The sequence below is a fragment of the Ammodytes marinus genome, assembly GCF_949987685.1.
Source record: "Ammodytes marinus genome assembly, chromosome: 17".
Lineage (NCBI taxonomy): Eukaryota > Metazoa > Chordata > Actinopteri > Uranoscopiformes > Ammodytidae > Ammodytes > Ammodytes marinus.
In genome coordinates this window covers 1337890-1409978 of record NC_137221.1, presented here as the reverse complement: position 1 = coordinate 1409978, position 72089 = coordinate 1337890, and the positions used below count along the sequence as shown (strand labels likewise).

General features: G+C 40.5%; 1 protein-coding gene across 1 annotated transcript; it reads left to right on the top strand.

Annotated features, from left to right (window-relative positions):
• Positions 1–30675: 30675 nt before the first annotated feature.
• Positions 30676–36228, top strand: LOC307264031 (uncharacterized protein; the record flags this gene model as incomplete). The annotated part of the gene is made up of 3 exons (XM_080045356.1): positions 30676–32812; positions 35349–35466; positions 35988–36228. The coding sequence occupies 3 exons, from the start codon at positions 30676–30678 to the stop codon at positions 36226–36228; spliced, it is 2496 nt and encodes an 831-aa protein (XP_079901482.1).
• Positions 36229–72089: the final 35861 nt, after the last annotated feature.

Here is a 72089-nt window from a genome sequence, read left to right as displayed (position 1 = left end):
AACTGTCCAAGATTTGTTCTGTAAAATTGACGGTGAAGGAGATCTACAGATCTGGTCTGATGACTATGGATCTGTGACCTGGTTATAAAAAAACTGTTAAAAGAAGAGGGAAGTAAATTATTGAAAAACTGGAAAACAAAAGTGACTTTGAAATAACGGAGCACTATGAGCGTCCCAACTGGAGTTGGTTACAGTTCTAACAATTTTTTTCTGTAACACAAAAATTGAATCTACACTTGTGTGCTTGCCCATACTATATTGCCATAGGATATAAAGGGATAAATAAGGCAGTAATATAAATCCATACACATTTTTGTTGACAGCCTTGGGAATGGAAAGTGTAGTTAACTTAATTAAACCAAGTTAGTCTTACTTAACTGAACAGTTGTGTTACTAAGTAGAATGAAGGAAACGGATTGCCTTAGATAAATCAAGTAAGCACAACCAAGTGTATTGTAGAGACGCCCCCTTTCCCACAATGACTTGCACTGGACTAAACGTTTGTTATGTTGCTATTTACAATTCTCAGTGAAGGGGATGTTTCATTCCATTACCTCACTATGCATTTTGTTTATATAAAACATTTCTGTGAACTAACCGTTATTTTCTTTGTGATAACAAAACAGTTTGTGGACATCCTAAGCCAGATCCCAAGTTCACCTCAGGAGACAATTTACAATATAAAAGAATCATTCCATTGAACTTGATATATTGTAACAAGTGTCTTGAAGTCACAAACAGAAGCTGCTCTCTATGTTTAGCATTTTAACAAATAGGGGACATAGTAAACGTATATATGGAATGAAACACATCTGCCCAATGAAATATAACATCCCTTTTGCGCACCGTGCAAACATAAACATTTAGTCCAGGTTCATCTTTTTTTTTTTCATTAACAGTATAATCCTGTCAATTTTAGTGACAGTAAAGTAATGTTAATTTAACAGTATTATAAATGGCAACCCTGCTGCCAGTTGATTCATATTTTTTACAGGGAAATTTCTTACAGTAACATCAAATCTTCAAATTGATTCAAAATAATGAAAAATCAAATCAATGGAGTGATTAATGCAAGAAGAGATATGTTAAAATCAGAAAGATACACAACTTTGACGATGTTTTAAAAAGTAAAAAAATAAGTAGAGAAAGATGATTATATTAGAATACAGTGTTGGCTTCCGGTCATACTAAATGTGATTAAAGAACAATTTTATAAAATCCAAATTCTAAAAAATCAGTTACTTTGGGCAGAGACTTTGGGCAGAGAGAAAGCCAGGACATCTACTTCAAATGTATTTTATTTTCTGTTGGTTTGTCATTATTTTAATTCAGCTAATTTGAAATAAACAACTATGAAGAGAAGAAAAATAATAGTGTGTCACGTAAATCATATCAAACCATGCTGATCTCTGTGACCTTACAACAAGCGATAACTGTAAAGTATTGTCAGAAATTGATGCTACAGTTTCATTTCAGTTTACAATCGGTGTTGCTGCAAGTCATTTTGAATCTGTTCAGTTGAGTTCTCACCTCTATGTGAACACAAGATTTAACCCTGTAAAGCCTGACAAGTGAAATCAAAGGCAGAAAATGATTCATATTTAAAACAAAACTAAAAGTTTACATCATACACATCTTATACTTTTTTCTTGTATTTAATTCAATGCATCATTACACATGTATGGAAACAAATACAAATATTGTTCATTGCATTTGGAAAAATTTTCACAATTGATTTCTTCTTTTTTCCAAATGGGAACAGGACATTTTTCCAACTTTTTATTTGACCTTTTAAGAGGAGCAGTGTGTAGAAGTAATATTTCAGAACACACTTGGTAGAAATGGAATATAATATGCACACGTTTGTTTTAATTACTGTAAAACTTGGAAATAAAAGTTTTTTTTTCTTTTATTTCCTGAGAATGAGCCTTTAATATCTACATAGAAGCGGGTCACAACTTCATGAAGGCCGCTATTTTGCACTGCCATGATTCTGAACAAAATACAGTTAAAATTCACAAAATGTCAGAAATTCATAAATCAGATGTGATCCCATGTTTCTTCAGTGAGTTCTTAAATCAAATGAAATGCACAGAGGAGTTCACACATCATGGTCTGATCGGTCCAGGTTTAAACACACTTGTGTTTCTTCACGGAGGAGTTTGTGGTGAAGCTTTTCATACATTTGACGCAACAGTACGGTTTGTGTCCTGTGTGGATTCGCTCATGCACTGAGAGGTTAGACGATCTGTAGAACCGTTTGTCACAGTGTTGACATTGGTACTCTTTGACTCCAGTGTGGATACGCTCATGTTGCAACTGTGTGGAGGAGGAACTGAAGACTTTCTCACAATACTGACATGGGTAGATTTTTACCTTTGTGTGGATGTTTCTGTGATTATTGTAATGACCTAGCTGGGTGAAACTCAGGCCACAGTCCTCACAGCTGAACGGCTTCTCACCAGTGTGAATACGTTGGTGGCTTTTGAGGTCTCCTGCTTGAATGAAGGTTTTACCACATTGGTCGCAGCTGTACGGCTTCTCTCCAGTGTGAATATGTTGGTGCATTTTGAGGGATCCTGATTGAGTGAAGGTTTTCCCACACTGGTCACAATTGTATGGCTTCTCTCCAGTGTGAATACGTTGGTGGCTTTTAAGGTTTCCTGATGTAGTGAAGGTTTCGCCACATTGGTCACAGCTGTACGGCTTCTCTCCAGTGTGAATACGTTGGTGGACTTTGAGGGATCCTGCTTCAGTGAAGGTTTTCCCACATTGGTCACAGCTGTACGGCTTCTCTCCAGTGTGAATACTTTGGTGGCATTTGAGGGATCCTGATTGAGTGAAGGTTTTCCCACACTGGTCACAACTGTATGGCTTCTCTCCAGTGTGAATACGTTGGTGGTTTTTAAGGTTTCCTGATGTAGTGAAGGTTTTGCCACATTGGTCACAGCTGTACGGCTTCTCTCCAGTGTGAATACGTTGGTGTCTTTTAAGGGTTCCTGATTTAGTGAAGGTTTCGCCACATTGGTCACAGCTGTACGGCTTCTCCCCGGTGTGGATTCTCTGATGAATCGTTAAGGCCGACCTTGATATGAACTCTTTCTTACACTGTTGACAACGGTGAGGTTTAGGTTTCTTTGTTGCTTTTTGTTTCTGTAGCGACAGACAGACAGAAATACAAAGACAGAGTATGAGTGAGGCAGAGATGTGCAGTCAGGGTCGGCAGTATGGATGGGAATCGTTAGAATTTTAAGACAAATGAAAAGAAGACAAGGACTTTTATACTCAAATAAATTGGAGACACAGGTCACACACATTAGATGGGCCAGTAATCACACAGAATGGACACTTGACAAGAAGAGACAATGTTTAACAAAATAAAACGGGAACATGAAAAGATAACACCAGAAAACAGGGAGCTTGACACGTTGTGACAATGACCGATAGCTATAGATATATATCAATAACAGAGTAGTATCAATTGTCATTTTGATACTACTCTCCATAAGAAATTATTGCATGATATTAAAAGACTCAACAGTTACTTTATAACTTTGTCAAGTTAAATTGTCAAACCCACTTGCTGCTTTCCCACTATGCAGATGTTTTGCAGCCTTCTCTTATCTCAACCGTAACCCATGCTTCCGGTTGAGTGAATGCTGGCGCGTCTGGCTGCCGGCGCTCACCGGTACCTTTTGTACCTTTTGTACCTTTTTACCTTGTTTTTAAAATGTTATATTGTATCTGGGTTTTTATCTGGGTTCTGAGCTTGCTCTCTGGCGGAGAGTAAAGTCGACTGCCTCACGCTACACCATAATTGACCTTACAAACATTTCGCCTGCGGCTCTGCACGGATTACCTGTCTTGCCGCTGTCTGAACTATTTTCATATTATATGTTTGTAGGGACCTACTAAAATACACTTAAATAAATACAAGGTGATTTCTTTAATATGTGGGTAATTACTGATTGATAAATAAAGTGATTATTTTATAAGTGAGTAAACTGAATGGGAACTGCATTTTCCATAATCCATTGTTTTTTTGGTAACTTGTAAATTATTTTCAATGTGTTTTAAGTTGAGTACCCATAAGCCAATAAGATTCATGTATGAATAACTCTAAGCGAATCACAGCTCATCTTATTGGAGAGTACAAGTTTAATGAGGAAGTGAGAACGGTAACGTGCGCATTCGGAAGAGAGACTTTCAGCAAGCGGACGAGCAGGACTGAAACTTAGTAAAACGAGGAGATTGATCATTTGTAGACGCAATACCAAGTATTGGGCACGAATATCAGTTAGGGATAAACTTTGTGTACAATGTGTAGTGTTGACTTTTAGAAGTAAAGTGCTCCACCGGGAGATAAAGACTTCACTTCAGTGCCGTGTTGGATGGACGCTGTTTGCTGCCTCGTGAGGAGGAATTCCACCGCTGGACCTGCATTGCCCACCGGAGGACTATCCGTGTTCATCTCGCCTGCTATCCTTTCACCGTGAGCTTAGCTGTTTCATCTCGCCTGCCATCGGTTCACCGCTGGATCAGTTGCCGAGAGGGATTTTCTGTTTCATCGCCTGCCATCGTTTCATCGCCGTAGCGGCGCTGACGCTGCCAGCTTTTCATCTTGACCGCCATTGTTTCGACGTCATCCCAGCTCGTAGATTTCGGCCGAGCTGGTGGATATGTGAGTAAAGTTTCCGACACAGAGAGTGTCGCCGCAAAATAAAGGAATTATTCATCATATGTGCACCAACTAAAACAAACCCAAGCGCTTGGTATACCTAGAGAACATTTAAAAAGGTTGAGCTGGTTAACCACAACATTTCATTTATTTGACTGTGAAGTGTGTTTGAATTCAAGTGTGTTAAATGTGTTAAAGGGACTCTTACCGATCCTGCAATTGAGAATTACAGCACTATCATACCATCCCGCCTCCCTCCAATGCCCCCACACCCTCATTCCATGCTTGTATCACTGGTTTCACTTCAGAGTTGTCGGCCAGAATACCACTTATGGCCAAAGGCGTCAGACTATAAGCATGAGACTAGGAGAGGAGGAGTAGGGTTTTATCCGCTCTTTATTTTCCTTCTTTCACAAGCACAGTTGCATATAGATCGCGGGAAAAGAACAAAGGCTTAAACTCCGCTCGTGAGGAGACGTTACAACAGCTGTTGCGACCCGCGAATCGCAGCCGTTAATAACATGCAAACTATATTATAACAGCGATCGGGACTGCATGTACATACTCACACACGGGTGATTCACATTTAAACTCAGATAAACATGTTTCCATGTGGGATGAACGCTCACACATCTGACCGAGAGAGAAGAGAAAGGAAACTAAACAGGCTCTCTGGCCGACTGACGTCACGGCCCTAACTGACTGCTATCCACACTGAACAAAACACATTTTAACACACTGTAAGAAATAACAACACTGTAACTTGTGAACGTTGGGGCCTTTTCTACAATGGTCGCTACTTGCTACTGTCTGCCGTGGAATCAAAACAAACCCTCTAGTTGAGAATGCGCAATACAGAAGCAGACCGCAAACAGACAGGTCTGTCGGACAATCAAATCGTTCGGTCCGAACGATTTGATTGGTTTAATTTTATATATATTTTTCATAACATTATGAGATTGAAATCATTGTTTGTTTTTACTCCTGGTGGGTCTGTCTTATATTTTAGAGTGTAATTACCTTATTAATACCATTTTAACCTAATCCAAAAAAAGTGTAAAAATGCAACAAAGGTAAGAGTCGCTTTAAGGGTGACCTGTAAAATAATATTGGTTTAGCTAAAATAACTGAAGTATTGTTAACCCTGGTATTTTTCCTGTGAGGGGATAGAAGGTCAGGGTTCAACATAACTTTTTTTTTCGTACTGGCCCGAGTTTTACTGGCCCCTTGTATATTTTCACTGGCCCTGCACACACTTTTTTTTTCTCCATAATTTAGTGTCAATAATTATAATACCTGTATTAGAAAAATAAATAAATCTAAAAAATAACCAAATCTAAAGGGAATATCTATACTGTAACAGTATAGTTATTCCCTTTAGATTTGGTTATTTTTTAGTTAATTATATGAAATATTGTTATTGCTCATACACATAATATAAAACCAGGCAAACATTGAATTTGAAGCCTACAACTGAAAGTATGTGGAAGGGGTCGGCCAGTATTTTAAAGTCCAATAGTTTGATGATTGTTTTTATTCTTGAATTTGGGCAGTTTAATGAATAGTTCACCTGCAGAAGTCATGTTCAAACATAAAAAAAAAATAAGAGATGAAGGTCTGATCATTCTTTGTGGTGTGGTAGGCTGTTTTTATTACTTTCTCTATATGCATTAGGGATGTGAATGTGTCGACCGAATGACCGGTTTTCCACTTGCGCTCAAGTTGACTTTAAAAATAGAATAGAAATCCGAAAATCAGGGGGTTATGCCGTTTTTTTAATAGGAGATTTCACCGTGTATGCGAGTTCACTTCTGCTTGTGAGCGTGCTGCAGGAGCGTCAATTCAGCATGAAGTGTCAGCTTCACATAAGAGTCCGGTGTGAGACCATTTTTTCAAACTATTGATAAAAAACAATGCAGTGCAAAATATGCAGCAAAAGTTAAACGCTCGTCTGAGACTATGACGTTAAATCACCTTAGAAACACACAATGGCTTCGTCCAATCACAGCAGCCTTTCACCGTGAGATCTCGCCAGTGAGTGAGCCGCCGCGCAGATGAACTGTGGTTTGTGGCTAAAATAATAACCGGGGATATTCCCCTGTTTGCGATTTCAATGAGAAAGACTTCCGCGATCTGATTGAATGTCTCGAGCCTGAAAACACAGTGCCATGTCGGCAGACAAACTGCGCGACTATAGGAACTGTCCAGTGAGCCGAGTCCCTCTGTTGGTTTCTGTCTACAACCGACATAATCACCGGAGACGCATTAACAGCGTTTAAATAAAGCCTCTCATTTGTATTACCATTGGGGCTTGCATGCAAATACTGTAACATTACGGCGGCAGCTAAAGGAGAAGCGCAGTTTTCACTTCATTTTCTGCACCTCAACCTCTGCTGTGGGAAGAAAGAAAGGGGGCAGAGTAAGTCGATTGATTTGTCGACTCGCAGGCGGACGGTAGGCAGCTCTGCCAACGGAGCGAGAGGGCGCCCGCTTGTTGCTCCGCCTGTCAAAACGCCCACGCATCGTTTGTCCACTGGCCTTTCATTAAAAAATATATTTTATATTAGGTTTATTATATTGAGTCTTAAATAAACACTGCTTTCGTTACGACTCTCAACGCGCATTTCAATGAACCATGATGTAGTCTACAAAAAGATACTGAACTGTGATTGGCCGTTACTGGCCCGGGCGGGACAGTGACTGGCCAATCAACTTGCCCTGCATATGATTTTACTGGCCCCGGGCCAGCGGGCCATGCGTTATGTCGAACCCTGAAGGTTATTTAACGTGAAAGGTTACACGCTATTTGAGTTTAGTAGTACATTTAAAGTGAAAAGGTTTAAGGGCTCTTGCCTGTACATTAGTAAATAAATTCCGATTTGTTATACGTTCTACTTTATTATCCTGGGGCCGTATTCACAAAACATTTTAAGGCTAAGAGTAGGTCCTAATGTGCTGATTTAGGAGTAACTCTCAAAAATAAGGGGCGTTCACTCCTAATTTTAGGACCCCTAACTTTTTAAGATAAGTGTAATTCACAAAGCATTTTAGCGCTAAAACTAGCTCCTAAATCTATGAAAAGCTATGGCGTCACTAAGAGTAAATCACAGACAACCATTTGATGGCACTTTGGAGAGATTTAATGCTAGTGAGCTTTACAAAAGGTACCTTAATAGCTGTAAGGGTTTAATTATCTTAGTAAAGCTTTGTTTAGAAAGTTTATATTTATTATATTTATATTAAAAATTATTTATTAAGTTCCTTTTCCTGCAGTTGCTTTGGGTTTGGGTTTGTTTTCCGATTCAAATCATTGTAAAATTTAAAATGAAACCTTTCATGTTAAATCAGTATCACTTGACATTAATTGTATATAAAAACTCTTTACTTTAATACACCGGCATGATATGGATATCTCCCACAGAGTTTCTATCATAAATTCACTCTTAGGTCTCATTCCCTCTCAGCCAATCACTGTGGGCATAGAAGGTATGAACATGACATCATCCATAGCAACAGGGTCAACCCCGCCCTCTAGTCTTAGCTTAGGAGTCCCTCCCATTCCTTAGTAAAAATTGGTCTTATCAGCTTTGTGAATAGGTTTTAAGAAATTACTCTAAGGAGAACTTTTAGTGCTCCTTAGGAGTACTCTTAGCGCAAAGATAAAATGTTTTGTGAATACGGCCCCCGAGAATTAAATGTTATACATTTTCTGGGGAAATACCATTATAGCTCATAGAGTGTGAGTTAAGTAATTCCACAGTGGAGGCACTGCGCTATTATTTCTAAATCATTTATTTGTTACATATGAATAATATTGTCTACTGGTAACGGGAGATTTAGCCAAAGTACTCAGGATCCTGTTGATTAGAACATTTATATAGTAACCTTATTTAATCATATTACACTACCAGCGCCAGTTACATGTTGATTACCCTAATTAAGGCAGAAGAAGTTTCATACTGAAAAAATACTTTTAACTATTTTTCCTAGATCTTCAAACTTCAAAACGGGTCAATTTAACCCGTAACATAACAGAAGGGTTAAACAGTTTGTTTATGTGGACAGCAAATTGTCAAAGACAAAATGTTCCAGGAAGAGCAGACTGAGGGGGAGCTGCCAAGGACGCTCAGTAAAAGCCCAGCCAAGAAACAAGAGATGGTTGCCATGACAAATGGCCTGTGTATGATAAGGTTTCACCATAACAGACTGAGTCTGTTTGGGAGGGGTGGTTAGGAGAAATGATATCTAACGGTTGTGGGGGAACAGGCTTTACTCTGTCCGTCCACAGAGTTTAAATGAATAATGGCGAACGGGCTAGTGTGTGTGTGTGTGTGTGTGTGTGTGTGTGTGTGTGTGTGTGTGTGTGTGTGCGTGCGTGTGTGTGTGTGTGTGTGTGTGTGTGTGTGTGTGTGTGTGTGTGTGTGTGTGTGTGTGTGTGTGCGCGCAAGAAACGGGCGTTTTTCTCCTCTGAATTTTTCTGTATTCTCTTGTTCTTTGTCTGAACTTTGAAGTCTAACTGCGCCATCTTTTCCTATCTCATCTTGCACTTCTGCTGCATGATAGTCGCTCCAAAATCACCTATTGTCTTTCTTTTTTTGCACAAGATAACTCAGAAATAACTTTTCTCATCTAATAGAACCAGTTTTATGTATAATGCCCGATATTGTGGACAGTAATCTGCCTCAGTGTGCTTAACAAGGTACACAACAGTAATACGACACCCTCTGTCCATGGCCTGTCCGCTCGGCTGTGGATCAACCCTCCCCCCCCCCACACCCACACACACACACAGGAAAAACAATCTTGTAACAGGGTAAAAACAGAAGAAACATCATAATAACACCATAGTAACATAAACTGAATAGTCACCGTTTGTGGAGAACTCATGCTTCTTCCTCTGTGGCAGCGGATAGTAACCAGAGACGCTGTTTGTGTGTCGAGCTCAGAGACGTTTGGTCAGACAGGACACGCCTCTTCATGACGTCAGATGCAGTTTGAAAAAAGCTCCACAAATTCCACTGCCGAGCCGATGGTGGGTGTCGTATTACTGTAATGCAAGGCAAGGGCAAGGCAAGTTTATTTCTATAGCACAATTCAGACACAGGTAGTGTTGTTTTTGTCAACAAAATGTATGACTAAATATCGTCGTCAACTAACCTTTATCACGTGACAGTGACGAGACGAGATGCAACGTAAATGGTGGTCATGTGACGAAGACTATAATCAAATATATAATGCAATATTGCTGACGAATAAAAACGGGACTAAATGTGGTTTACGAAAACAAAAACTCTGCTAAAATATCTCTTCATTTTTCGTTGACAAAACGAGAGGACACGAAAAGTTATAAGGTTATTTTGTCTCGCCATTATTATTATTTTCAATATTCCTGTTTCCTGAGTGTCGGACAGAGTGTTAAGGCTGCGGCTTCAAATTAAAAGCATTTCACTGGCTTCACACGAGCATTTAACTGGACAAACATGAGTTGGCTTTTATTTTGAAATAACATGAAGGTAGCAGGCGACGTGACTTCCTCAATCCATCGATCAAGGCATATAAGATGCAGCTGCGGTGAGTTAACTTAAACGACTACTTAAGAAACAAAGTTAAGTCTGAAAAAAGGGAGCGATCACAATGAACGGCCGGCCGGGGTTCGGGGGAAAAAGAAGAAATTATATTTGGACACGACGCTGAAGTTGGCAGCTGATTCGCAGCAGCCGATTCGGCAGTTAAGGAAAAGTTAAGGGATTCTTAAGGAGCGGCGAAGTGACTGATTCTCTGTTGTTTAACCTCCTAAATCGACGCAGTAAAGCCACATTAATTAGTCTAGATTATCTAAGAGAGTCTAACCATTCTTTAAAAACAGTTTACAATTGATGTAACCTTTATTAAGTTTGTTTAAAAGAAAGAGAGGGGAGATTTCACTGCTTTTTTTGCATCTGGACCACATAAAGGCCAGGACACACCAGCCCGATAATCGCCGTCGTAGAGTCGATAGAGGGTCGGGACACGAATCTGTTTGGTGTGTGCCATGACGTCGGCCGACGTAGAGGTCGTCGGGCCTGTTTTGAGCCTGTCGGCCGCCGATTTAACATGTTCAATCGGCGGCCGACCGTCTTTCATTTGGAGCAATTTGATTGGTGGAGGGCTAGCGAATCAGTGAAGCCCGGAAGTGAGGCGGGTAGCACAAACAGCTAACAACAGCTAGCCATCGTTTTAATGTGTTTGTTCGTTTCGTTTTGAGAGTACTCACATGCATCAACCCTTGTTGACTGCTCGACACCATGCTCGACACTCTCTGCTAAAAATTGTGCTCTTATGGTCCATAAATATAAATACGTATTTCTATCTATGTTTATGCTCTAGAGAGATGTCCAATCATTTCCGGCTTTCGTATTTTTTCGGGCCACAATACAGATTAGCGCCGCCTGCTGTTGTGGAGACATTACGTCCCGCGCAAGCGCAGAGCTTACGGAAAATAAGCAGTCGTCTCGGTGTGTTCTTTGGCCGCAACGGGAAGACTGGAGCTTCCTGAAACGGCCGACTCCATTTTTTGCGTAGTCGGAACAAGTCGGAACATGTCGGACTGGTGTGTCCTGGCCTTTAGAACGGGTCCTGATTGAAAACCACTGCATCTTCAAATCTGGACTAGAATATCACAGAGAGCGGCTATACATTATAGAAAACATAGTTTTTGATTTGTGAAACTTTTTTTCTATTTATGAAAATGAAATAAAGGCACATGTCAATGTTTATGTTACATAAACAGCTGTGACAACCAGTCTTAAAATAACACATCCAGAAGTTTACAGTTGTTGCTTAGTATTTGCTTCAGTAGTTGGTATAATTCAGTAGTATCTGTTGGTTATTTTCCGTCAACAAATTCTACTGTATGCAGTCTGTGGTTCCAATCATGGTTCAAACCATTTGTAGTGTTATATCTTGTAATACAAAATCTGACATTTTTACATGTTTGGTAGCTCAAAGAAATATGTTGTGAATTCAAATCAGAGCGTCTTCTGTGTCTGGAATTGCATGTATTCTTGAGTATATAAGGTAAACATAATATGATAAGATAACCTTGTTGGACTTGAAATGGGTGACTTAAAGAACGTTTTGGTTTTGTCTGTACTAAAAAAAGACTAAAATACAAATGTCATTGACGAAAACTAGACTTAAACGTCATCAGTTTTTTGTTGACTAAGACTAGACGAAAATAGTCACAGATAATATTGACTAAGAGAAGACAAAAATGCTCAAGACATTTAGTCGACAGAAATTTGACTAGACTTAAAGAGTTTAAACGTGACTAAGACTAATAAAAACTAAAATTAAAGTTTGACAAAAAGACTAGACTAAAACTAAAATTAAAACAGGCCGCCAAAAACAACACTAGACACAGGGCCATTCAAAGTGCTTTACAGGGGCATGAAATACATCAAGGTTAAAAAACATCAAGTATAGAATAGACATTAGAAAAGTGAATACAAAATATGAATAGAAACAAATAAAACATTTCAATTAAATAAAAATGACAGGTTAAAAGGGAAAGAGAAAAGTCTGCTTCTCATTGTTTAGTCCTAACTCTGGGCACTTTAAGTAAACCTGTCTGTCTGTCTGTCTGTCTGTCTGTCTGTCTGTCTGTCTGTCTGTCTGTCTGTCTGTCTGTCTCCTTGTTTAGTCCTAACTCTGGGGACTGTAAGTAAACCTGTCCCAGACGTCCTGAGAGCTCTGGACAGTTCATAACGTATCAGCAAATCACAAATGTATTTTGGCCCTAAAACATTCAGTGCTTCATAAACCAATATCAATATTTTGAAATCACTTCTTTGATTGGCAGGAAGCCAGTGTAAAGACCTCAGAACTGGGGTGATGTGATCCACTTGTTTGGTCCTAGTGAGGACTCGAGCTACTTGAGCGTTCTGAATTAGCTGAAGTAGTCTGATTGATTTAGGAAGATCTGCAAAAGACATTGTTACAGTAGTCAAGTCAATAGATAAATGCATGGACACATTTTTCTAAATCTTGCTGAGACATAAGCCCTTTAATTCTTGATACAGTATGTGTCATTTCCACAGGAAACCGGAATAAAAATGACAATTAATACAAAAATAACTAAGATAGAACTTAACATTTAAAAAAAAGAGAATTAATAAAGTGCATTTTAACTCTGCTACATATGCTTTGAACACAGCTATTGATGTGTGTGTCTGTTGTTTCTTTGACAGGAGAGCTGCTTGCAGTGGACTCCCTCCTGTGTGTGTCTGTTGTTTCTTTGACAGGAGAGCTGCTTGCTGTGGACTCCCTCCTGAGTCAGACTGGAGCCCTGATGATGGACCCTGAGGAGACAGAGGACATGATGGAGGAAGAAGCTGGTTCCACTCTAGCAGGTCTCCTCCATGACCCACATTCCTCTGCCTCCTCCCAGCCTGCTGCATCCTTCTTCCAGCCTGCTGCCTCCATACCACCACCAGATGTCTCCTCACCACCAGAGACACCTGCTGATGACTCTGGGGAACGTAGAACATGTGTAATAATGCATAAATACAGTAATACAATAAGTGTCTGTGCTGTCCCCACTTCACTGCTCTTACATCTTGCTGCTCATCTCTGTTGTCTTTAGGCTGTGGATGGTGTGCCAGGTATGGACAGGGTTGACAGCATGGCACAGTTTCTGGTGGACCTGAGGAATGACCCTGCTCTGTCCCTCTCCGACCAGCAGGTCAGAAACCTTTGTTGCTTTGCTTCTTCCCCTCTATGCCCCGTCATACTTTGCCATTGGTGAGCCGCACCACCTTGGTGCAATGGTACACTAAAGCTGGGAACACACCGCACTGGCCGCGCGGCGAGATTACATACAAAGTCAATGTACTAGCGTGTGGCCGCGCGTCCACCCAATAATCGGCGTCCAGCGGCCGGCGGCGGGGGCTTGCGCGGCGCGTGGCCGCGCCTCATGAGAGGCGCGTGAATCGGGAGCGCGGCCATTAGCGGCGCATAGAAATTGTGTCATCGAAGGAGCGTGAATCGAAGGCTTGTGCGGCGAGCACGGCGCCGCAGAAAAAGATGAAATTTTTCATCTTTTTCTGCAGCGCCGCCGGGCACCGCGCCTCCACAGCCAATCAGCGTTGAGATTGCCCGGTGGCGGTGGTCTGCAAGACGAGGTGGGCGTGTGGAGTGAGGACATCGGGCTTCCAATACATTCTGCAAATATGTGTAGGCTATTTTGCATCTGTTTAGCTGTTGGTTGTACTTTAGCCAAGGTAGCGCCGGTTAGCATAGTGAAACTCACCAAGCTGTGTGCTGTTCCTGAGGATAATATACCCAAACTTGACGGCGGTGTCCGTGTGGAATTCCAATATAGTGCAGCGAAGAACCGGTGTTGTCCTCCGTCAGCCGGCACACTTTCACTTTCAGGTAGGCTGATGTTTGCCTTTATTTTAGCCGCTGAGCACACACTGCTGTTGTTAATGTGTTTAGTATGTTGCTGAATTGCTGTTAATGTGTGTGTATTTGAGATCGGGGTGCGTGTTCAGGCTGTTTTAATGATATTTGTGACAAGACTGCCGCTGGTTACACAGTGAACCTACATCTGTATTTTTTGGCACAGCTGGACCATGTTATTGTTGTTGTTGCACCGTAAGTGTGACGGGTCTGATCTCGGCGTCGGCGTCAGGAATATATGGCCCAATATGATCAAGCGGCGAGCCTCCTGCTGTCACGCGGCCAACCGCTGCCTACGATGAGGCTGCGGTTGGCCGCGGCGGCGACTGCGGTGAACATGGCCCAATATGACCAAGCGGCGAACCTCCTGCATTCACGCGGCCAACCGCCGCAGGCGGCCAATGCGGTGTGTTCCCAGCTTTAGCGGGGGAAGAGGCAGGACAAGGCAATGGTGATGCAGGGGTTGGAGCTGCCCAGCCGCTTGTCTATGTCCACTGGCCCTCACCCCCTAATGCTAATGTGTAGAAATGCATGCAGTTTAGGACATCAGAGACTGGGCACAGCCAATACAAGGGCTATATTTACTGCCCCTCTGTAGAGACTGTGTCCAAGGAGCACTGGCTGAATGTCAAAAATGTTGCTTTGTTTATTGTTTGAATTGATGTGAACATAAGTGACAGCTTCTAGGTTGCAGTTCAGAGTGCTTTGTGCATTGTTTTTTTTTGTTTTTATTTTGTTTTAATGCATTTATTTTATATTCACTTATTTGACTGTTTATTTATCTTAGTCTCTTGTTGTCCTTCGATTTATGTTATATCCTTTTGTATTTTGATTTTATCCTTTTGTAAATTTAACTTTTTTTATTTCTGCCCACTACTGTGTGCTCACATTTGTGTATATTTGATTTATTAAGTTTTTATATACTGCACCATATTATATTATTAAGACACTTTATTTTCTATAAAAAATATCTTATTTTGTATGAGCAATATCATTTATAAATTTACATTTTGCAATGCAGTTGCACTATCCCGCCAGTAGGAGGCACAGTAGTATTGTGGTTTGCCTTCATCCCCATGAGCTCCTCATAACGTATGAGGATTCTGAAAAGACAAGCCGCGTCTCTCGTGTCATCATTGTTTTCAGGTGGGTTATGTGTTTAAAATGTGAAATAAGTTGATGTTACTGAGCGGAGAATGTGCAGAGTACTGTTTCAGTAAAGAGCGAGTGTGAAAATGAATGTATGTGTAACTAGTAAAGTCCGACGTTCACCGAGAGAAGTGTATGGCGACGCAGTAAGCCACATACACAATTAAAATCAACATCAGGTGACCAAAGTGCTGTACAAAATTCAATACAAAACAAAATATGAGATACATGGGAAAAAAAGGGAGGAGTTTCAAAGTCTCAACTTTTTTAAAGGCCAATGCAAAACAACGTACTGTTAATCTAGTAGCTGTAAACTAGTACACACCACACTCGTCTCTACCTTTTTGTTTTATGGGGATTATCACATATGGCTCACTGCTTGACTTATTGTATAGTGTTTAAATATGTATTGGTTTTTGTAAAGGACTTAAATGTACTGTTTGAAAACGTGTTAGACAAGTAAGTTGAAGCTCATTGGTAAGAAAATATGTATGTTAAAAATGTTTGTTATAGTTTATTTACAAGGTACTGTGTAATATACACGTCCACTAACACTCAAGAGGTTTTAAGAGCATTAAAGCTGAACTATTGACAGAATGTTAATTACATTTTTTGAGAGACAAAAGTGATGAGAAGAACACTGTTAGAAAAGGTCTGTTTTGGATTGAGAATATTTGTTTGTGTTTAAAGAACATTTAAAATCTGTCTACAGAGACAATAAGAAATACAGACAGTATTGTCATGACTCACGGCTCGGTAGCCTCTCCTTCTCCTCTGTATGTGTTGTATGTTTTCCCTTGTCTGTCTCTCCCTCTTGTTATTCCATTTGTCTGCCTCCCTGTTGGCATGTGGGCGTGGCGGCACTCCGGGGCAGACTGCTCCAGGTGAGGATCTTTGGCTAATCAGACCTCTCTACTTAAGCCTGTGGACTCAGTCATTCAGCGCCAGAGTATACTACGTACCAGAGCGGTAATTTACTCGAGATCAGGATTTTCTACGTTTGTTGTTTTCTTTCTAAGTCTCAGTTGGAGTTAGTTGTAACTCTGCTCCTCTTTTCTTCCGTGCCAGTTGCCTTCGCTGTTCACCTTTCCTGCTCGCCTGCCTGCGGGTTCCGGATATCCACTAGCCTCTGCTCGCCACGCCATTCAGCCGTCCAGTGTCCTGCCAGCCTGCCTAAAATAAACATTGTTCTAAACTGACTACCTGGGTTTCTGTCTGCGTTTGGGTCATCCCGGGTTATCACAACACTAATTTTCAAACGTGACCATCAGTGCAAAGAATGCTATTTACATGTTATATATGATCTTTATTATACAACATGCTGAAGGTCAAATATTCATGTTTTAAAGTGTTTTCACGTCAGAACTTGAAGTTGAAAGAAATTAATTTGCAAGAATTAGCAATCAAAAAAAAACAGCATTTAACTGTTAATATAAAAGGCAGTATGTTAAATTACAGTCCTTTGCTGTTATGTTACGGAACGGTAATGTTTTTCAAAAATACTGAACTTTCCTGTTAATTTACCATCAAACTTAGAAGGGACAACTTGACGTGAGCTGCCTGCACATGTGAAGCTTATACCATTTTCTTCATTAATCCTCATCCATCCACATCTTAACTAATAAGTGTTGTTTACTTTATATCCTCTGGTTAAGTTCACTTGAAGATGAGTTATATCTACTTTAGTTTAGTTTAGTTTAGCTTTATTTGTGCAGATAAACAAGATTAAAATGGCAAGAAGATGCGCATAGACATACATAAATGCACGGGTGGGACAAAAGAAACCCGGAAGGGCTTATAAAGGATGTCCACCTGACATTAAAATACAATAAGGTAAAGAAGTAAAGTAAAAGAAAAAAGACAAACAAAAATAAAATTAAAGAGATTAAACAACTACAAAGTCATGTTACAAAAATAAAAATACATTTAAGTACATATAGTAAAAAAGCAATGTAAAGATGTAACTAACAAGCAAAAAGACAATATAACATACATTCAGTTTAACACATTATCGTAAGCTTTTAAAATTAGATACATTTTAAGATGTTTTTTGAAAGTAACTAAAGATGAGTGTTCCAAATGACTGGACCTCTATCCCTAATTGAAAAAAAAGAAACGGTGAAGGAGATCTACAGATCTGGTCTGATGACTATGGATCTGTGACCTGGTTATAAAAAAACTGTTAAAAGATGAGGGAAGTAAATCATTGAAAAACTGGAAAACAAAAGTGACTTTGAAATAACGGAGCACTATGAGCGTCCCAACTGGAGTTGGTTACAGTTCTAACAATTTTTTTCTGTAACACAAAAATCAAATCTACACTTGCCCATACTATATTGCCATAGGATATAAAGGGATAAATAAGGCAGTAATATAAATCCATACACATTTTTGTTGACAGCCTTGGAAATGGAAAGTGCAGTTAACTTAATTAAACCAAGTTAGTCTTACTTAACTGTAGAGTGGTGTTTACTCAGTAGAATGAAGGAAACGGATTGCCTTAGATAAATCAAGTAAGCACAACCAAGTGTATTGTAGAGACGCCCCCTTTCCCACAATGACTTGCACTGGACTAAACGTTTGTTATGTTGCTATTTACAATTCTCAGTGAAGGGGATGTTTCATTCCATTACCTCACTATGCATTTTGTTTATATAAAACATTTCTGTGAACTAACCGTTATTTTCTTTGTGATAACAAAACGGTTTGTGGACATCCTAAGCCAGATCCCAAGTTCACCTCAGGAGACAATTTACAATATAAAAGAATCATTCCATTGAACTTGATATATTGTAACAAGTGTCTTGAAGTCACAAACAGAAGCTGCTCTCTATGTTTAGCATTTTAACAAATAGGGGACATAGCAAACTTATATATGGAATGAAACACATCTGCCCAATGAAATATAACATCCCTTTTGCGCACCGTGCAAACATAAACATTTAGTCCAGGTTCATCTTTTTTTTTTTCATTAACAGTATAATCCTGTCAATTTTAGTGACAGTAAAGTAATGTTAATTTAACAGTATTATAAATGGCAACCCTGCTGCCAGTTGATTCATATTTTTTACAGGGAAATTTCTTACAGTAACATCAAATCTTCAAATTGATTCAAAATAATGAAAAATCAAATCAATGGAGTGATTAATGCAAGAAGAGATATGTTAAAATCAGAAAGATACACAACTTTGACGATGTTTTAAAAAGTAAGAAAATAAGTAGAGAAAGATGATTATATTAGAATACAGTGTTGGCTTCCGGTCATACTAAATGTGATTAAAGAACAATTTTATAAAATCCAAACTATAGAAAATCAGTTACTTTGGGCAGAGACTTTGGGTAGAGAGAAAGCTAGGACATCTACTTCAAATTTATTTTATTTTCTGTTGGTTCGTCATTATTTTAATTCAGCTAATTTGAAATAAACAACTATGAAGAGAAGCAAAATAACAGTGTGTCACGTAAATCATATCAAACCGTGCTGATCTCTGTGACCTTACAAAAAGCGATAATTGTAAAGTATTGTCAGAAATTGATGCTACAGTTTCATTTCAGTTTACAATCGGTGTTGCTGCAAGTCATTTTGAATCTGTTCAGTTGAGTTCTCAACTCTATGTGAACACAGGATTTAACCCTTTAAAGCCTGACAAATGAAATCAAAGGCAGAACATTATTCATATTTAAAACAAAACAAAAAGTTTACATCATACACATCTTATACTTTTTCTTGTATTTCATTCAATGCATCATTGGACATGTATGGAAACAAATACAAATATTGTTCATTGCATTTGGAACATTTTTCACAATTGATTTTTTTTTTTTCAAATGGGAACAGGACATTTTTCCAACTTTTTATTTGACCTTTTAAGAGGAGCAGTGTGTAGAAGTAATATTTCAGAACACACTTGGTAGAAATGGAATATAATATGCACACGTTTGTTTTAATTACTGTAAAACTTGGAAATCATTTTTTTTTTCTTTTATTTCCTGAGAATGAGCCTTTAATATCTACATAGAAGCGGGTCACAACTTCATGAAGGCCGCTATTTTGCACTGCCATGATTCTGAACAAAATACAGTTAAAATTCACAAAATGTCAGAAATTCATAAATCAGATGTGTTCCCATGTTTCTTCAGTGAGTTCTTAAATCAAATGAAATGCACAGAGGAGTTCACACATCATGGTCTGATCGGTCCAGGTTTAAACACACTTGTGTTTCTTCACGGAGGAGTTTGTGGTGAAGCTTTTCATACATTTGACGCAACAGTACGGTTTGTGTCCTGTGTGGATTCGCTCATGCTGTGTGAGTTCAAAGGATGAGTAGAACCGTTTGTCACAGTGTTGACATTGGTACTCTTTGACTCCAGTGTGGATACGCTCATGGCTCCACTGTGTGGAGAAGGAACTGAAGACTTTCTCACAATACTGACATGGGTAGATTTTTACCTTTGTGTGGATGTTTCTGTGATTATTGTAATGACCTAGCTGGGTGAAACTCAGGCCACAGTCCTCACAGCTGAATGGCTTCTCACCAGTGTGAATACGTTGGTGGCTTTTGAGGTATCCTGCTTGAATGAAGGATTTACCACATTGGTCGCAGCTGTACGGCTTCTCTCCAGTGTGAATATGTTGGTGGATTTTGAGGGATCCTGATTGAGTGAAGGTTTTCCCACACTGGTCACAACTGTATGCCTTCTCTCCAGTGTGAATACGTTGGTGGATTTTAAGGTTTCCTGATGTAGTGAAGGTTTCGCCACATTGGTCACAACTGTACGGCTTCTCTCCAGTGTGAATACGTTGGTGGACTTTGAGGGATCCTGCTTCAGTGAAGGTTTTCCCACATTGGTCACAGCTGTACGGCTTCTCTCCAGTGTGAATACGTTGGTGGCATTTGAGGGATCCTGATTGAGTGAAGGTTTTCCCACACTGGTCACAACTGTATGGCTTCTCTCCAGTGTGAATACGTTGGTGGATTTTAAGGTTTCCTGATGTAGTGAAGGTTTCGCCACATTGGTCACAACTGTACTGCTTCTCTCCAGTGTGAATACGTTGGTGGCTTTTAAGGTTTCCTGATATAGTGAAGGTTTTCCCACAATGGTCACAGCTGTACGGCTTCTCCCCGGTGTGGATTCTCTGATGAATCGTTAAGGCCGCCCTGGATATGAACTCTTTCTTACACTGTGGACAGCGGTGAGGTTTAGGTTTCTTTGTTGCTTTTTGTTTCTGTAGCGACAGACAGACAGAAATACAAAGACAGAGTATGAGTGAGGCAGAGATGTGCAGTCAGGGTCGGCAGTATGGATGGGAATCGTTAGAATGTTAAGACAAATGAAAAGAAGACAAGGACTTTTTTACTCAAATAAATTGGAGACACAGGTCACACACATTAGATGGGGCCAGTAATGACACAGAATGGACACTTAAAAATAAAACGGGAACATGAAAAGACAACACCAGAAAACAGGGAGCTTGACACGTTGTGACAATGACCGATAGCTATAGATATATATCAATAACAGAGTAGTATCAATTGTCATTTTGATACTACTCTCCATAAGAAATTATTACATGATATTAAAAGACTCAACAGTTACTTTATAACTTTGTCAAGTTAAATTGTCAATCCCACTCGCTGCTTTCCCACTATGCAGATGTTTTGCAGCCTTCTCTTATCTCAAACCCTAACCCTTTGTAGATTATAGATAATAAATAATTGTCAGGTAGACACAAAATGGCAGGTAAGAACCTAATAGCACAACAAACAACAGTTCAGGTGCAGCAACAAAGTTTTAATAAAGAGCAGAAGTCAAACCAGGTAGTCGGATAGCATGGCAAACAAGTCCAGTAGGGGCAGGCAAAAGGGTAATCCAATGTCCAAAGGGTGGGTCAAAACACAAACAAGCAGGCAGGCAGGATGCAGCACTGGCAACCACAGACTCATAGAACATACGCTGAATAGCCAGGCAGATGTGGAAGACATTGTACATTCCCAGGTATTTGTAATCCTCCACAGTGACACCCCGGATGGAAACAGGGGTCACTGGTGTCTTGGTCTGAGTCACCTGTAAGCTGCTCACTCTTGTGGTGGTAAAAGTATAGTGCAAACATTATCCCTCCTGTTATGTTCATTTGTCAGGAACAGGAATGGTGTTCCCGGGTCAATTTGACCCGATGCATGTTTATTATCCAAAAGATGTCCAAAACCAAAACAATCCTAACAAGCAGTGTGAACATGTCATTACTAACTCCATTATTAACTATTCTATTCAGTGCAATGGTGTTCCTTACCTCTAACAAGGAATGGTTCAATTAGGATAATTCACTCATTTTTAATGTTCAAACTTTTTTTTTTAATGTTCCACCACTTTATTACTTTTGAAAGACCAACATTACTCTATAACCCAGGCCCTAATATCACAGTGCATTACTCTATAAACCAGGCCCTAATATCACAATGTATGAAATGCTGGTGGCATTCAGAGGTCGCTGCCCATTAAGGCAATACATGCCTTCCAAACCAAAAAATCCGGGCATTATGTGATGCAAACACCAGCTATGCATTGAACATGCAGGTTTACACTGAGAAGCCTGTTGGAGGAGCCCCAGAGAAGAAGAATAATGCATAATGTGCCTGGGTTATAGAGTAATTGGTCAAGGTTATAGCCAAGGTGACAGATGCCACGCCTCCTCATTGAGAATTCCTGACAAGCATTTGTTGGTTTCCGGTTTCCGGTTTACACGTAAGATTTGCTAGCTGTTACGTTACTGCTGCTTGTCCTGTCCTATATCGTGTCTTAAGTTTATTCTATTGTTTCCTTCACACTTTCCTGTTTTCTTCACAAATTGTGCCCTGTGTATTGTTAATCACTTTCCTGTCGTGCTCCCCTACCTCACTGGTGTTGGGGGGTGATTTGTTGTTGTCTGTATAGCATATAGCATATCCTAGCACTTAGCTTCTCGCACTCTCCCCTGGGTCTGACTCTGTGTCTTACTCATATTGTGCGTGATGGCTTGTGCGGATTGTGCTACTTTACTGGCTAGAATGGCATTCGCGTCCGTGAGTTGGAGCAGCTTTCTGCTACTGACGTTATAGACAGCACGGACACATTGCTTAGCCCTAGCCCCGGGAGTCTTACTACCCCCGGTGGCATTGAGGTAACTGCTTCGGCAGAAGCGGCTGGGTTCTGCCCTGTCCTGCGGGGCAGGGGTGCACGCGGTGCTGGCGGGCTTGCTTGGTGCCCTGGTTCGCGGTCCCCTCTCGGGACTGAGAATCGGTACTCGGCTCTTGCGAGCCCTGTTAGCCCGTCTGTCTCCCTCGCTCCCGTTGGTCGGGCTGGGCCCCGCACGCTAGTCATAGGGGACTCCATCACTCGCAACATTAAACTTGATTTGCCAGCCACTGTTAAATGTATACCTGGAGCCAGAGCATCCGACATTGAGGCTAATCTTAGTATGCTGACTACATGCAGGGATAAGGGGAATAAAGGCGGAACGCAGACACAAAACAACACATGTTTTGATAACATTGTTATTCATGTCGGCTCCAATGACGTTAGGCGGAAGCAGTCTGAGATCACTAAATATAGCTTAAAGGATGATTTCACCGGTGGAAATATGAATTTACCTATGTAGAGCAAAACCTATGTATTATAAATGTGCAACATTTTTAGAAATCGGTTCACCCTAGCCTGAGAAAATGCAGAAAGAGTGTTTTTATGGTCTCTCTTGCTCTTTCTGGCTGAAATGTAATAAATCCTCCAACTCCAACAATGCACCGCGCTCGCTCCCAGCTTGCTGTCCCGCCCCCCTGTTTCCGTTTTCAGTCGGAAATAAATGTAGTGCCGCGACTAAACTTTTTGTAAACATATCCTCGTGATACGTTGACCTGTCCAGACTTCTGCTTTTGTTTTTTCACAACGCAAACATGGTCAGCGGTTGTATTGTACCCGGTTGCACCAAAAAGTCAAGGAAGGAACAGACTGCAAGTCTTCACAGTTTTCCGCTGAAAGACACTGAGCGCTGCAAGCTTTGGCTCCGCGCGATACAACACCCCGACATCGGAGAAGACGCCAGTATTGAATTGCTAAAGAAAAAAAAGAGTGTGCAGTCTCCATTTCAAGCCGGAGGATTTTTTGGGAAATATTGTAGGCATGAGTTGGACCCGGCCTACTCTAACAGAAACAGCTGTACCGTCGGTCTTTGCTGTGGGCCCATTGCAAGATGACGAAGAGGCCGGTCCCTCCGGTGCTGTCCCCGCAGCAAAACGCCCTCGCCTACAGGTAAGACTGTCGTAATATTGTACTATAGGCCTATTTCTGTTTACAAATTACACTATTTGCTGCTAACGGGCAAAATCGATAAGCTTGTTCAAAAACAGAGTAAAGCAGCTTTGATTTTCGCTGTTATAAACGTTTGTTCTCGAGGCAAAGAAAACAATGTTTTCAGCTTATAGGCTTACCTCACTAACTTTTGTAAACATTTCTAGTACTTATTTCATGTTTAAAGATCAGGTGAATTCCATTTATTCCATGTAAACTGTTAAAAGTAATTTCCTGGGGACAGAAATAACACACGAGGAATGACTCTGCTATCATTTTCAGGGAGTGATATACTCTACACTTGTAATAACTGTTGTCTCTACGGTGACATTTCAGAATCCGATTGCATCAGCTGCAGGTATATTGGGTTCAGGAGGTCTATTGCAAGGCCAGTCTACTTCCCAAGATACACTCTCAAGCACATTGGTAAGCTACAAATTGTGTGTGTGTTTATGTCTATACAGTATACAATATAGTGTGTGTATGTGTTGTGGAAGCAAATGTATGTTCATTTTACTCTTGTCCCTACGTTCATTTTTTAAACAAGTATGTGTATTTCCCCTCATCTTTATTTTTGTAAAGACATGCTATGAATACATTAGTCTAATGTATGGCCGGCACCGTAGGTCTGAGGCGACACCTTATGCTGGGCTTACACTAGAGGACTTTTAAAAGACTTTGAAAAGACTCTTACATCTAAAGACAATCAACTCACACCTGGTGTTGGGCGACACCCTAAGTGTCCTGAGTGTTTCAAAGAAAACCCATTTGAATTTGCATCATCCTAGTGCCTCCCAGTCTGCAAATTAGCATTGAGTGATCAAGAGCCAGACGTTTAGTGATCCTGTGTGTGTGTGTGTGTGTGTGTGTGTGTGTGTGTGTGTGTGTGTGTGTGTGTGTGTGTGTGTGTGTGTGTGTGTGTGTGTGTGTGTGTGTGTGTGTGTGTGTGTGTGTGTGTGTGTGTGTGTGTGTGTGTGTGTGTGTGTGTGCGCGCAAGAAACGGGCGTTTTTCTCCTCTTTTTTGTATTCTCTTGTTCTTTGTCTGAACTAACTTAAGTCTACGTAAGTTACGTAAGTCTAACTGCGCCATCTTTTCCTATCTCATCTTGCACTTCTGCTGCATGATAGTCGCTCCAAAATCACAAATTGTCTTTCTTTTTTTGCACAAGATAACTCGGAAATAACTTTCCTCATCTAATAGAACCAGTTTTATGTATAATGCCCGATATTGTGGACAGTAATCTGCCTCAGTGTGCTTAACACAGTACACAACAGTAATACGACACCCTCTGTCCCTGGCCTGTCCGCTCGGCTGTGGAACAACCCCTCCCCCCACACACACGCACACATACAAAACAATCTTGTAACAGGGTACAAACAGAAGAAACATCATAATAACACCATAGTAACATAAAGTGTATAGTCACCGTTTGTGGAGAACTCATGCTTCTTCCTCTGTGGCAGCGGATAGTAATCAGAGACGCTGTTTGTGTGTCGAGCTCAGAGACTTTTGGTCAGACAGGACACGCCTCTTCATGACGTCAGATGCAGTTTGAAAAAGATCCGTCCACTACAGGCTTAGAAAACGACGCGAGAAGTGAGCCTCCTTCTCCAGGACATTGTGCGTCACTCCATGCGCTATTGGTTGGACCTGCTTGTCTCGTTGCGCTATTGGTTGGATGTGCTTGTCTATCAATATTTCTGAAACAAAACCCACCAATCAGCACTAAGTAAAACCCTAAGGACATACCTTATTACCGTAGTACCTGGGTTTTTTTACTGAAGGGAACAGGAATCTTTCAGTGGAAACAATGGCGACAAGAAAGTTGTAAACAGACGCTGCTGTTGCAGAGATTTGCAGAAGTTAGTAGCCATGAAGAAGATGGCCATTCTGACATCGAAGGATTTGATTCAGGCGACGAATGTGGTTATGAAGATCACATCGACCCGTTTGAAGACAGGTAAGAGAATTTACAAAATCTCTTGTAATCTGAAACTTGCGTTTACTGTGCGCAATAGTCAGTTGTCGCGTGATGGTTCTTATTTCCAAGGCTTGACTTCTAGCACAACATTGCGACGTTTCAGAGAGTTTTTTAGCCTACACTTATCTAATAATAAACAAATAAATAAAAAACGATAATGTGGCATGTCAAATATAGTTATTTATTCAGTGTAGAAGTCTTTCCCTTGTGTCATAGTAAAATAATCTAGTTTGGAAACAGTTTTGCATCAACTATTGTTTGCACACAATTTGTGAAATTTGAGAGAGTGTAAACATTTCTATTAGTATTATAATGTAACAAGGGTCACTTGTTGTTGCTTTGTACAATGAAGATAAAAATAAAGGACAGTTGGAAATCAGTTGTCTCTCCTCCCCTTACATACACATCTAAGATGCTAAGAACTGTGTGTCCCTACATTAGAAGGTGCTAACTGTGTTGGGGAGGGAAGAAGGTAAACAGCAGTTGGGGTTTTCAGTTATAAAGAAGAAAACTCAGTCTTTCTTGTCCTTTTTTTACAGACAGGACTAAGAGCTGCCTGAACCCAGCCCAGCACCTTCCACTCCTGCAGCATCAGCACCACCTGTGTCAACACCTTCTTCCCTGCCCAGCACAAGGTCCATGTCCAAAAGGAGCACAGGTATAAGGCCTCCAGCTACCCCATCACCCGCATCAAATAGGTCCCGTGCCCAAATTCCCCAGGTACCAACCCGAGCGCCACCCACACCTCGAATACCACCAGCCCCCACACACCCAGCTGCAATGTTGCCCTCTGCCTGCAAGTGGACAGGAACTGTTTTGCAAAGTGGCATGGCATTGACATTTAGCTTGTAAATAGTGTATACTACATAGTGTGTAAATAGTTTGTAATTATTGTTTTTCCTGCGTGTTGTTATATATAGTAAACTGTTTGTTTGAATTTTTTTTTGTGATGCTCCCTTTTTTATTAGTATACATCCCATGAGTCTTTATATGTGGTACAAAGTCTTCATTCAGTCTAATTTCCTAATGTTTTTTGAAAGTAGAGACAACATTTCTACCAAAAAGCTTCTGGACCAAATTTTATATTAGTCATGTTTTGTGCACTCCCCTACTGTGTTCTGGAAAATTACCACTGCATTTTTGAAGCTAAGGCTTAGGAGAAGCAATTTCAAGAGCCAAAACAACTCAACAGGATGACTAAAGGTTCTTCTTTCACACAAATTTCCAGGTTTTTCAAAAATCGCAATTCATTTTTCAGCATTTAAGCCAATTATTTATATACACAATGGTCTAGGACATAAGTAGACCTCAGAAAACAAAGGCCTAATGTGTTCTGAACATTTCTATATAAAACACTTTGGTATAATTTATCTTCTTGCACATTTGAAATAGGTATTTATAGAAGTATGTCAAATTGGAGAAAATAATCACTTTCTGTCAAAATGAAAATCTCCTCCCAATCAGTCCCCTCTGTGTGTGTGCGTTGAAGAAAAGAAGCCAGTGTTAATACGCAGCCTATGACTACATGACTATAGACTACGTGTGTGTGTGTGCGCCTGTGTGTGTGTGCACGTGCGTGTGCGTGTGTGTGTGTGTGTGTGTGTGAGCTTCACTGATCCGCGACCAACTCAGAAGCAGAAGTCTGTCCGATAATAGCATCACATATCACTCACACACACACACACACACACACACGCCACACACACACACACACACACACACACACACACACACAAACACACAAACACAAGCACACACCACAAGTGTCACATTTAGAGGAAGTCATGCCACCGTTAACCTATTCTGTTCTGCTGCTTTGGGGGATAAACTCTAGAGTCTACTCTACGCCACAGACGTCTGACCGCTCCGTGAGTATCTCTTTAAGACTTATACCTTAAAAAACATTCTATCTGTTTTTTGTTTATATATACTTTATTTTAGGATCATATATAACTCTGGGAACTTATTTTTCATATTTACAAGATCCTACAAACATTGTTTTAATGTAAACAATATAGATAGATAAATAAATAAACAAACAAACAAACAAACAAATAAATAAATAAATAACAAAACAAAAAACAATAATGATAAATAATATATGTATATATATATATATATATATATATATATATATATATATATATATATGTACATCCACATATGCATAGGCCTACATACAATACATATACATCAGTACACATATACTCAACAAAAGACACATAAACATTACACATAACATTCTATCTGTTTTTGTGAACACAGACTCCCAAATATTTTTAGATTGTTTTGATAGAAAAATTTGTAAATTGTCAATCACTCAATTTTCATTGCACCCATTCTCCATCGCTGTCTAATGTCTAATGTCTAATCTTGAATCTTGATGTATTTTCTTTGTTTTTATTATCTCGTAAATGCACTTTCTAATGTCTAATCTTGATGCCCATGTAAAGCACTTTGAATGGCCTTGTGTCTGAATTGTGCTGTAGAAATAAACTAGCCTTGCCTTATAATAAATCGACGCCCACTGTTAATCCTAGTTTCCAGTGATTTGGGTATTTTCCTCATTACGCCAACTGTAGTTCCTGGTTGAGCGTATACCCATGACAAAGGCATTAAGAAAAACAATATCAAAATAGCATTCTTTGCACTGATGGTCTCGTTTGCTGTTACATGTAATTTATGATCATCAGAGGAAAAATGAGACTGTTTCAGAAATATTTAAAAGTTCCTTGTAGCTACTTTGAAATATGATATATTTACTGTAAACCTTTTGCAAATACTCCAATGTTCTTGATCCTAATTTCTTTTTTCATATTTGATTCAAAACCTGAATATTGGTAAAAAAAAAAAAAAAAAAAAAAAAAAAAAAAAAGACATTTGAAGATTTCATGAAATCTTCAAACGTCTTTTCTGACTGCCTGGGGGTATGGACTGTTGGCCAGCCTGCTAGTTTCAGCCCTGATGGACCTATATCTTCTGCCAGGGGGCATTGGTTGAAACCGGTGGTGTGCTGGGTGTAGAAAAAAGTTATGTTTCAAAGGTTATTGAGGATCTACAGACAGATAGCTTACTAGGGAGCTGAGCACGGTGTGAATGTCACTGCCATAATAGTGCCATGGCAAATAACAGAGGTACAGACTTGACTGTTTTGCAGTGCTTTTGCTTTTGCAGATGTGTTTTATCTGTGTCAGTATAGCTGTGTATCTGTGTATCTGAGTGTGATGAAAATGGGGGCGGACCTGATAAGCCTTTGGCTTCTCCTGCTACCCTTCGGTAGCCTGGCATTCCCAGACCTGCCACTAGGCGCTGGCAAATTAAATTTGCTGCGCGTGTTGGTCTGGACACGCTCCGTTGAAGCTTTATCAAGAAAGCCAGAAATCTGGCTGGTGGTTTCAATTGGTTCTATCTAATATGGGCGCGCCAGAGCCCTTTATATGGTGCTCTGGGGAGGACATAACCGGATGACGACAGTGACGTGCATGCGACGTCGAAGCCGTGATAGTAAACATCAAAGATGGCTGCGGATATGTTGTGTGAGTTTGAGACTGCTTTGGCCTCGACCCTTAACGATTTGGAAGACGGCACTCAAATCTTTCATTAGCAAGTAAGTGGAATGTTCTACTTTGCCGACCGACAACGGCAAACGTTTAATTTAACAGTTTAACAGCTGTTCGCTAAACGAAAGGGGCTTACGTCGCCTTGTGCATCGCTCTGATTGGTTGTAGTGCTATCCAACTGCGTGCAGTGGCATTTGAAATGCACGAGTAGGAGCCGCCCCTTGAGTTGGAAATTACTATTGATCGTGGCCAGACCCTCTATCATTCAAGATATCAGGGTCTGGATTTCCAGGCTAACCCTTCGGACCATAACACAGAGATGTATGTGTGAATATGTCAAGGAGAAAATTGTGTGTGTGTCCGAAAGAATAATAAATAAATAAATAAAATAAAAGATTGTCCTGAAGGATATTTCTCACTCGGCGCATGCAGCAGGAGGTGAACACAGTCGTGATGTCTGGTAGGATGACCCCAATGACCTCTATACTCTGTGTATGGCCTCCTTCTCAAACCACACCAGTTACCCACAGGTCAGCACACTCTCCACTGCACAGTGCTAGAAGTTAACCAGAGGCGATATTTCTCTTACAACACAGTCACACTCAAAACTTAAAACAATGGGCCCTCTCCACCAACTCATTCCCAATGAGGAGTGGGGAGTGGCTCAGTTGTCCGGTCTTACAGAAATACACTATTACATCCTTGGTGTTTTGTGTTGAGGGCCAGGTTGCTGCTGCTGCACCATGCTGCCAGCAGTTGGACTTCTCACCTGTATCTCATCATTCCCGGTGATGAGGCCGAGCACTGTTGTGTCGTCGGCATATTTTATTACATGGGTGGATGGGGAGGAAGAGCTGCAGTCGGGCTAAGCACACAGCCCTGGGGGGCCCCGGTGTTGATGGTCAAAGTGGACGATGTGTGCTTGCCTACCCTTACATATTGTTTGTTAGAAAGTCCGAAACCGGTTGTCAATCCGGACTAGATTGATGACTACATGAACCAATCAGGGGCTGACTTCCACTGATAGACAGTAAGCGGGTAGGGTCTGGTCTGACTGGAGGCTAGATACATGAACCAATCAGGGACACCAAAATGGAGGTGTTCTAAAACTTTTGACCGATAACGAAATAAGAGACATAAATTAACATTGTGTATCATTGTGTTCTTCTTCTGCAGATTTACACCTTGAACAACGACAGCATCAACAATGGGAAGCCAGTCTTTTCTTTTCTTACTTCTGTTTCTCCTGCTTAATCTAAACCCTTCACTGTCTTACTCCCTGAAAAACTGCAGCATTGAATATTCTACAGACGCCTCGGCTGAGGTTTCTCTTGATTGCACTCACCATAAACTAGTCACCATCCCCGATGACATCCCCAGAAATGCGACAATAGTCAGACTCCATGAAAACCAAATTGAACGTATTAACAGGAAAGATTTTGGCGACTTGTCAAAACTGAGAAATTTGACTTTGCACTCAAATAAGATTTCTCACGTTGACGACGGTTCTTTCATACATTTAAAGGGGTTGAAATATCTCAGCATGGGGGAAAATAAACTCACCAATCTGACAGAAAACATCTTTGAGGGTCTGGATAATCTCACCGCGCTAGACCTTCACGAGAACAGCATTCAGTTCATCCATGCCTCTGCCTTTCAGTTCCTGACCAGATTACAAACATTGAAATTAGGTGATAATTTGCTCCATCAAATTTCTGAAATTGAACCTATCCTCCAGCTGCCACAGCTTCAGGATCTGGGTATCGAGAGGAATAAATTCAGCTCCTTTGAAAGCAAAGACCTGCAGCCAAATGTCACCTCAGGCCTGAAGGTGTTGGATGTTTTTGGCAATAAATTTGAGAAGTTTAGCATCACGACCCAGATGTTTCCTCACCTTGATATGATAGACCTTTCTCGTTGTGGCCATGAAGCGGGCATGACATTGGAGATTCCTCACAACGTAACTCGGCTGTATTTCAGTACAACTGTGATTCGGTTTCAAGAGATTCAAAGAGTCCTGCAGAGTCTTGATTCACTGGTGCATCTGAGATTGAATTATGCGAACAAGAAGATCAAGAAAGGTCTCTTGGATACGGTCTGCAAAATACCAACACTCAGGAAGCTTGATCTCTATTTCAACCATGTCGCCAATTTAAGTGCTAAAGTTGTAACTTGCTCTCAGCTCAGGGAGCTTGATTTATCCGCTACTCACATGACAGAGCTGCCGAAAGACTCGATACAATCCATGAAGAGACTGACGTTTCTAAAAATCGACACCAACTTACTCACTAAAGTACCAGATGACATCAGAGCTCTGTCCTTTCTTGAAGTCCTAAACCTTGAAGACAATCTCATCTCTGAGTTGACTTGTGAGGATTTTGTAAACACAACAAGCCTTACAGAGCTTTACCTGACCGCAAACAAGATTTCCAAACTGGACAAGTGTGTTTTTGAAAGCATTCGTAATCTTAAGGTTTTAGATTTGAGCGACAACCTGATGTGGAAATTAGGAGGCACCTTCAAAACAGGCCTGGAGAAACTAGAGTTCCTGGATTTGAGCAAAAACTTTATCGTCATTTTTGAGTCTAATTCTTTCGAAAGTTTAGGTTCCTTGAAAAATCTAGATGTGGTGTCAAAGCGTATCGGACGGGTGAAAAGTAAAGCTTTTGACGGTCTGACAAGCCTGGAATCTCTCAGTGTTTCTCTTCCACTCTCTTTTGAAAACAACTTTGAAGGATTACAGCAGCTAGGGAATCTAACAATCTATTTCGATACAGACGGCACTTTCAAAGGTCCCAATCCAAACTATAATGAATCCACCTTCCCTTTGAATTCTCTGAAAACCTTCAAAATGATATGCAAGGGTTATCACTACGGCTTCCCATTTGACTTACCGGTAGAATTGCACGAGGCTATGACACAGTTAGAGGACTTCACAGCTGAAAACGTGTATATTTCTGCGCCCCGTCCAGACACATTTCAGTTCAATAACCAGCTCAAGAGTTTGACCATAGGACAGACAGATTTATCAGATTTGAACCCTGAGTTGTTTTGGCCGATCCCAAACCTGGAGTCTCTGGATCTCTCTGACAGTAAGCTGAAGTCTTTAGAGTTCCTGTCCCAGGCCGGCCTGTCTGCACTCAGACGTTTGACTCTGAGACAGAATGAGATCACAGTGATCAGTGAGACGGTCTTCCAGTCTCTCCCTGCACTAACACACCTGGACCTGGCCGAGAACCCTTTCACCTGCGACTGCTCCAACGCCGGCTTCATCCAATGGGTGAAGAGCAACAACCAAACTCAGGTTGTTAACGCCTACCAGTACTCTTGTTCCTTTCCTGCGGCCCAACAAGGCAGCAAGCTGCTGGACTTTGACTTCCAGTCCTGTTGGATGGACGTTAGCTTCCTATGCTTCATTAGCAGCTCTGGTGTGGTGGTGCTAACCCTACTAGCGTCCTTCATCTACCACTTCCTGAGGTGGCAGCTAGCCTACGCCTATCACCTGTTCCTGGCCTTCCTCTATGACAGCAGGAAGAGGAAGAAGGGAGCTGCTCTCCACTACGACGCCTTCATCTCCTACAACGTTCACGACGAGGCCTGGGTCCTCAGAGAGATGCTCCCAGTGCTGGAAGGAGAGCAGGGCTGGAGGCTGTGTCTGCACCACAGGGACTTCCAACCAGGTCAGGAGTCACTCTCTTCATCTCTGTCTTTATTAGGGTGGTAGGATGGCCTAGAGTTGGAGAGGTTCCTTCTCCCAGTAACCATGAGATATCTGGTTCCTCCCTGTAACCATGAGGTCTCTGGTTCCTCCTCCCAGTAACCATGAGGTCTCTGGTTCTTCCCATTAAACATGGATGGATTGGTTGGATCCCAGGCACTGGACAGGAAGGTGTTAGTAGTAAAACTAGTTGTGGCTGCTATTACATCTACGGTGACCACCATCTCTACCATTGTCCTCAAACAGGGTCAGCCATAGTACAGCGCCCCTGTAGTTTGGGGGTTTAGTGCCTTGCTCAAGGACACACTGCTAAAGATGGTGGGCAACGTGGATGTAATTCCAGACACCACTAGTTTTAATACTAACGCCCTCCTGTCCGGTGCAGGGGATCCAACCAGAGACCTCATATTTACTGGGAGGAACCAGAGACCTCATGGTCACTGGGAGGAACCAGAGACCTCATGGTTACTGGGAGGAGGAACCAGAGACCTCATTGTTACTGGGAGGAGGAAGCAGAGACCTCATGGTTACTGGGAGGAGCCAGAGACCTCATGGTTACTGGTCGACCCCTTTCCTCCAGGCCATCCTATCACAAATACATGAACACTTTCTGGGGCCTATTGCATAAAAGTGGTATTAAGATATCCAGGATGATTGATAAAGCCAGCCTTGACAAAGTCCAGCCTGGGCACTTTGGATTAGTCAGTTACATAAACGCCAATCCAGGATGTAAAGGGGCTGCTTTGTCAAGCCAGGTGTAAGTCATTCTGTTAAGAGCCAGCCCACAGCTTTCAGAAGTAGACCCAGAGATCGAACTCAGATTTACTGATGTAAAAATGTAAAAGACGGCCCATTTTCCCACAATGCCTTGCTAGTTTAAACCGTAAATCAGGGGGCAGTTCATTTTATGCAGGGGATGTCATCTCTGCCAACTAATCTTGATGTCCCTGTATTGTTTTATGATAAAATAGTTGACAGTGAGCAGTCTGCAGGTGCATTTAAAAAATAGAATATCATGGAATGTCCATTCAAAAAGTTAAACTTTCATTACACAAAGTGAAATATGTCAGGCCTTCTTTTTGGATGATTGATTGATCATGGAATAAAAAATCCAGTATCTCAAAATATTAGAATATTGCATACAACCAATCAGAAATGTCGACCTTCTGATAAGTCTGTAAAAGTTTATTCTAGATTAATTTCACTTAATGTGTAATGAATCTAGAACATATTTAAGTTTCACTTTTTGAATTAAATTACAGAAAAAAGGAAACTTTCATTGATATTTAATTTTGTTTTAGATGCACCTCGATATAGTTATAAGTACAAAGTGAATTTATTTGACCCACATTTGCAACGTCATCTACCATCGATAATCAATTGTATAAATATAGCCCGCAATATGAACAGACTATCACATAAATTATTATAATGTATATAATTTCATCTTAATGTAATTATAATTAAGTTAATTATAAATGGTTCAGGTTAAATAATAAAAAAATAACTATTTAACTAAATGACAATGCAGTCTTTTATATGGTACTTTAAAACAGGTTATTGAAACTTAAGCATTACACAGAAGATCATGGAATAACTGTTAAACACCTTCAGATCGGAGTGACAGCTGACTGAGCCAGTCATGCAACAGAATAAGTGTATCCTTTACGTTTAGCCTGGTCGGGACCAGGCTAAACGTAAAGGATAAATCTCCATGGTAACTTATGTCCCTCCGCTTTTATGCAACCGGATCATGGCTAACGCAAGCCAGGATAACCGAAAAATCCTAGGTTAATCCCTTATCCTAGTTGTATGCAATAGGCCCCTAGTCTGACTCAAATTTCACTAAGTTTTTTTGGAAGATGGTTAATTTATTTGGCACCATCTTCCAAAATGGCCACAATAAAAATCATGAATTTTTGAAGGTCTTAATTTTCACACATAACAATATGTTGGTCTGGTTTCTTGAAACTCAAACCAAAATTGTTCTATAGACCCTTAACTTCAATTTTGAAAGTGAAAACAAAATCTTTCCATCCGTTTCAAATGAAAACATCAAATTACCCAAACACAGCCCCTCACTACTTTGCTCTAGTTCAATGCTTCCTCTGTTAACACATTGGGTGTTGGCAAACTTAGCTTCCCCCCACACTGCTCATTAACATACTTTACAGACATGTATCTAGTCTTTTCATCTGCTGGCCTGTTTCTCTTCCTCTAATGTTCTTCCTCTTTTCCATATCAAATGTCTCACAAAGAGCAGAATACACTTGACAGTACAATGCACACTTTATCTCTCAAGTGTTGCTCTAAAGGGGTTTCACATTCTTGTCTTCTTGCAGCTCTGTGCGTTTTTGTCTGCCAGAGATGACATTTGGCTAAAGCCGATTTTATCAGAGGCACACGGTCCAGAAATGTATTATGTTCCTTTTGCGAGAATAGCAAACAAAGTTTTTTCAAGCACTGGCCACACTACATGCTGCTGTTTGTGTCCACAGGTAAGCCCATCATAGAGAACATCACAGACGCCATCTACGGCAGCAGGAAAACCATCTGTGTGATCAGCCGGCGCTACCTGCAGAGCGAGTGGTGCTCCAGGGAGATACAGATGGCAAGGTGGGGTCTGTCTGTCTGTCTGTCTGTCTGTCTGTCTGTCTGTCTGTCTGTCTGTCTGTCTGTCTGTCTGTCTGTCTAACCTCAAAAGTTAAAGTAGCTTTCAGTTGTTGTTGATTGTAGCACTCAACAGCATCTGCTATAGTGCTTAACTTCTGTCGCCCCCATGAGGAATTCTGGGTAATTACAACAACTCTGTCGGTGCATCTACATGAGTAAAGCCTTCAGTGATGGCACATGGATTTTATACCTTCTACTGTACGTCCAGGTTTTTTCTTATCAGAATCAACAATAGAAACATTTATTGGGCTCTTCTTGGGATTTTTCTGAGCTTCTGCTCCAGTGTCGGCGGGGGGGGGGGGGGGGGGGGGGGAGACACCAGTTTGTAAACGCTGCCATACTGAAAAATACAGAGAAAGTTTTGTGGAGCTGATAGGCTTAATCAACTTTATGTCAACTCGTTTAGCGATGGCTTGAATGTACACTAATCCTTACACTCCGTTCTTTGTGGTTTGTTTCCCTAGTTTCCGTCTGTTTGACGAGCAGAAGGACGTGTTGATCCTCCTGTTTCTGGAGGAGATCCCGGCCTATCAGATGTCTCCGTACTACCGCATGAGGAAGCTGGTGAAGAGACGGACCTACCTGAGCTGGCCCCAGGCCGGCCCACACACGGGGCTCTTCTGGCAGAAGGTCCAGAGAGCTTTGGAGACCGGGGAGGCTCCCACCGACAACACAGACCCGCTGACTGGTCAAGCAGGATGCTGAGGAGTGTGTGTGTGTGTGTGTGTGTTTTTCTGTGTGTGCGTGTGTGTGTGTGTGTGTGTGTGTGTGTGTGTGTGTGTGTGTGTGTGTGTGTGTGTGTTTGAACCATACTGAGGAAAACACCATGTCCTATCCTATCTTATCCTATCTAAAATGATTATGCAGTTTGTTCATTATGAGCCACACCGTACTGTGTTGCCGCATCCAATCAGAATGCCCGGTTCACTTTTACCTGTCTGTATCGGAGTTCAATTATTGAATGCTTGAAATAAATGCAGCTGTTTACACTCGTTGTGATCCTTAATTTAATTTAATGTATTTCTTTATTCAAAGGACAGTGCATCTTGATTAACATTTCTATAAACGTACCAGTGATAGCCAGCAGGCTCATTTTGAACTGCAATCCTTTGGCAAGATGTTGACATGACCACAAAGACTAGAAGAATGAAAACTTATAAAAAATACACACAAAAACAGATAAGAACAGTAGCGCATGTCATCAATTGACTGACTCCTTAAGACATACGTATAACCAAACAAACATTCGTACCCACCACCAAGGGTTAAACAGGACAGCTCCAACTATAACCATGCAATCAGATTAAATACTATCATACAATACAATTTAAAGTGTTCACATTTTTTGATTTCTTACAAGCCAGTTTTTAAAATTGTGGTTGAATGTATGATAAGAGGGGCTGTGTTAGTATTGTGTTCCAAAGGTTAGAGGCCCTCACAGAGAAACACTGGAAAGTAACTGGACATAGGTCAGAAGCAGAAGTAATACCAGGGCAGTCAAGTATCACCACACTCACACACACACACACACACACACACGCACACGCACACGCACACGCACACGCACACACACACACACACACACACACACACACACACACACACACACACCCACACACACACACACACACACACACACACACACACACACACACACACACACACACACACACACACACCCACACACACACACACACACACACACACACACACACACACACACACACACACTCATAGCCACACACACACACACACACAAAAAAAAACACACACATTCTATTTAGTTTGGTGAACACAGATTCCCCAATATTTTAGAATGAGTTTGTAAGAATATAACTATATTGTCAGTCAAGTAATGTTCATTGCAGCCATTCTACATCGCTGTCTAAATGTTTGATGTTTAATCTTGATGTATTGTATGCCCCTTTAAAGCACTTTGAATGTCCTTGTGTCTGAATTGTGCTGTAGAAATGAACTTGGTAAACATAAGGTCATGCCCAATATTAATCCTAGTTTCCAGTTTTTGGGGGAATTTCCTCTATCCAGAAAAATATGCTTAAAATATGATATATGTACTGTAACTGCTTTGTGAATGTTCTTACTCCTGAAATGTGAAGAAGTTTACATTTTCTTTTTCACATTAAAACCTGATTATTGGTAAAACAAAACAAGAAATTTGAAGATGTCCATTGGGTCAAATAACTTTGTTTTGACGTATTTCGATATAGGGGAGAACGGGGGAATCTGAGGCATCGGGTAATGTGAGCCACCCCCTGTATCTAGGCAACGGAAAACATTTTTGGTCATGTGAGATATATGTTTTCAAGCCCCTCTCATTTCCCCATGGCCCTGAAAGCGAGGACCTCATGGTGCTATGGTAAGCATGTTTTTTCACCAAAATAGGTATTTTGCATGTAAAAGTAAATTTTCTTGCTGTCAACTTAATCAACTGTTGTGCCAAAACAAATGTATTCACGTAGAAAAACTTCTATCATACGTGTTGATGAACTACCGACATATAAAAACCATGTGATAATATTAGCTAAAGATTAGCCTGAAATGCTAAGAGAGGTAGTTTTTTCTCAAATTGTGGTGGTGGGGGAAAGTGAGCCAAATGCTGTGGGGGAAAGTGAGCCACTGTCTCACTTTCCCCCACCATGAGGCACAAGTTAAGTTTAGTCTTAAACATATTTTATAATAAACATATGTTTTATTTTAATGTCATACACATTGTAGAAAAGCCATCATGCCAAGGAAATACACCAGGAAGACGACCTGGGGCAACCACACGGAAAGAGCACCTTCTCATCTTTCCCTGTAACCTTCAGGGCTGGAATGTAGAGTAGGCCTAGTTGTAGAGTATGACAGGCTGATGTTATAATCCAGTTGGGTCTTCTCCTGTGTTCTGAGTCCCAGGCTGTTCTCGCTGGTTCTGATTTTCCTATGCTTTGACCCCCAGACACAAGCTGGCTCCAAGGGTCCTGTGTTCTGACCCCAAGACTGCGTTCTAATCTAACTGGTTCTATCTTTCATTTGAATCTTATTAAAACCTTTTGAATTATAAAATGTTGTATTTGATTTTGTTCAGAGTTACTTTCAAGTGTTTAGAAAATTTGCTTTGCTTAATTGACCAAACCCCATCATTCTTTTACTAGTCCGACATTAGTTCTGGAATGTGTGGCTAGCTTTCAGGATTCTAACTGTTACAATATGTGTTGTTATGGTAGTTTCAGAGTGGAAAAAGTAAGTGGATCAGTTTACCCCCTTGATTTTCCTGGTCTGTCTCAGTTTGCCCCACAGCTGGGGTAAAGTGAGCCACATGACAACTTTTTTTTAAACAATCATATTTTCACTGCCCTTTGTCATGAAAAAATTCTACTAATGCCCATTTCTAGGAAACATCCTGAATTAATGGGAAACTGCAGCATTGAATATTCTACAGACGCCTCGGCTGAGGTTTCTCTGGATTGCTCAGAGCTGGAACTAGAGACCATCCCCGATGACATCCCCAGAAATACAAAAGTAGTGAATCTCTGTGACAATCCGATTGAGCGTGTTAACAGGGAAGATTTCGGCAATTTGTCTAACTTGAGAAATTTGACTTTGTACTATAATGATATTTCTCACATTGACGACGGTTCTTTCATACTTTTGAAGGCGTTGAAATATCACATGGGGAGAAATAAACTCACTAATCTGACAAAAAACATCTTTCACGGTCTGTTTAATCTCACTGCGCTATACCTTCAGGAGAACAGAATTCAGTTCATTCATGCCTCTGCCTTTCAGTTCCTGACCAGATTACAAACATTGGCCTTAGGCAATAACTTTCTCCACAAAATTTCTGAAATTCAACCTATCTTCCAGCTGCCACAACAAATAAGTCTTCAAGCAGCAAGTTATCTAGCATCATCTCAGATCCATAAGTGTGATAAAACATGATAAAACCCATCAAAACAGACATTGGGAAGAATTTTTAAGTTTATTTGCCGATTACATGCAAAGCAGCTGACTGAGAGATCGGTTTTATGAAACACGCACATTATGTAAGTGATCACTGTATGAATAAAGAGCTATTTAACACTTATATTAACATAAATAAACCGCTTACTTCACCTTTAAGATAATGTCCGTTAAAGATGGTTGTAGAGGAGACATATACAGACGCAAACAGACAAGGTTTAGTCAAATAAACACCTGAATGTACATGTTGGACCTTTTGATTTATACTAGTATGAAGGAAGACATGTCATGGAAGATAAATAGCTTAGATCTTAGAAATTGACCAGTGATTGAACATTTTTCATTTTTGACAAAAGTGTCTCGCCTTAAAGATGCTCCGAGGAACTTTCCCTTTGTGTTAATTCTAGCGCCCCCTTTGGACAAAAGCGGTAGTTTTTTTACCACGCCAGCTGTTGTTCCTGGGTGAGTGTACCCATGACAAAGGCATTTTTTTCTGTTAATAAATCCTAAAAGCTGCAGAAGATTTTCCAGCGTTTTTATATCAGTTGATGAAAATCATTTTAGATTTCATGGTTTTCCGTCAGATTAGGAATAACTGTCGACTTTCTGAGAAGATTTATATGGAACTGTCAACATTTATCTTTAAGCTTTATTGTATTTGAAACTGCTACGAGGAACTTTTAAATATTTCTGAAGCAGTCTAATTTTTCCTCTGATGATCATAAATTACATGTAACAGCAAACGAGACCATCAGTTCAAAGAATGCTATTTACATGTTATTTATGATCTTTATTATACAAAATACTGAAGGTCAAATATTCATGTTTTAAAGTGTTTTCACGTCAGAACTTGAAGTTGAAAGAAATTAATTTGCAAGAATCAGCAATCAACAAAACTAGCAATTAGCTTGGAAATAATGGTTCCTGTGTGTGTGTGTGTGTGTGTGTGTGTGTGTGTGTGTGTGTGTGTAGTTAGTTAGTTAAATCTTTATTGTCCACGGTGTGGAGATTCGTCTTTGGTCTCATACAAAAAACAACAAGCAAGTATATGTGTGTGTGTGTGTGTGTGTCTTGATTGAGTCATAAAAATCAGACATGCTGCTGATTGTTCTGAGCCACAAGACGGTCTCTTAGCAATCGGTTCAATTACTCCTACACACACACACACACACACACACACAGTAGTTTGGTACATTCATTTTGTCTCCTTGTTCAATGTGCATCAATCACCTTTCTATGAACCGGCCGCCATGGGCGAATCCTTTGGTGTATTTAAAGCTATAGTGCGTAACTTCTGTCGCCCCTCAATGAGGAATCCTGAGTAATAACAACAACACTGTCGGTGCATCTACATGAGGTAAAGCCTTCAGTGATGGCACATGGATTTTATACCTTCTGCTGTACATCCAGGTTTTTTCTTAACAGTAGAATCAACAACTGAAACATTTCTTGGGCTCTTCTTGAGATTTTTTCAAGGCACTCAAAGACGCTTTACATTCCAGGTTCCATTCATTCACACACAGTCATACTGGTGGTGGTAAACTACCATAGTAGCCACAGCTGCCCTGGGGCAGACTGCCGGAAGCGTGGCTGCCATTCAGCGCCTACGGCCCCTCAGACCACCACCTCAAACATACACATTCACACGAGGCAAGGTGGGTGAAGTGTCCAAGGACACAACAACCATGACACAGGTGGCAGAGTGGGGATCGAACCGCCAACCCTTGGATCATTGGCCAACCCGCTTAACCACCTGAGCCACGGTCGCCCCACGGTTGCCATCTACATGAGGTAAACCCTTCAGTGATTGGATTTTATACCTTCTGCTGTACCTCCAGGTTTTTTTTAGCAGTACACTGTAAACAATTGCTGTAAATTTACAGCTGGATTTCAACAGCATTAACCTGTTATTCATAAAAACAGCATTTAACTGTTAATATAAAAGGCAGTCTGTTAAATTACAGTCCTTTGCTGTTATGTTACGGAACGGTAACGTTTTTCAAAAATACTAAACTTTCCTGTTAATTTACCATCAAACTTAGAAGGGACAACTTGACATGAGCTGCCTGCACATGTGAAGCTTATACCATTTTCGTCATTAATCCTCATCCATCCACATCTTAACTAATAAGTGTTGTTTACCTTATATCCTCTGGTTAAGTTTACTTGAAGATGAGTTATATCTACTTTAGTTTAGTTTAGCTTTATTTGTGCAGATAAACAAGATTAAAATGGCAAGAAGATGCGCATAGACATACATAAATGCACAGGTGGGACAAAAGAAACCCCGAAGGGCTTATAAAGGATGTCCACCTGACATTAAAATACAATAAGGTAAAGAAATAAAGTAAAAGAAAAACGACAAACAAAAATAAAATTAAAGAGATAAAACAACTACAAAGTCATGTTACAAAAATGAAAATACATTTAAGTACATACAGTAAAAAAGCAATGTAAAGATGTAACTAACAAGCAAAAAGACAATATAACATACATTCAGTTTAACACATTATCGTAAGCTTTTAAAATTAGATACATTTTAAGATGTTTTTTGAAAGTAACTAAAGATGAGTGTTTACGTAGAGTAAAAGGAAAACTGTTCCAAATGACTGGACCTCTATCCCTAATTGAAAACTGTCCAAGATTTGTTCTGTAAAACTGACGGTGAAGGAGATCTACAGATCTGGTCTGATGACTATGGATCTGTGACCTGGTTATAAAAAAACTGTTAAAAGAAGAGGGAAGTCAATTATTGAAAAACTGGAAAACTAAAAGTGCCGATCTGAAGAGTATTCACATCATATATGCTTAACAACTTCAGACTTTGAAATAACGGAGCACTATGAGCGTCCCAACTGGAGTTGGTTACAGATCTAACAATTTTTTTCTGTAACACAAAAATCGAATCTACACTGTTTTTGTATGTGCTTGGCCATACTATATTGCCATAGGATATAAAGGGATAAATAAGACAGTAATATACGTAAATCCATACACATTTTTGTTGACAGCCTACTTGGAAATGGAAAGTGCAGTTAACTTAATTAAACCAAGTTAGTCTTACTTAACTGAAGAGTGGTGTTTACTCAGTAGAATGAAGGAAACGGATTGCCTTAGATAAATCAAGTAAGCACAACAAAGTGTATTGTAGAGACGCCCCCTTTCCCACAATGACTTGCACTGGACTAAACATTTGTTATGTTGCTCTTTGCCCCCTCAGTGAAGGGGATGTTTCATTCCATTACCTCACTATGCATTTTGTTTATATAAAACATTTCTGTGAACTAACCGTTATTTTTTTGTGATAACAAAACGGTTTGTGGACATCCTAAGCCAGATCCCTAGTTCAACTCAGGAGACAAGTTACAATATAAAAGAATCTTTCCATTGAACTTGATATATTGTAACAAGTGTCTTGAAGTCAAAAACAGAAGCTGCTTTCTATGTTTAGCATGTTAATAAATAGGGGACATAGTAAACTTATATATGGAATGAAACACATCTGCCCAATGAAATATAACATCCCCTTCGCGCACGGTGCAAACAGCAACATAAACATTTAGTCCAGGTTCATCCCCTTTTTTTCATTAACAGTATAATCCTGTCAATTTTAGTGACAGTAAAATAATGTTAATTTAACAGTGTTAAAATGGCAACCCTGCTGCCAGTTGATTAATGTTTTTTTACAGGGAAATTTCTTACAGTAACATCAAAACTTCAAATTGATTCAAAATAATGAAAAATCAAATAAATGGAGTGATTAATGCAAGAAGAGATATGTTAAAATCAGAAAGATACACAACTTTGACGATGTTTTAAAAAGTAAGAAAATAAGTAGAGAAAGATGATTATATTAGAATACAGTGTGGCTTCGGGTCATACTAAATGTGATTAAAGAACAATTTTATAAAATCCAATCTATAGAACAGGGGTGGCCAACCAGTCAGAGACAAAGAGCCACATTTTTAACTGTGTTACTGCAAAGAGCCACATCGTACACACGGGTACACACAGTGGCGATTCCAGGAAATTTTGACTGGGGGTGGCCAAGGTGGGCCACAGAGTTAGAGTGGGGTGGCCATCGCACCCCTGAATGAATAGCATGTGATATGCTGTACAACCAATTCAAAGATGATTTATAATCCCAAATGCCCACATCATGTTAGTATCCATTGTAATGTTTGTCAGAAAACTAAACCCCTGAAGGGGGGTCTGGGGTATTTATACAGTATAAAAAGTGTTTTTAACATGTAATCTAAGCATTCTGGTGCATTCTGGCGAAGATAATAAAGGAAAAAGTCAATATTTATTTCAGCTCAGATGAATAGTAAAATTAGCAAGACAACATAACTTGCTAGCAGCCAGATGCCTAACAACTGCACAGAGGGATGGATGACCACTAGCTTTTGACCAAATATCTTGCTAAAAAAATAAACCTTTATTTATGAAAGTCTGCCCTTGCTAAGAACATGTTACACTCGCTAACTACAAACTTTAATTTTTTTATTCAGATTTCAAAAATCTGCTGGGACACGTGCCTTTACACATGCATGGGTGGCACGCATGTCACAAGCACACTTATGCTGTTTTCAAGACCTTTGCTGACCAGAGACCAGTTCTAGTGCCTACCATTAATTTAGTAATTGAACATTGAAAACTGATCTCATATCAGTGGATTGGAGTGTTTGTGTGATGAACTTGGCAACTACCTATCAAAAAAAGTTAAGAAAAAAAAAATACATATCATCTCTGAACTAGGATACATATCAGGAAAAAAATGTAATTAAAAAAAGAAAATTAAAATAAAAAATAACATTTGAACTGGGGGGGGGGGGGGCACTGGGGTGGCCAGTAAGATTTCAGGGGGGGGGGGCGTTTTTATTTTCGCGGGGAGCTTGCACATGCATGCACAAGCATTATTTATTAAAAAAAAAAAAAAAACAGGGGGCCCCACACTAGGACTTGAAACGGGCCCCCAGATCGTTAAGGCCGCCCCTGTGATAATGACAGGACTGGACTCCTACAGTACTAAAGACGACAGGGCAGTCATTTTCAACAATGAACATTGTGTGCACTGCCTCACACACAAACTCTCAGTTCAACCAAGTCCACAAACAAAAATATAACAATTTAAAATAGCGTTTTTCTCTTACTATGCATGTTGCTTTGTGGGACTTACTTTTAGCATGGAGAGAGGTGAAGTGGCGCCGAAGATTTGAAGCCTTGAAATGCGCAAATGACACCTGGCATATAAGGCAGAATGGCTTGGTATAACGTTCAACAAAAAATATGAACTCTCCCACTCTGTTTCGGAGCGAACTTGACACAAATAGTTTACTCACGGAAAACCTCCCTCCAAGCTGAGCGGGCAGTTTTATGTTGCGTCCGCACCAAACGTTTGCGAACGTTATGTTGCGTCCTCAATTAAACATTTGCGAACAGGCATACACATAGGGCCTACACATTAATAAAATAAAAAAGGAAATAATAGACAACATGTAAAACGAACGTAAGAGCCGCATGAAACGTTTGCGAACATGCACACACATAGGCCAACACAAAAAAAAAGTATAAAAAAATAAATAAAAAAAAAATTATAATCACATAATTTGATATGAACTGAAGAGCCGCACGAAGCTGGGCAAAGAGCCGCATGCGGCTCGCGAGCCTCGGGTTGGCCACCCCTGCTATAGAAAATCAGTTACTTTGGGCAGAGACTTTGGGTAGAGAGAAAGCTAGGACATCTACTTCAAATGTATTTTATTTTCTGTTGGTTTGTCATTATTTTATTTCAGCTGATTTGAAATAAACAACTATGAAGAGAAGCAAAATAATAGTGTGTCACGTAAATAATATCAAACCGTGCTGATCTCTGTGACCTTACAACAAGCGATAATTGTAAAGTATTGTCATAAATTGATGCTACAGTTTCATTTCAGTTTACAATCGGTGTTGCTGCAAGTCATTTTGAATCTGTTCAGTTGAGTTCTCACCTCTATGTGAACACAAGATTTAACCCTGTAAAGCCTGACAAGTGAAATCAAAGGCAGAACATTATTCATATTTAAAACAAAACAAAAAGTTCATACACATCTTATACTTTTTCTTGTATTTAATTCAATGCATCATTACACATGTATGGAAACAAATACAAATATTGTTCATTGCATTTGGAACATTTTTCACAATTGATTTTTTTTTCTTCAAATGGGAACAGGACATTTTTCCAACCATTCATTTGACCTTTTAAGAGGAGCAGTGTGTAGAAGTAATATTTCAGAACACACTTGGTAGAAATGGAATATAATATGCACACGTTTGTTTTAATTACTGTAAAACCTGGAAATAAAAGTTTTTTTTTCTTTTATTTCCTGAGAATGAGCCTTTAATATCTACATAGAAGCGGGTCACAACTTCATGAAGGCCGCTATTTTGCACTGCCATGATTCTGAACAAAATACAGTTAAAATTCACAAAATGTCAGAAATTCATAAATCAGATGTGTTCCCATGTTTCTTCAGTGAGTTCTTAAATCAAATGAAATACACAGAGGAGTTCACACATCATGGTCTGATCGGTCCAGGTTTAAACACACTTGTGTCTCTTCACGGAGGAGTTTGTGGTGAAGCTTTTCATACATTTGACGCAACAGTACGGTTTGTGTCCTGTGTGGATTCGCTCATGCACTGAGAGGTTAGACGATCTGTAGAACCGTTTGTCACAGTGTTGACATTGGTACTCTTTGACTCCAGTGTGGATACGCTCATGTTGCAACTGTGTGGAGAAGGAACTGAAGACTTTCTCACAATACTGACATGGGTAGATGTTTACCTTTGTGTGGATGTTTCTGTGATTATTGTAATTACTTAGCTGGGTGAAACTCAGGCCACAGTCCTCACAGCTGTACGGCTTCTCTCCAGTGTGAATACGTTGGTGTCTTTTAAGGTTTCCTGCTTGAGTGAAGGTTTCGCCACATTGGTCACAGCTGTGCGGCTTCTCTCCAGTGTGAATACGTTGGTGTCTTTTAAGGGTTCCTGCTTGAGTGAATGTTTCGCCACATTGGTCACAGCTGTACGGCTTCTCTCCAGTGTGAATACGTTGGTGTCTTTTAAGGGTTCCTGATGTAGTGAATGTTTCGCCACATTGGTCACAACTGTACTGCTTCTCTCCAGTGTGAATACGTTGGTGGCTTTTAAGGTTTCCTGCTTGAGTGAATGTTTCGCCACATTGGTCACAGCTGTACGGCTTCTCCCCGGTGTGGATTCTCTGATGAATCGTTAATTCTGACCTCGACCTGAACTCTTTCTTACACTGTTGACAGCGGTGAGGTTTAGGTTTCTTTGTTGCTTTTTGTTTCTGTAGCGACAGACAGACAGAAATACAAAGACAGAGTATGAGTGAGGCAGAGATGTGCAGTCAGGGTCGGCAGTATGGATGGGAATCGTTAGAATTTTAAGACAAATGAAAAGAAGACAAGGACTTTTATACTCAAATACATTGGAGACACAGGTCACACACATTAGATGGGGCCAGTAATCACACAGAATGGACACTTGACAAGAAGAGACAATGTTTAACAAAATAAAACGGGAACATGAAAAGATAACACCAGAAAACAGGGAGCTTGACACGTTGTGACAATGACCGATAGCTATAGATATATATCAATAACAGAGTAGTATCAATTGTCATTTTGATACTACTCTCCATAAGAAATTATTGCATGATATTAAAAGACTCAACAGTTACTTTATAACTTTGTCAAGTTAAATTGTCAAACCCACTTGCTGCTTTCCCACTATGCAGATGTTTTGCAGCCTTCTCTTATCTCAAACCGTAACCCATGCTTCCGGTTGAGTGAATGCTGGCGCGTCTGGCTGCCGGCGCTCACCGGTACCTTTTGTACCTTTTGTACCTTTTTACCTTGTTTTTAAAATGTTATATTGTATCTGGGTTTTTATCTGGGTTCTGAGCTTGCTCTCTGGCGGAGAGTAAAGTCGACTGCCTCACGCTACACCATAATTGACCTTACAAACATTTCGCCTGCGGCTCTGCACGGATTACCTGTCTTGCCGCTGTCTGAACTATTTTCATATTATATGTTTGTAGGGACCTACTAAAATACACTTAAATAAATACAAGGTGATTTATTTAATATGTGGGTAATTACTGATTGATAAATAAAGTGATTATTTTATAAGTGAGTAAACTGAATGGGAACTGCATTTTCCATAATCCATTGTTTTTTTGGTAACTTGTAAATTATTTTCAATGTGTTTTAAGTTGAGTACCCATAAGCCAATAAGATTCATGTATGAATAACTCTAAGCGAATCACAGCTCATCTTATTGGAGAGTACAAGTTTAATGAGGAAGTGAGAACGGTAACATGTGCGCATTCGGAAGAGAGACTTTCAGCAAGCGGACGAGCAGGACTGAAACTTAGTAAAACGAGGAGATTGATTATTTGTAGACGCAATACCAAGTATTGGGCACGAATATCAGTTACGGATAAACTTTGTGTACAATGTGTAGTGTTGACTTTTAGAAGTAAAGTGCTCCACCGGGAGATAAAGACTTCACTTAAGTGCCGTGTTGGATGGACGCTGTTTGCTGCCTCGTGAGGAGGAATTCCACCGCCGGACCTGCATTGCCACCGGAGGACTATCCGTGTTCATCTAGCCTGCTATCCTTTCACTGTGAGCTGAAATGTTTCATCTCGCCTGCCATCGGTTCACCGCCGGATCAGTTGCCGAGAGGGATTTTCTGTTTCATCTTGCCTGCCATCGTTTCATCGCCAGAGCGGCGCTGACGCTGCCAGCTTTTCATCTTGACCGCCATTGTTTCGACGTCATCCCAGCTCGTAGATTTCGGCCGAGCTGGTGGATATGTGAGTAAAGTTTCCGACACAGAGAGTGTCGCCGCAAAATAAAGGAAATATTCATCATATGTGCACCAACTAAAACAAACCCAAGCGCTTGGTATACCTAGAGAACATTTAAAAAGGTTGAGCTGGTTAACCACAACATTTCATTTATTTGACTGTGAAGTGTGTTTGAATTCAAGTGTGTTAAATGTGTTAAGGGTGACCTGTAAAATAATATTGGTTTAGCTAAAATAACTGAAGTATTGTTAACCCTGGTATTTTTCCTGTGAGGGGATAGAAGGTTATTTAACGTGAAAGGTTACATAAATGCTATTTGAGTTTAGTAGTGAGACTTTTACATTGAAAGTGAAAAGGTTTAAGGGCTCTTGCCTGTACATTTATTTGCATTTAGCATTAGTAAATAAATTCCGATTTGTTATACGTTCTACTTTATTATCCTGGGGCCGTATTCACAAAACATTTTAAGGCTAAGAGTAGGTCCTAACGTGCTGATTTAGGAGTAACTCTCAAAAATAAGGGGCGTTCACTCCTAATTTTAGGACTCCTAACTTTTTAAGATAAGTGTAATTCACAAAGCATTTTAGCGCTAAAACTAGCTCCTAAATCTATGAAAAGCTAGGAGTCCTCGAGAGGACTCGTAGCGTCACTAAGAGTAAATCACAGACAACCATTTGATGGCACTTTGGAGAGATTTAATGCTAGTGAGCTTTACAAAAGGTACCTTAATAGCTGTAAGGGTTTAATTATCTTAGTAAACCTTTGTTTAGAAAGTTTATATTTATTATATTTATATTAAAAATTATTTATTAAAGCTCCCATATTATACACTTTTCGGTTCTATTATACACCATATTATATGGTCTTAGTGGTCCCTAATACGTTTTTCTTTAATTGTTTGCTGAAAAAAACTTTCAGATAATTTATTGTACTATGCTGATGTTCAGCTAATCTCACAATGGCCTATTTTTTAAAAAAGAGTTGCAGGTCCCCTCGTAAATATACAATCTTTGAGCTCTCCCCGCCCCCTGTCCGGAAGCGAAGCCAGATACGCCTCGCCCTCTGTCTGTCAGGGCCGTGGACCAATAAGAAATGGGGGTGTGGGCTGCACAGTGGAAGCTTCTGGCTTTACGGTTTGTGAGGTCAGAAAAGGGGATAATTCTGACTGGAGTGTTTTTGGGGGGAGGGGTGGGGGTTTCAGAAAAGGGGAGAGTGAGAAAAGGAGAGATTGTTATTTTCTTTAATATTTTGGCAGTCTCTAGGCACACCGTGGACGCATGGATATGTTGGAACACATTTAAAAAGTGCATTTAGCATAATATGGGACCTTTAAGTTCCTTTTCCTGCAGTTGCTTTGGGTTTGGGTTTGTTTTCCGATTCAAATCATTGTAAAATTTTAAATGAAACGTTTCATGTTAAATCAGTGTCACTTGTCATTAATTGTATATAAAACCTCTTTACTTTAATACAGCGGCATGATATGGATATCTCCCATAGTGTTTCTATCATAAATTCACTCTTAGGTCTCATTCCCTCTCAGCCAATCACTGTGGGCATAGAAGGTATGAACATGACATCATCCATAGCAACAGGGTCAACCCCACCCTCTAGTCTTAAGTTTAGGAGTCCCTCCCATTCCTTAGTAAAAGTTGGTCTTATCAGCTTTGTGAATAGGTTTTAAGAAATAACTCCTTACTAAGAACTTTTAGTGCTCCTTAGGAGTACTCTTAGCGCAAATATAAAATGTTTTGTGAATACGGCCCCTGAGAATTACATTTTATACATTTTCTGGGGAAATACCATTATAGCTCATAGAGTGTGAGTTAAGTAATTCCACAGTGGAGGCACTGCGCTATTATTTCTAAATCATTTATTTGTTACATATGAATAATATTGTCTACTGGTAACGGAGATTTGGCCAAAGTACTCAGGATCCTGTTGAGTAGAACATTTATATAGTAACCTTATTTAATCACATTACACTACCAGCGCCAGTTACATGTTGATTACCCTAATTAAGGCAAGCAGAAGAAGTTTCTTACTGAAAAAATACCTTTAACTATTTTTCCTAGATCTTCAAACTTCAAAACGGGTCAATTTAACCCAGAACATAACAGGAGGGTTAAACAGTTTGTTTATGTGGACAGCAAATTGTCAAAGACAAAATGTTCCAGGAAGAGCAGACTGAGGGGGAGCTGCCAAGGACGCTCAGTAAAAGCCCAGCCAAGAAACAAGAGATGGTTGCCATGACAAATGGCCTGTGTATGATAAGGTTTCACCATAACAGACTGAGTCTGTTTGGGAGGGGTGGTTAGGAGAAATGATATCTAACGGTTGTGGGGGAACAGGCTTTACTCTGTCCGTCCACAGAGTTTAAATGAATAATGGCGAACGGGCTAGTGTGTGTGTGTGTGTGTGTGTGTGTGTGTGTGTGTGTGTGTGTGTGTGTGTGTGTGTGTGTGTGTGTGTGTGTGTGTGCGCGCAAGAAACGGGCGTTTTTCTCCTCTGAATTTTTCTGTATTCTCTTGTTCTTTGTCTGAACTTTGAAGTCTAACTGCGCCATCTTTTCCTATCTCATCTTGCACTTCTGCTGCATGATAGTCGCTCCAAAATCACCTATTGTCTTTCTTTTTTTGCACAAGATAACTCAGAAATAACTTTTCTCATCTAATAGAACCAGTTTTATGTATAATGCCCGATATTGTGGACAGTAATCTGCCTCAGTGTGCTTAACAAGGTACACAACAGTAATACGACACCCTCTGTCCATGGCCTGTCCGCTCGGCTGTGGATCAACCCTCCCCCCCCACACACACACACACACACACAGGAAAAACAATCTTGTAACAGGGTAAAAACAGAAGAAACATCATAATAACACCATAGTAACATAAACTGAATAGTCACCGTTTGTGGAGAACTCATGCTTCTTCCTCTGTGGCAGCGGATAGTAACCAGAGACGCTGTTTGTGTGTCGAGCTCAGAGACGTTTGGTCAGACAGGACACGCCTCTTCATGACGTCAGATGCAGTTTGAAAAAAGCTCCACAAATTCCACTGCCGAGCCGATGGTGGGTGTCGTATTACTGTAATGCAAGGCAAGGGCAAGGCAAGTTTATTTCTATAGCACAATTCAGACACAGGTAGTGTTGTTTTTGTCAACAAAATGTATGACTAAATATCGTCGTCAACTAACCTTTATCACGTGACAGTGACGAGACGAGATGCAACGTAAATGGTGGTCATGTGACGAAGACTATAATCAAATATATAATGCAATATTGCTGACGAATAAAAACGGGACTAAATGTGGTTTACGAAAACAAAAACTCTGCTAAAATATCTCTTCATTTTTCGTTGACAAAACGAGAGGACACGAAAAGTTATAAGGTTATTTTGTCTCGCCATTATTATTATTTTCAATATTCCTGTTTCCTGAGTGTCGGACAGAGTGTTAAGGCTGCGGCTTCAAATTAAAAGCATTTCACTGGCTTCACACGAGCATTTAACTGGACAAACATGAGTTGGCTTTTATTTTGAAATAACATGAAGGTAGCAGGCGACGTGACTTCCTCAATCCATCGATCAAGGCATATAAGATGCAGCTGCGGTGAGTTAACTTAAACGACTACTTAAGAAACAAAGTTAAGTCTGAAAAAAGGGAGCGATCACAATGAACGGCCGGCCGGGGTTCGGGGGAAAAAGAAGAAATTATATTTGGACACGACGCTGAAGTTGGCAGCTGATTCGCAGCAGCCGATTCGGCAGTTAAGGAAAAGTTAAGGGATTCTTAAGGAGCGGCGAAGTGACTGATTCTCTGTTGTTTAACCTCCTAAATCGACGCAGTAAAGCCACATTAATTAGTCTAGATTATCTAAGAGAGTCTAACCATTCTTTAAAAACAGTTTACAATTGATGTAACCTTTATTAAGTTTGTTTAAAAGAAAGAGAGGGGAGATTTCACTGCTTTTTTTGCATCTGGACCACATAAAGGCCAGGACACACCAGCCCGATAATCGCCGTCGTAGAGTCGATAGAGGGTCGGGACACGAATCTGTTTGGTGTGTGCCATGACGTCGGCCGACGTAGAGGTCGTCGGGCCTGTTTTGAGCCTGTCGGCCGCCGATTTAACATGTTCAATCGGCGGCCGACCGTCTTTCATTTGGAGCAATTTGATTGGTGGAGGGCTAGCGAATCAGTGAAGCCCGGAAGTGAGGCGGGTAGCACAAACAGCTAACAACAGCTAGCCATCGTTTTAATGTGTTTGTTCGTTTCGTTTTGAGAGTACTCACATGCATCAACCCTTGTTGACTGCTCGACACCATGCTCGACACTCTCTGCTAAAAATTGTGCTCTTATGGTCCATAAATATAAATACGTATTTCTATCTATGTTTATGCTCTAGAGAGATGTCCAATCATTTCCGGCTTTCGTATTTTTTCGGGCCACAATACAGATTAGCGCCGCCTGCTGTTGTGGAGACATTACGTCCCGCGCAAGCGCAGAGCTTACGGAAAATAAGCAGTCGTCTCGGTGTGTTCTTTGGCCGCAACGGGAAGACTGGAGCTTCCTGAAACGGCCGACTCCATTTTTTGCGTAGTCGGAACAAGTCGGAACATGTCGGACTGGTGTGTCCTGGCCTTTAGAACGGGTCCTGATTGAAAACCACTGCATCTTCAAATCTGGACTAGAATATCACAGAGAGCGGCTATACATTATAGAAAACATAGTTTTTGATTTGTGAAACTTTTTTTCTATTTATGAAAATGAAATAAAGGCACATGTCAATGTTTATGTTACATAAACAGCTGTGACAACCAGTCTTAAAATAACACATCCAGAAGTTTACAGTTGTTGCTTAGTATTTGCTTCAGTAGTTGGTATAATTCAGTAGTATCTGTTGGTTATTTTCCGTCAACAAATTCTACTGTATGCAGTCTGTGGTTCCAATCATGGTTCAAACCATTTGTAGTGTTATATCTTGTAATACAAAATCTGACATTTTTACATGTTTGGTAGCTCAAAGAAATATGTTGTGAATTCAAATCAGAGCGTCTTCTGTGTCTGGAATTGCATGTATTCTTGAGTATATAAGGTAAACATAATATGATAAGATAACCTTGTTGGACTTGAAATGGGTGACTTAAAGAACGTTTTGGTTTTGTCTGTACTAAAAAAAGACTAAAATACAAATGTCATTGACGAAAACTAGACTTAAACGTCATCAGTTTTTTGTTGACTAAGACTAGACGAAAATAGTCACAGATAATATTGACTAAGAGAAGACAAAAATGCTCAAGACATTTAGTCGACAGAAATTTGACTAGACTTAAAGAGTTTAAACGTGACTAAGACTAATAAAAACTAAAATTAAAGTTTGACAAAAAGACTAGACTAAAACTCAAATTAAAACAGGCCGCCAAAAACAACACTAGACACAGGGCCATTCAAAGTGCTTTACAGGGGCATGAAATACATCAAGGTTAAAAAACATCAAGTATAGAATAGACATTAGAAAAGTGAATACAAAATATGGATAGAAATAAATAAAACATTTAAATAAAGTAAAAATTACAGGTTAAAAGGGAAAGAGAAAAGTCTTCTCCTTGTTTAGTCCTAACTCTGGGCACTGTAAGTAAACCTGTCTGTCTGTATGTCTGTCAGTCTGTCTGTCTGTCTCTCTGTCCGTCTCCTTGTTTAGTCCTAACTCTGGGCACTTTAAGTAGACCTGTCCCAGACGACCTGAGAGCTCTGGACGGTTCATAACGTATCAGCAAATCACAAATGTATTTTGGCCCTAAAACATTCAGTGCTTCATAAACCAACAGCAATATTTTGAAATCAATGCTTTGATTGGCAGGAAGCCAGTGTAAAGACCTCAGAACTGGGGTGATGTGATCCACTTGTTTGGTCCTAGTGAGGACTCGAGCAGCAGCGTTCTGAATTAGCTGAAGTAGTCTGATTGATTTAAGAAGATCTGCAAAAGACATCGTTACAGTAGTCAAGTCTATAGATAAATGCATGGACAAGTTTTTCTAAATCTTGCTGACACATAAGCCCTTTAATTCTTGATACAGTATGTGTCATTTCCACAGGAAACCTGAATAAGAATGACAATGAATAAAAAAATAACTAAGATAGAACTTAACATTAAAAAAAAATTAGAATTAATAAAGTGCATTTTAACTCTGTCACATATGCTTTGAACACAGCTATTACTGTGTGTGTCTGTTGTTTCTTTGACAGGAGAGCTGCTTGCTGTGGACTCCCTCCTGAGTCAGACTGGAGCCCTGATGATGGACCCTGAGGAGACAGAGGACATGATGGAGGAAGAAGCTGGTTCCACTCTAGCAGGTCTCCTCCATGACCCACATTCCTCTGCCTCCTCCCGGCCTGCTGCGTCCTCCTCCCAGACTGCTGCGTCTATACCACCACCAGATGTCTCCTCACCACCACAGACACCTGCTGATGACTCTGGGGAACGTAGAACATGTGTAATAATGTATAAATACAGTAATACAATAAGTGTCTGTGCTGTCCCCACTTCACTGCTCTTGTTGCACATGTTGCTGCTCATCTCTGTTGTCTTTAGGCTGTGGATGGTGTGCCAGGTATGGACAGGGTTGACAGCATGGCACAGTTTCTGGTGGACTTGAGGAATGACCCTGCTCTGTCCCTCTCCGACCAGCAGGTCAGAAACCTTTGTTGCTTTGCTTCTTCCCCTCTATGCCCAGTCATACTTTGCCATTGGTGAGCCGCACCACCTTGGTGCAATGGTACACTAAGCGGGGGAAGAGGCAGGACAAGGCAATGGTGATGCAGGGGTTGGAGCTGCCCAGCCGCTTGTCTATGTCCACTGGCCCTCACCCCCCTAATGCTAATGTGTAGAAATGCATGCAGTTTAGGACATCAGAGACTGGGCACAGCCAATACAAGGGCTATATTTACTGCCCCTCTGTAGAGACTGTGTCCAAGGAGCACTGGCTGAATGTCAAAAATGTTGCTTTGTTTATTGTTTGAATTGATGTGAACATAAGTGACAGCTTCTAGGTTGCAGTTCAGAGTGCTTTGTGCATTGTTTTTTTTTGTTTTTATTTTGTTTTAATGCATTTATTTTATATTCACTTATTTGACTGTTTATTTATCTTAGTCTCTTGTTGTCCTTCGATTTATGTTATATCCTTTTGTATTTTGATTTTATCCTTTTGTAAATTTAACTTTTTTTATTTCTGCCCACTACTGTGTGCTCACATTTGTGTATATTTGATTTATTAAGTTTTTATATACTGCACCATATTATATTATTAAGACACTTTATTTTCTATAAAAAATATCTTATTTTGTATGAGCAATATCATTTATAAATTTACATTTTGCAATGCAGTTGCACTATCCCGCCAGTAGGAGGCACAGTAGTATTGTGGTTTGCCTTCATCCCCATGAGCTCCTCATAACGTATGAGGATTCTGAAAAGACAAGCCGCGTCTCTCGTGTCATCATTGTTTTCAGGTGGGTTATGTGTTTAAAATGTGAAATAAGTTGATGTTACTGAGCGGAGAATGTGCAGAGTACTGTTTCAGTAAAGAGCGAGTGTGAAAATGAATGTATGTGTAACTAGTAAAGTCCGACGTTCACCGAGAGAAGTGTATGGCGACGCAGTAAGCCACATACACAATTAAAATCAACATCAGGTGACCAAAGTGCTGTACAAAATTCAATACAAAACAAAATATGAGATACATGGGAAAAAAAGGGAGGAGTTTCAAAGTCTCAACTTTTTTAAAGGCCAATGCAAAACAACGTACTGTTAATCTAGTAGCTGTAAACTAGTACACACCACACTCGTCTCTACCTTTTTGTTTTATGGGGATTATCACATATGGCTCACTGCTTGACTTATTGTATAGTGTTTAAATATGTATTGGTTTTTGTAAAGGACTTAAATGTACTGTTTGAAAACGTGTTAGACAAGTAAGTTGAAGCTCATTGGTAAGAAAATATGTATGTTAAAAATGTTTGTTATAGTTTATTTACAAGGTACTGTGTAATATACACGTCCACTAACACTCAAGAGGTTTTAAGAGCATTAAAGCTGAACTATTGACAGAATGTTAATTACATTTTTTGAGAGACAAAAGTGATGAGAAGAACACTGTTAGAAAAGGTCTGTTTTGGATTGAGAATATTTGTTTGTGTTTAAAGAACATTTAAAATCTGTCTACAGAGACAATAAGAAATACAGACAGTATTGTCATGACTCACGGCTCGGTAGCCTCTCCTTCTCCTCTGTATGTGTTGTATGTTTTCCCTTGTCTGTCTCTCCCTCTTGTTATTCCATTTGTCTGCCTCCCTGTTGGCATGTGGGCGTGGCGGCACTCCGGGGCAGACTGCTCCAGGTGAGGATCTTTGGCTAATCAGACCTCTCTACTTAAGCCTGTGGACTCAGTCATTCAGCGCCAGAGTATACTACGTACCAGAGCGGTAATTTACTCGAGATCAGGATTTTCTACGTTTGTTGTTTTCTTTCTAAGTCTCAGTTGGAGTTAGTTGTAACTCTGCTCCTCTTTTCTTCCGTGCCAGTTGCCTTCGCTGTTCACCTTTCCTGCTCGCCTGCCTGCGGGTTCCGGATATCCACTAGCCTCTGCTCGCCACGCCATTCAGCCGTCCAGTGTCCTGCCAGCCTGCCTAAAATAAACATTGTTCTAAACTGACTACCTGGGTTTCTGTCTGCGTTTGGGTCATCCCGGGTTATCACAACACTAATTTTCAAACGTGACCATCAGTGCAAAGAATGCTATTTACATGTTATATATGATCTTTATTATACAACATGCTGAAGGTCAAATATTCATGTTTTAAAGTGTTTTCACGTCAGAACTTGAAGTTGAAAGAAATTAATTTGCAAGAATTAGCAATCAAAAAAAAACAGCATTTAACTGTTAATATAAAAGGCAGTATGTTAAATTACAGTCCTTTGCTGTTATGTTACGGAACGGTAATGTTTTTCAAAAATACTGAACTTTCCTGTTAATTTACCATCAAACTTAGAAGGGACAACTTGACGTGAGCTGCCTGCACATGTGAAGCTTATACCATTTTCTTCATTAATCCTCATCCATCCACATCTTAACTAATAAGTGTTGTTTACTTTATATCCTCTGGTTAAGTTCACTTGAAGATGAGTTATATCTACTTTAGTTTAGTTTAGTTTAGCTTTATTTGTGCAGATAAACAAGATTAAAATGGCAAGAAGATGCGCATAGACATACATAAATGCACGGGTGGGACAAAAGAAACCCGGAAGGGCTTATAAAGGATGTCCACCTGACATTAAAATACAATAAGGTAAAGAAGTAAAGTAAAAGAAAAAAGACAAACAAAAATAAAATTAAAGAGATTAAACAACTACAAAGTCATGTTACAAAAATAAAAATACATTTAAGTACATATAGTAAAAAAGCAATGTAAAGATGTAACTAACAAGCAAAAAGACAATATAACATACATTCAGTTTAACACATTATCGTAAGCTTTTAAAATTAGATACATTTTAAGATGTTTTTTGAAAGTAACTAAAGATGAGTGTTCCAAATGACTGGACCTCTATCCCTAATTGAAAAAAAAGAAACGGTGAAGGAGATCTACAGATCTGGTCTGATGACTATGGATCTGTGACCTGGTTATAAAAAAACTGTTAAAAGATGAGGGAAGTAAATCATTGAAAAACTGGAAAACAAAAGTGACTTTGAAATAACGGAGCACTATGAGCGTCCCAACTGGAGTTGGTTACAGTTCTAACAATTTTTTTCTGTAACACAAAAATCAAATCTACACTTGCCCATACTATATTGCCATAGGATATAAAGGGATAAATAAGGCAGTAATATAAATCCATACACATTTTTGTTGACAGCCTTGGAAATGGAAAGTGCAGTTAACTTAATTAAACCAAGTTAGTCTTACTTAACTGTAGAGTGGTGTTTACTCAGTAGAATGAAGGAAACGGATTGCCTTAGATAAATCAAGTAAGCACAACCAAGTGTATTGTAGAGACGCCCCCTTTCCCACAATGACTTGCACTGGACTAAACGTTTGTTATGTTGCTATTTACAATTCTCAGTGAAGGGGATGTTTCATTCCATTACCTCACTATGCATTTTGTTTATATAAAACATTTCTGTGAACTAACCGTTATTTTCTTTGTGATAACAAAACGGTTTGTGGACATCCTAAGCCAGATCCCAAGTTCACCTCAGGAGACAATTTACAATATAAAAGAATCATTCCATTGAACTTGATATATTGTAACAAGTGTCTTGAAGTCACAAACAGAAGCTGCTCTCTATGTTTAGCATTTTAACAAATAGGGGACATAGCAAACTTATATATGGAATGAAACACATCTGCCCAATGAAATATAACATCCCTTTTGCGCACCGTGCAAACATAAACATTTAGTCCAGGTTCATCTTTTTTTTTTTCATTAACAGTATAATCCTGTCAATTTTAGTGACAGTAAAGTAATGTTAATTTAACAGTATTATAAATGGCAACCCTGCTGCCAGTTGATTCATATTTTTTACAGGGAAATTTCTTACAGTAACATCAAAACTTCAAATTGATTCAAAATAATGAAAAATCAAATAAATGGAGTGATTAATGCAAGAAGAGATATGTTAAAATCGCAAAGATACACAACTTTGACGATGTTCTAAAAAGTAAAAAAATAAGTAGAGAAAGATGATTATATTAGAATACAGTGTTGGCTTCGGGTCATACTAAATGTGATTAAAGAACAATTTTATAAAATCCAAACTATAGAAAATCAGTTACTTTGGGCAGAGACTTTGGGTAGAGAGAAAGCTAGGACATCTACTTCAAATTTATTTTATTTTCTGTTGGTTCGTCATTATTTTAATTCAGCTAATTTGAAATAAACAACTATGAAGAGAAGCAAAATAACAGTGTGTCACGTAAATCATATCAAACCGTGCTGATCTCTGTGACCTTACAACAAGCGATAACTGTAAAGTATTGTCATAAATTGATGCTACAGTTTCATTTCAGTTTACAATCGGTGTTGCTGCAAGTAATTTTGAATCTGTTCAGTTGAGTTCTCACCTCTATGTGAACACAAGATTTAACCCTGTAAAGCCTGACAAGTGAAATCAAAGGCAGAACATTATTCATATTTAAAACAAAACAAAAAGTTCATACACATCTTATACTTTTTTCTTGTATTTAATTCAATGCATCATTGGACATGTATGGAAACAAATACAAATATTGTTCATTGCATTTGGAACATTTTTCACAATTGATTTTTTTTTCTTCAAATGGGAACAGGACATTTTTCCAACTTTTTATTTGACCTTTTAAGAGGAGCAGTGTGTAGAATTAATATTTCAGAACACACTTGGTAGAAATGGAATATAATATGCACACGTTTGTTTTAATTACTGAAAAACTTGGAAATAATTTTTTATTTTTTTTTTCCTGAGAATGAGCCTTTAATATTTACATAGAAGCGGGTCACAACTTCATGAAGGCCGCTATTTTGCACTGCCATGATTCTGAACAAAATACATTTAAAATTCACAAAATGTCAGAAATTCATAAATCAGATGTGTTCCCATGTTTCTTCAGTGAGTTCTTAAATCAAATGAAATGCACAGAGGAGTTCACACATCATGGTCTGATCGGTCCAGGTTTAAACACACTTGTGTTTCTTCACGGAGGAGTTTGTGGTGAAGCTTTTCATACATTTGACGCAACAGTACGGTTTGTGTCCTGTGTGGATTCGCTCATGCTGTGAGAGGTGAGACGGTTTGTAGAACCGTTTGTCACAGTGTTGACATTGGTACTCTTTGACTCCAGTGTGGATACGCTCATGATGCCACTGTGTGGAGGAGGAACTGAAGACTTTCTCACAATACTGACATGGGTAGATATTTACCTTTGTGTGGATGTTTCTGTGAGTATTGTAACTAGCTAGCTGGGTGAAACTCAGGCCACAGTCCTCACAGCTGTACGGCTTCTCTCCCGTGTGAATACGTTGGTGTCTTTTGAGGGGTCCTGATTGAGTGAAGGTTTTCCCACACTGGTCACAGCTGTACAGCTTCTCTCCAGTGTGAATACGTTGGTGTCTTTTAAGGTGTCCTGATGTAGTGAAGGTTTTGCCACATTGGTCACAGCTGTACAGCTTCTCTCCAGTGTGAATACGTTGGTGGCTTTTGAGGGGTCCTGATTGAGTGAAGGTTTTCCCACACTGGTCACAGCTGTACGGCTTCTCTCCAGTGTGAATACGTTGGTGGACTTTGAGGTCTCCTGATTGAGTGAAGGTTTTCCCACACTGGTCACAGCTGTACGGCTTCTCTCCAGTGTGAATACGTTGGTGTCTTTTAAGGTTTCCTGCTTTAGTGAATGTTTCGCCACATTGGTCACAGCTGTACGGCTTCTCTCCGGTGTGGATTCTCTGATGAATCGTTAAGTCTGACATCGACCTGAACTCTTTCATACACTGTTGACAGCGGTGAGGTTTAGGTTTCTTTGTTCCTTTTTGTTTCTGTAGCGACAGACAGACAGAAATACAAAGACAGAGTATGAGTGAGGCAGAGATGTGCAGTCAGGATCGGCAATAGGGATGGGAATCGTTAGAATTTTAAGACAAATGAAAAGAAGACAAGGACTGTTTTACTCAAAGACATTGGAGACACATGTCACACACATTAAATGCGGCCAGTAATCACACAGAATGGACACTTGACAAGAAGAGACAATGTTTAACAAAATAAAATGGGAACATGAAAAGACAACAGCAGAAAACAGGGAGCTTGACACGTTGTGACAATGACCGATAGCTATAGATATATGTCAATAACAGAGTAGTATCAATTGTCATTTTGATACTACTCTCCATAAGAAATTATTGCATGATATTAAACGACTCAACAGTTGTCAATCCCACTCCCTGCTTTCCCACTATGCAGATGTTTTGCAGCCTTCTCTTATCTCAAACCCTAACCCTATAATGTGTTTTATGTATTATAATCTTGCCCCTGTAAAGCACTTTGAGTGGCCCTGTGTCTGAATTGTGCTATATAAATAAACTTGCCTTGCCTTGCCTTGCCTTGCCATGCTTCCGGTTGAGTGAACGCTGGCGCGTCTGGCTGCCGGTGCTCACCGGTACCTTTTGTACCTTTTGTACCTTTTTACCTTGTTTTTAAAATGTTATATTGTATCTGGGTTTTTATCTGGGTTCTGAGCTTGCTCTCTGGCGGAGAGTAAAGTCGACTGCCTCACGCTACACCATAATTGACCTTACAAACATTTTGCCTGCGGCTCTGCACGGATTACCTGTCTTGCCGCTGACCGAACTCATCCAGGATCTCATCTCAGACCGTAAGCTTGACTTTTTATGTTTATCCGAAACGTGGCAACAGCCTAACGATTCCTCACAACTCAATGCATCCACTCCTCCCGGGTTTGTTTACCAATCAAAACCACGTGACACCGGCCGTGGGGGTGGTCTAGCGCTGATCTATCGCGAGAGCTTGAGAGTTCAGCCTGTGACTGCCCCTGTCTACAGCTCATTTGAATCAACTGTCTGTCAACTTTCTGGACCTATTCCCACTATCATTGCCACCCAAACCTAATCCTGATTTTATGAATGACTTTGCTGCCTTCCTTTCTCATCTGACTGCTCTCTCACCCAACATCATTACTCTTGGAGATTTTAATATTCACATGGACAATATTAACACCCCACTCACCAAAAACTTCACCTCTTGTCTGGACAGCGCAGGTTTTCAACAACACATCCACTTTCCAACTCATTCCAAAGGACATATTTTAGACTTGGTTTGCAGCACTGGTCTTCTCCCACACAATTTCTCTGCCGCTGAACTGCCATTTTCTGACCATTTCCTGTTATCATTCCATATCAATCTTACCCTTTCTGTTACCAAGCATCCACGCACCATCATATTTCGCAACATTAAGAATGTCAACCCAGACACTGTCTCCTCACATATCAATAGTCTTCTGTACCCACACACCTTCTCACACACTGATGATTTGATCACACACTACAACCTCGGTCTCCATACTATACTCAATACTGTTGCACCTCAAATAACAAAAACTGTCTCATTTACCCACTCTGCACCCTGGTACACCCCGGAACTGAGGCAAATTAAAACCAAAGCACGGCAGCTGGAACGACTCTACAATAAAACCGGATTAACCATTCACAAAGACATGTACTACAACCACATCACACTCTACAAGGACTCCATCAACCACACCAAATCAAACTACTTTTCATCCATCATCAGCTCACAAGAAGGCAACTCTAAATTCCTATTCAAATTCATCAACACAACTCTCAGACCCCCGGACTCCTTCCCCCCCCCCCCCCCCCCCATCTCTACTGTACTTCCTTCTGCGACTCCTTAATGTAATTTTTCAATAACAAAATCAGCAAAATCCACCGCCAACTCACCAGTGACCCCCACCTCGCCACCAACCCCCTCCCTCACATACCCTGAGATCTCCAACTGCCAACCCAGTCTCTCTCTGCCTTCACACTCCCGTCTCCCTCTGAAATCAAGGACCTCATTCGTAAATCCAAATCTTCCTCCTGTCACCTCGACCCCCTCCCCACAGTCCTCGTCAAAGCCTGCCTTCCCTCTCTGCTCCCCCTCATATCGGATATCATTCACTCCTCCCTCACCACTGGAATTGTTCCCACCCCTTCAAAACTGCTGCAATAACCCCTATTCTTAAAAAACCTGGAGCTGACCCCAACAACCTCAACAATTTCCGTCCCATTTCCAACCTTCCATTCATTTCCAAAATATTAGAAAAAATAGTCGCCTCTCAGCTCCATTCCCACCTATCCCACCACAATCTGTATGAACACTTCCAATCTGTTTCCGCCCCAGTACTGAAACAGCCCTCCTAAAGATCACCGATGCACTCCTCATGGCAGCTGACTCCGGACTCCTCACCATCCTCATCCTGTTAGATCTGACTGCGGCCTTCGACACCATCTCCCACACCATACTCCTCAATAGACTGGCATCCATAGGCATTCACCACACCACCTTCAACTGGTTCCTAGCCTACCTCTCTGGCCGCCAGTTTTACTGCTGGGTCAAATTGACCCAAACAGTATCTTATGTGATATAAACATGCAGGGGGTGGTTGCAAATATGTGAAATGAACTATTTGAACTGTTTGTAGGGACCTACTAAAATACACTTAAATAAATACAAGGTGATTTACTTAATATGTGGGTTATTACTGCCTAAGAAATAAAGTGTTTATTTTATAAGTGGGTAAACTGAATGGGAACTGCCTTTTCCATAATCCATTGTGTTCTTGTAAATTATTTTCATTGTGTTTTAAGTTGAGTACCCATAAGCCAATAAGATTCATGTATGAAGAACTCTAAACGAATCACAGCTCATCTTATTGGAGAGTACAAGTTTAATGAGGAAGTGAGAACGGTAACATGTGCGCATTCGGAAGAGAAACTTTCAGCAAGCGGACGAGCAGGACTGAAACTTAGTAAAACGAGGAGATTGATTATTTGTAGACGCAATACCAAGTATTGGGCACGAATATCAGTTACGGATAAACTTTGTGTACAATGTGTAGTGTTGACTTTTAGAAGTAAAGTGTTCCACCGGGAGATAAAGACTTCACTTGAGTGCCGTGTTGGATGGACGCTGTTTGCTGCCTCGTGAGGAGGAATTCCACCGCTGGACCTGCATTGCCACCGGAGGACTATCCGTGTTCATCTAGCCTGCTATCCTTTCACCGTGAGCTGAAATGTTTCATCTTGCCTGCCATCGTTTCACCGCCGGAGCGGCGCTGACGCTGCCAGCTTTACATCTTGACCGCCATTGTTTCGACGTCATCCCAGCTCGTAGATTTCGGCCGAGCTGGTGGATATGTGAGTAAAGTTTCCGACACAGAGAGTGTCGCCGCAAAATAAAGGAATTATTCATCATATGTGCACCAACTAAAACAAACCCAAGCGCTTGGTATACCTAGAGAACATTTAAAAAGGTTGAGCTGGTTAACCACAACATTTCATTTATTTGACTGTGAAGTGTGTTTGAATTCAAGTGTGTTAAATGTGTTAAAGCTCCCATATTATACACTTTTCGGTTCTATTATACACCATATTATATGGTCTTAGTGGTCCCTAATATGTTTTTCTTTAATTGTTTGCTGAAAAAAAAATTCAGATAATTTATTGTACTATGCTGATGTTCAGCTAATCTCACAATGGCCTATTTTTTTAAAAGAGCTGCAGCTCCCCTCGTAAATATACAATCTTTGAGCTCCACCCGCCCCCTGTCCGGAAGCGAAGCCAGATACGCCTCGCCCTCTGTCTGTTTGTAAACAATGCTAGTAACACACTTTGAACAGTTTGACATGACCTATCCTTGTCTACATGAAAGACTATGTTCATACAGATGCACTGACAGCCACACGCTAATGGAAACGGCATGTTCACAATAAAAATGCTGCAAAAGATGGTGGCTACTGCGAAGCTAGCTCGGGAGCTAGCTGCTAACAATACCACTAAAATCAGTGAAAAAATTATCTTCAAAGTCAGACTTCTTCAGTATACCTTCCAATCCTTTGTCCTGTTAAAAACGAGGCATTTCCAGACTGGTGTTTGGAATAGAAATATGTTTTTATGAGCAAAAGTTGAATGCTTGTCCCAAAGCTAATAGCTATACACCAGTCAGGCAAAAATACCAATAAAAACATTTATTTCAGTTTCACTGTTTGAAAAAAAGCACAAGTAGCTTCCTATCCGTTGTGTTATTAAAAACGAGGCTGCTGTGGTTAAGATAAATTAGTGGGTTATGCAACATTCATCATGCTTTGCCATACTACAGGCATCTTGTCGCTTAGCAACATGCAAACAACACGGGGGTGGAGGAATATTTTTCGAGAGGATCTCGGGCCGTGGACCAATAAGAAATAGGGGGGTGGACTGCACAGTGGAAGCTTCTGGTTTTCCAGTTTTTGACGTCAGAAACGGGGAGAATTCTGACTGGAGTATATTGGGGGGAGAGGTGGAGGGTTTCAGAAAAGGGGAGAGTGAGAAAAGGAGAGAGCTTTCTTTTTGTATATACTTTGGCAGTCTGTAGGCACACCGTAGACCCATAATTATGTTCAAAAACATTGGAAAAGTGCATTTGCACAATATGGGAGCTTTAAGGGTGACCTGTAAAATAATATTGGTTTAGCTAAAATAACTGAAGTATTGTTAACCCTGGTATTTTTCCTTATACATTACTGATATGCTGATACGTTATGAACCGTCCAGAGCCCTTAGGTCGTCTGGGACAGGTCTACTTACAGTCCCTAGAGTTAGGACTAAACAAGGAGAGGCAGCTTTTAGTTATTATGCACCAAAAATCTGGAACAAACTCCCAGAAAACCTGAGGTCTGCTGCAACTCTCACTTCTTTTAAATCGAGTCTGAAGACTTTTTTGTTTCCATTTTAACCTGCAATTTTTATTTTATTTGCTTCTTTTATTCGCTTTTAAATGTTTTATAATGTGTTTTATGTATTCTAATCTTGCCCCTGTAAAGCACTTTGAGTGGCCTTGTGTCTGAATTGTGCTATATAAATAAACTTGCCTTGCCTTGCCTTGTGAGGGGATAGAAGGTTATTTAACGTGAAAGGTTACATAAATGCTATTTGAGTTTAGTAGTGAGACTTTTACATTGAAAGTGAAAAGCTTTAAGGGCTCTTGCCTGTACATTTATTTGCATTTAGCATTAGTAAATAAATTCCGATTTGTTATACGTTCTACTTTATTATCCTGGGGCCGTATTCACAAAACATTTTAAGGCTAAGAGTAGGTCCTAACGTGCTGATTTAGGAGTAACTCTCAAAAATAAGGGGCGTTCACTCCTAATTTTAGGACTCCTAACTTTTTAAGATAAGTGTAATTCACAAAGCATTTTAGCGCTAAAACTAGCTCCTAAATCTATGCAAGGACTCCTAGCGTCACTAATGTGAGGGAATTTTGGGTATTTAGTTGTAATATTAATGGGAAAGATTGAGAGGTCATATATGCCTATCTTGTGTGTCTGTCTCTCAGACTCTAGGTCAGCCTTGGAGCCTGTTAGGAGACACTTAGGGGCCACTCACACTAGGGCCGCGGCCCCGTGCCAAAGCTTATTAGCATACTAAAGTCTAGAACGTTTGGCCTAGTGTGACCACGCCAACCGTATTCCAGCACGGAACAGCCCCTTGGCCACGGCCACCTGGGAGAGGTGTGCCGTGGCCAAAGTACAGATGCTAATGAGATGACACGCGCACAAGCAAGCGCACAGGCGGCGTTCCTGACGTGAATTTATTAAGGATGCATTGTCCGTTAACGTCCGCTGTCTTACTAGTCGGCACCAGAATTGCCCAACACTTGGACTTGTCGCTATAATGTGTGAGAATTAACGTGTGTGTAAGCCTAGGTCTGGGCTAATAAAAGAGGGAGAGAGCTAATTAGGTCGGCTCAGAAAGCACAGCAAAAAGGTTTTCGTGTTTACTCACGTTCGTCAGATGATTTTTTTTCTTTTTCCTCCCGTCAGCTGTCATAACTGCATTTACGCATGGCGGTGGAGACGCACCCAAAACAACACACCGCGGCCCGGTGATAAGGAAACAGTATAGCCTACACTAAGGTTTAACAAGAAACTTTATAACGACACTTAAAAAAACGATCTCTGCCCATACAAAAAGTTCTGACTTGGATTTGATGGAGCGATCGATGTGTACAAAACCATCCGGATACATATGGTCTGATGACGGGCCGTTATATTAATAATAAACAGCGTGCTGCACAAATATGAGACTGTCCACCGCGACCTATTACGTCAAGGCTACATTTAAAAAAAACAATAGCTTAAGGATTCTCGTTGCTCTAATGTGGAAGTGGAATATTTGATGCAAATTTGGCCGGATGAAAATATTTACAAACAGTCGTATAGCCTACAAGTAGACTAAGCTCCAAATCCTAAACGCGCACGGTGACGTAGGCAAGGTGCAAGTGTGCCCAGGCCACGAGCAGTGTGAGCACGGGCCTGCGGGAGGAGTGGGGAGGGGGGGGAATCGTGCTGAATCGTGCTGAGCACGGAACAGGCAAACGGCACTAGTGTGAGTGCGCCCTTAGGTCAGTTGTGTAGATAAATGCCTCGTTTCCACCGAGTAGAGCGGGTCGGATCGGAGCGGCTCAGAGCGGGACAGCTCACTTTTAAGAATCTCTGTGTTGTTTCCACCGCCGACCCTACCCTTACTGGTAGGGCGGGGTTTAGGCTGGACTGCGATAGCCGCCGCCAGAAAGTGGGTCAAACTATCGGACTGTGGAACTGTGGTCAAGCCAGCGGTCTCTTGTTTTTGCTTGGTCAAACCAGCCGCTTCTTTATTTATTCCCCCCGTGTTGAGAGCACAGAGACGGCTCGGTGCAACTGATAGAGACAGTGAGCGAGCAGCGCTGGCAGCTACGTGACATCGTAGCAGTGGGACACAGTGTAGCCAACTGATTCATGTAATGACGAGGAAAAACACCACACAATAAACAGTGCCGCGCTCACATTGTCGCCAAAACTCTCTTCACTCTAGCCGAGGTGACTACACACGGCGGAAATGATTAAAACCAGCCGCTTCTTTATTTATTCCCCCCGTGTTGTTGTGAGCGTGTATTTTACTACTATCTATGGCGTAAACACACAGAGACGGCTCGGCGCAACTCACAGAGACAGTGAGCGAACAAACAGTGCTGGCTGCGGCAGCTACGTGACTATGGGACACAGTGTAACCAACTGATTAATTTATTGACGAGGAAAAACACCACACAATAAACAGAGCTGTGCTCACATTTTCGCCAAAACACAAGACTCTCTTCACTCTTGCCGAGATCTACACATGGCGGAAATGATTCTTTCGACCAATCAAATGACGGCAGTGTGTAGCTCCGCCTTCTCATGCATTTTCGGCCCGCTTTCAGGCGGCCAGTACCCCTACGGAGGAGTACTGAGATCGGGAGCGGCTCAGAGCGGTTAGGTGCGCTTAAACCGTACCCTACCCAACTTTTGGCAAATGAAAAGCCAAACTACCCGGACCGAACCGCTCCGATCCGACCCGCTCTACTCGGTGGAAACGAGGCAAAAGTCTCATCTCCTTAGACTCCAGAATGTTATGGTTCACTGTGTTCAGCTCTGAACCAAAACATTGGTACGCTTGGTGCCCGAGCCGGGGAGGTGATAGAGATAGCGCGAGGTTAAAACACAGCTCTAAGCATGAGTTTGTCAGAATTGAAGTGCAAGTCACGAGAGTTGCAGTCCGGTTCTCCTTGGCCAACTCTGTAATAAATATTGCTTCATAATTCATCCAAGTCTCCTGAAATATTCTTCCATCTGAGTTGACCTCCAACCTTAACAGAACTTCCATCACAACTAAGAGTAAATCACAGACAACCATTTGATGGCACTTTGGAGAGATTTAATGCTAGTGATCTTTATAAAAAGGTACCTTAATAGCTGTAAGGGTTTAATTATCTTAGTAAAGCTATGTTTAGAAAGTTTATATTTATTATATTTATATTAAAAATTATTTATTAAGTTCCTTTTCCTGCAGTTGCTTTGGGTTTACGATGCACTGAAAGTTACTGTTGGTGTCAGGTTTGGGTTTAATTTCCTACTTGAGTAGGCCTATATGTGGCGCTTCTATCTCCTCCGTTCCACAGGTCCGCTACTGTATAGGTGCGCGTCTCGCCTTTTTCCTTCCGCATGCACTTTACGATTTCGCCGGCTGTTGTTTCTAAATTGTGAATTTCCTGGTTTGTCGCTGTCTGACTATTGCTGCATAGTCCGCCATTGAGAGAAATACAGTGAGAGTGCATTGCGTGCAGCTGTTCAATGAGGATATTTTTTTCCAATTCAAATCATTGTAACATTTTAAATGAAATGTTTCATGTTAAATCAGTATCACTTGTCATTAATTGTATATAAAAACTCTTTACTTTGATACAGCGGCATGATATGGATATCTCCCACAGTGTTTCTATCATAAATTCACTCTTAGGTCTCATTCCCTCTCAGCCAATCACTGTGGGCATAGAAGGTATGAACATGACATCATCCATAGCAACAGGGTCAACCCCACCCTCTAGTCTTAGCTTAGGAGTCCCTCCCATTCCTTAGTAAAAGTTGGTCTTATCAGCTTTGTGAATAGGTTTTAAGAAATTACTCCTTACTAAGAAGTTTTAGTGCTCCTTAGGAGTACTCTTAGCGCAAAGATAAAATGTTTTGTGAATACGGCCCCTGAGAATGACATTTTATACATTTTCTGGGGAAATACCATTATAGCTCATAGAGTGTGAGTTAAGTAATTCCACAGTGGAGGCACTGCGCTATTATTTCTAAATCATTTATTTGTTACATATGAATAATATTGTCTACTGGTAATGGGAGATTTAGCCAAAGTACTCAGGATCCTGTTGATTAGAACATTTATATAGTAACCTTATTTAATCATATTACACTACCAGCGCCAGTTACATGTTGATTACCCTAATTAAGGCAAGCAGAAGAAGTTTCTTACTGAAAAAATACTTTTAACTATTTTTCCTAGATCTTCAAACTTCAAAACGGGTCAATTTAACCCGTAACATAACAGGAGGGTTAAACAGTTTGTTTATGTGGACAGCAAATTGTCAAAGACAAAATGTTCCAGGAAGAGCAGACTGAGGGGGAGCTGCCAAGGACGCTCAGTAAAAGCCCAGCCAAGAAACAAGAGATGGTTGCCATGACAAATGGCCTGTGTATGATAAGGTTTCACCATAACAGACTGAGTCTGTTTGGGAGGGGTGGTTAGGAGAAATGATATCTAACGGTTGTGGGAGAACAGGCTTTACTCTGTCCGTCCACAGAGTTTAGAGTTTAAATGAATAATGGCGAACGGGCTAGTGTGTGTGTGTGTGTGTGTGTGTGTGTGTGTGTGTGTGTGTGTGTGTGTCTGAACTTTAAAGTCTAACTGCGCCATCTTTTCCTATCTCATCTTGCACTTCTGCTGCATGACAGTCGCTCCAAAATCACACATTGTCTTTCTTTTTTTGCACAAGATAACTCAGAAATAACTTTTCTCATCTAATAGAACCAGTTTTATGTATAATGCCCGATATTGTGGACAGTAATCTGCCTCAGTGTGCTTAACAAGGTACACAACAGTAATACGACACCCTCTGTCCCTGGCCTGTCCGCTCGGCTGTGGAACAACCCCTCCCCCCCCCCCCCCCCCACACACACACACACAGGAAAAACAATCTTGTAACAGGGTAAAAACAGAAGAAACATCATAATAACACCATAGTAACATAAACTGTATAGTCACCGTTTGTGGAGAACTCATGCTTCTTCCTCTGTGGCAGCGGATAGTGACCAGAGACGCTGTTTGTGTGTCGAGCTCACAGACGTTTGGTCAGACAGGACACGCCTCTTCATGACGTCAGATGCAGTTTAAAAAAAGCTCCACAAATTCCACTGCCGAGCCGACGGTGGGTGTCATATTACTGTAATGCAAGGCAAGGGCAAGGCAAGTTTATTTCTATAGCACAATTCAGACACAGGGCCATTCAAAGTGCTTTACAGGGGCAAGACATACATCAAGGTTAAAAAAACATCAAGTATAGAATAGACATTAGAAAAGCGAATATAAAATATGAATAGAAATAAATAAAACATTTAAATAAAGTAAAAATTACAGGTTAAAAGGGAAAGAGAAAAGTCTTCTCCTTGTTTAGTCCTAACTCTGGGCACTGTAAGTAAACCTGTCTGTCTGTCTGTCTGTCTGTCTGTCTCTCTGTCTGTCTGTCCGTCTCCTTGTTTAGTCCTAACTCTGGGCACTTTAAGTAGACCTGTCCCAGACGACCTGAGAGCTCTGGACGGTTCATAACGTATCAGCAAATCACAAATGTATTTTGGCCCTAAAACATTCAGTGCTTCATAAACCAACATCAATATTTTGAAATCAATGCTTTGATTGGCAGGAAGCCAGTGTAAAGACCTCAGAACTGGGGTGATGTGATCCACTTGTTTGGTCCTAGTGAGGACTCGAGCAGCAGCGTTCTGAATTAGCTGAAGTAGTCTGATTGATTTAGGAAGATCTGCAAAAGACATTGTTACAGTAGTCAAGTCTATAGATAAATGCATGGACAAGTTTTTCTAAATCTTGCTGAGACATAAGCCCTTTAATTCTTGATACAGTATGTGTCATTTCCACAGGAAACCTCAATAAGAATGACAATGAATAAAAAAACAACTAAGATAGAACTTAACATTAAAAAAAACGAGAATTAATGAAGTGCATTTTAACTCTGCTACATATGCTTTGAACACAGCTATTACTGTGTGTGTCTCTGTTGTTTCTTTGATAGGAGAGCTGCTTGCAGTGGACTCCCTCCTGTGTGTGTCTGTTGTTTCTTTGACAGGAGAGCTGCTTGCAGTGGACTCCCTCCTGTGTGTGTCTGTTGTTTCTTTGACAGGAGAGCTGCTTGCTGTGGACTCCCTCCTGAGTCAGACTGTAGCCCTGATGATGGACCCTGAGGAGACAGAGGACATGATGGAGGAAGAAGATGTGCATCAATCACCTTTCTATGAACCGGCAGCCAGCAGGGAATCCCTTTGTGT